The sequence below is a fragment of the Salvia splendens genome, chromosome 17 (genome assembly GCF_004379255.2).
Source record: "Salvia splendens isolate huo1 chromosome 17, SspV2, whole genome shotgun sequence".
Taxonomy (NCBI): Eukaryota; Viridiplantae; Streptophyta; class Magnoliopsida; order Lamiales; family Lamiaceae; genus Salvia; species Salvia splendens.
The window spans coordinates 12,382,142-12,454,230 of NC_056048.1; the positions used below are offsets into that span (position 1 = coordinate 12,382,142).

At 38.2% G+C, this 72,089-nt stretch overlaps 2 protein-coding genes across 3 annotated transcripts; one reads left to right on the forward strand and one right to left on the reverse strand.

Annotated features, from left to right (window-relative positions):
• Nucleotides 1-13,604: 13,604 nt before the first annotated feature.
• On the reverse strand, nt 13,605-14,628 carry LOC121774316 (cyclin-dependent protein kinase inhibitor SMR6-like). The gene is made up of 3 exons (XM_042171212.1): nt 14,570-14,628; nt 14,254-14,369; nt 13,605-13,735 (listed from the first exon to the last, which is right to left on the reverse strand). The coding sequence occupies exons 1-3, from the start codon at nt 14,626-14,628 to the stop codon at nt 13,605-13,607; spliced, it is 306 nt and encodes a 101-aa protein (XP_042027146.1).
• A 27,041-nt stretch (nt 14,629-41,669) lies between these two features.
• On the forward strand, nt 41,670-56,065 carry LOC121774117 (microtubule-associated protein futsch-like). 2 transcript variants are annotated; one of them, XM_042171038.1, is made up of 21 exons: nt 41,670-41,829; nt 42,494-43,204; nt 43,591-43,719; nt 43,818-45,074; nt 45,372-45,500; nt 45,633-45,974; nt 46,334-46,525; nt 46,662-47,087; nt 47,220-47,558; nt 47,793-48,131; nt 48,408-48,668; nt 48,829-49,233; nt 49,386-49,694; nt 49,988-50,308; nt 50,431-50,826; nt 51,866-51,973; nt 52,067-52,903; nt 52,989-53,045; nt 53,498-53,701; nt 53,837-53,932; nt 54,021-56,065. In XM_042171038.1, the coding sequence occupies exons 1-21, from the start codon at nt 41,788-41,790 to the stop codon at nt 55,821-55,823; spliced, it is 8,703 nt and encodes a 2,900-aa protein (XP_042026972.1). In that variant the 5' UTR covers nt 41,670-41,787; the 3' UTR covers nt 55,824-56,065. The 2 variants fall into 2 exon arrangements, with proteins under 2 accessions (XP_042026972.1, XP_042026971.1); XM_042171037.1 differs by having other exon boundaries at nt 41,671-41,829; nt 48,408-48,686.
• The last annotated feature ends 16,024 nt before the right edge of the window (nt 56,066-72,089 follow it).

Genomic DNA, 72,089 nt, shown 5'->3' on the forward strand with positions numbered 1-72,089 from the left:
CATAATCGGTCAAATAGATCTGATTTATTTGTTTTTGCATGACTTCCGCTGTGCAAGGGGCTCCAAATCCCAGTAATTGGTATCAAAGCCACTTTTTGGCTCTGGTTATGTGGATTAATTTCATGTTATGTGAATTGCTTGAGCCCATAATTTTCTTCGTTTGGTCTGTGTTATTGTTTTGTCGTGTTTTTTGTCGAAATTTAAAAACACGAAGAACAAAGAAAACTTTGGAGAATTACATGTTGCGAGTAATTGTTTGTATACATGTTTACATATCGTGAATCTAATTGCTTGACTGTGAAATCACCACGCAATTTTTTATTTACGGACGGTGATTCTATCATTACATGGTCGGTATATAATGAATGTTCACGATTTGGAATCTGGCAACGTGATTTCTCTTATGAGATGAAATAATTTCCCTGCATGTAATCATTATGTTTATAAATAATTATTGCATGGAATCATTACTTCATTAATGTTTGCCTTACATGAATGTAAATTCTGAGTCGGCAATATGGGAGTTGCATCGCTGCGATGTCGCGATGATGATGCATCGTCGGCGGCTGCAGAGATTTAGCAACGTCTTTGGACTAGGGCAGTTTAAGTTTAGGCTGGACAGTTTCATTTCAGCCCAGAGCAGCCCAAGAGATTGCCTAGGCAGTCCGATCAGCTGTTGCGGAACGAGTGGGAGCTCGTTGGTGGCGTTTCCCAAGCTCGTGTGGCGGCGCAGATTTCCAAATTTAGTTAGGGTTTCCTAAATCCTAGGAACTAATTTGGAGAAAAATTCAAAATTAGTTAGAGTTTCCTAAATCCTTGGAACTAATTTTGGATTGGATAAATTCAAGATTAGTTTTAGAATAAATATTGAATATATCTTAAGTGGATTATCTAAAGTTTAATTTTAATTAAATTATGGATTAGTTGAATTTTATCCTTATTTTATAGATTTATGGATTTGGATAGATTAAATTCTATCTAGATAAATCCTATATAAATTAGGATAATAATAATTAATTTTATTTTATTTTGTCTTATGGATTTTTGTAGGATTTAATTCTATGTAAATAAATCCATGATAGACTAGATAAATAATTAATTATGTTTGGATTTTATCCTTATTTTATGGATTTGGATAGATTTGATTCTATCTAGATAAATCCTAGATATATTTGGATAATAATTAATTTTATTTTGTCTTATGGATTTATATAAATTTAATTCTATGTGAATAAATCCTAGATAGACTAAGATAAATTTTAATTAAGTTTATCCGTATCTTGTAGATATTGATAGATTTATATCTATCTAGATTATATCTTAGTAGTTTTGGATAATTATAATCCATGTTTATCATTATCTTGTGGATATTTATAGAATTAATTCTATTTCGAAAATATCCTAGTAGATTTAGATAATTAAGTTTATCTATATCTTATAGATATTGATAGATTTATATCTATCTAGAATATATCTTAGTAGATTTAGATAATTATTAATCTAGTATTGTATTATCTTTTGGATTTAAGATAGATTTAGTTCTATCTAGTAAAATCCTAGTTGAATTAAATTAATATTAAATCTAGTTTATCCTAATATTATGGATATAAATAGATTTATTTCTACTTAGAAAATATCTTAGATAGATTTGGATAAAGATAATACAAGATAATCCTTTATCTAATTGGATTTTGATAAAAATTAATTTTATCTAGAATAAATCCTAATCGATATGATATATTCTAGTTTCTAATTCTAAATAATCTAAGATTTGCTTAAATCTTAGAATGATTGGATTTTATCTTTATCTTCTGGATTTGGAGAGATTTATTTCTATCCTGAAATATCCTAATATGATTTAGATAATGATAATCCAAGGTCAGTATTATCTTGAATTTTAGGATTTGATTTTATCCATGTAAAATCTAGAATGATCCTAAGAGGATTTAGATAGAACCAACTCTATCTAGATAAATCCTAAATTAATTTGGATAACCATTATCCAAGATAAATTTTATCAAATCCGAATTTCCTATTTGGATAAGATAAGGAATTAATTATTTAATTAAATCTCCCTAGATTTATTAAAAAATTTCAATAATTATCCAGTGTGATTAATTACCATGAAGTAAATAGATTTATCTGTTTATTTGGTGTTAATCTGTTTTAAGTGGATTATCTGTCTTATCTACTTATGTGATAATTATGCAAAAACCATGTTTAAAATGACTAAGCGATAATTACAACAGTGCGTTGTATATGGTCTCCATAAATTGGTCTATATATGAAGCAATTTCTAATATTATCACGACCCACCTTAGTGGGAGCATTAATCCTACGAAATAGCAAGTTCATAAGATTAGACTTCTTAATGGTAAATTGTTTAAACTAGAAGCATTTTTCTAATATTATCGCGACCCACCCTAGTGGGAGCCATAATCCTACGAAATTGCAAGTTCATATGTTTAAAAATATTTATAAGATAGCTATGGAATTTTGTTAGTGGTGTGCGACCTTCCCTAGAAGGAGTATCAAACAGAAACGAAATTCCTAGATGCAAAAATTTATGATAAATGCTTAGGCAATATTTGGCGGCCATGCCACCTTAGTGGTCTCTGGACTATTCGTCGATATTATGACCAGGAAACTGTTGGAATCTGAATTTGTATGACCTCCCCAGAGGCGTACTTATTTTGGTTTTGACAGTTGCGAGATACATAAATTGTTTTGTGGTTGTTTGCAATTATGTATCAAGCATAGTATGTGATAAATGGTCTTATTTCTTCTCAGCCAGAATTCTTAATAATGTCTGTGAACCTTAAAGAAATCAAACTCGAAGGCCAAAATTATGTAGACTAGAAATATTAAATGGATAAGATTCTCATTGCTTAAAACTTAAAGTTTATACTCACCAGTTCATGTCATCCATTTCCTCGACAAAATTCTATAAAGAAAATCCAAAAATGCATTTCATGCATGTACTTGACAAGTTCTTTGAGATAGAAGGTCAAACTACTTTCTTTTAAGTAGTAAGACACGTCTTGGTTTATACCGATGATAAAGGGATATCCAATGAGGACGTTGTCCAGATTCTATTGGAACATCCAAAAGAGATAGAATGTTTTGATGAATCTTCTGATTCAGTTACTTAAATAGTTTCTACACTCAGTTCATCGCCAAATGTAATAGGAAGTGATTATTTGAAGGTTGTTACTGAAAAGTTGGAAACCTTCGGCATTGTATTCACTTTATTACTTTTGGAGGAAGATAACATGATAGTTGACGAATTCATTAAGGCTGCATTTTTCCTTTGTCTTAGTTTAATCGAACAGAAGACTAGCAATGGAAAGAGGGAAAGAGCTGAATTGTTATCAATGAAAGCTATAAAGGCAAGAAATATTTGGTGAAAATGCAAAGAGAAGATACATTGTAAGTCGGATTGACCTCTTATATAAAGGACAATGACTTAGATAACAATGCAACTTCTAAAGAGAGATCTAAATCCAGTTGGGCAGTTGTTGCAGTGGGAGCTATTTATTTATGCTCACTTTATTGGTTTGTTTGATGTGTAAGACTTTGTTTTATTGGTACAGTTTAGTTTAGAAAGAATTTAGTTTCAGTTTCTAAACTTGTTTATGATTGAGCGATGTTCGATATCTCATTTTATAATGTGTGCATTATTGAGAAATATGATTCGAATATCTATCATAGTACCATAGAAAAACAAATTGTACATCATAGTATCTAAAGAATATAATTGCAACAAGATTGAGTTTAACACGACAGTTCAACTTCTTAAACAATGAATGATAAAGTATTTATGGCATTTAAACATAAGGCCAAGAAAATACTTATTAATTGTTCAAATTGATTTTGTCTAACTAAAGTGACTATCGAGATTTTAACAACTTGTTTGTTCAATAGCTTGAAGGTCAAGTAAGTCTGGTTGATGCACTACAAGTTAGAATCCTTTGGTGGTTTAAGAAATTCAGAATACTTATAGAGATGCAACATAGAAAGACTAGTAAGTCTCAATGGTTTGCACCATAGGAGACGAGCAAATGAGTTAAGATCAGTAGCGGGAGTTCAAATCTAGTTGACTACTCCAAGCATTCTTCTAAAGAATAGGATAGTCATATAAGAAGATATCGAAGTCTCTCGAAGACAAGTTCGATAAGTGAACAGTTTTACTCAATAACATCTTATCATTGATGGGATATACGTTGGAAACAACGAGTTATACCTTAAAGAAACTACCATAACATCAGTACCTTCTACAACACACGAGTTGTGGACTAGAGGCAAGTTTAGTCCAGCACATCTCAAGGCGTGGAGTTATTCCAACACATGTTTTGGAAAAGGTATCCAAGTAATTGGAGTTGTGTACTGAGGTATGTTTTAAGGTTGTCCCAAATGATAGAAAAGGTACAGGTTCTATAATCTTCACGGCAAGATATGTGTTTGTTTACACGAATACTAGATTCTTTGATGAAGATTATGTGAAGAACTACAAGCCTAACAAGCATGATAATTCTCAAGATAACGAGAATATATATTTTCCATCTTAACCAAGAAGTCGTACCATTAGATACTTATGCACTAAGAAAATCAACGTTTGTACTTAAGATTGTAAGAGTCATGCCGTAGTAGGAGCGCTCTTTGGGAACATAACAAGTTCATGGGTCTAAGAGAGTATTTAGACTCAGTCTTAGATCAACTTGAACCTAATCCCTGTAAATACAAGGACACATTGACTCATCAGATAATCATTCTTGATAAGATGATAGATTCTGAATAACAATTTTAATAAGACAAGAATGTTTGCAAGACTTGCGATACTACCCATAGACTATTTCAGCCAGTGGGAGCTAGTGGATCTGCAAGTGTAAACAAAGATCTTAAAAGGCTAGAATAATGGCTAAACGGTTATACCAAGAGAGAATCATATTCTCGCCTGCCATTCTACCTAAGTCAATCTGTATCATATTGTCTAATGAGCCTACATAAATTAGGATGTATGTATTATGATTGTCAAGACAGTTTTCTTTTGTAGAAGTCTTGAGAAGATCATTTACATGGAACATCTTAATGGTTATGTAATATAGGTCAGGAAACACGTGATCTGGAAGCTTAAGTAGATCGTTTATGGTCTTAGGCAAGCATCTAAATCATAGAACATATGTTTCTTCCACGTTGTCAAATCTTTTGAATTTGACCAGTGCCCTTAACATAGCTACAAGTACAAGAAGGTTGAAAGTGCACTATATTTGGTATTCTTTGTACTCTACGATGATGACATCTATAAAAGTTGATAAACAACTAAGAGGGTTATCTAACGTAGGAAACTGGTCGTCTACCCAGTTTAAGGATAATGGATTTAAGATAATCTAGTTACATTCTAAGCATCTATGTCATCAGATTGCTAGAAAAAGAATGTTATGTTTCTTAAAGAATCCTACATCTACACAATACTTAGACACTTTAGCATTGAAAATTCCAAGAAAATGTTTTACTTTTCTAGATGAAATTATCTTGTCTCTAGTAAGTGTTTTACGACACTGAATGAGATCAAGAGGAATGAGACAAGTTCCGTAATTGGAAGTCCCAATTATGCTATGATGTGTATTAAGTTAGATATTATCTTTGCCTTTGGCATAGAAGCTTGATATCATATTAACCATGTCCAAGGACATTGGATTGGTAAAGAATATACTATAGTACTTGAAAAAGACTAAACGGTATGCTCTAGTTTACCAGACATCCATGTTATGTCCTTTAGGTTACAACCTGGCAGAATTTTTCACAAAATGCCTATATGGCAACATGTTTTACACATGAGGTGAAAAGTATGGTAGTTCGATGTATCATGGCCCGAGACCTGCTTAGAGTATAAGTGGGAGAGTTTTGGCAGTGGGTATACTCGAAAGAATGATTTTGAGTATAAGTGGGAGATTGTTAGGATTGGTATACTGAAAAGCATATTTCGAGCATGTTGCACGGATAGAATTGCTTGTATCCAATAAACTCTACAATCCAATTTTAACCCAAGGCGAGAAGAAGTAATTTTATCGCATTGGTGTTTGCTTAAGCATGTTTCTCTAACATTTAAATGTATAAGAAGCAAACAAGTCTAATTCTTCAACATAGTAGACTGGTCGTGAACGACGTTCACAGAAGGTGACGCAGTCGGTCCTTTGTAGAAGAGAAATAGAATTTCACAACCTAGATAGGCTTTGGCTACCTATCATGAAAGGTTGCAGTGTCAGTCCGCATGTTTCCTTACCTTAGGAAATAAACGACACTGGTGTGGTATAGCACTGAAGGATCTAACAGTTGAGATAAGTCTTTCTTGCTATTTACTGAAAGACGAGGTATCAGTGATTGTTATTTCTTAATCTTTGTTGACATAACATTGAGCATACGATATTGATTATGCACTATTTTGATTTATCAAATGGTGCGGATTTTTCACAATCCAAGAATCCTGATATCTTGGGTAGTGGTGATCTATGTCTAGAGGTGCTAGTATTGTTATTGCAATGAATCGTGTGCTGGGTGAGTCCAGTTTGATAATATCCTCAAGAGATGTTCGAAAAATGTTTTATTATTCATAAACCCGGCCGGTTGGAATTTATTCCAGAATAATAAATAAAGATTTTGAACTAGACAACTCTTGGAAAAAGATATTAATTAATTAAAGTCAAATATCAGACTTAAATTAATTAATGGATAATTATATCTTAAACACGGGAAATAATAAATTAAAGAGGTAAAGCCAGGATTACTCGTAATTTGGGATTGGACGGGCAGTCAATACTATTTTACTGTAGTGGCTGATAATAATATTCTGTCTGACTTGTATTAAATTGGGGCTCAATTTAATTAGTAAAAACCCAACAGGTTTGGCCCAAGTCCAACCTCCATGGATCCCTAATCTGGCCCATTATAACTCAATATAAAAGGAGATTAGAAAGGAGATTTAGGGTGAATGAACCTCATAATTTTCGTGCTCCCCTCTGGGAGTGGACGAAAAATCAGTTTTTGAGAAAACTGATATTCTGTCTTCTTTCTAATCAAGCCCTTTTCGATTCTGATAAGTTTTGCCCACCCAAAGGTCAGATTCTGAGTTCAGGATACAGATTAGAAGATTCGTGGTTGAGTACGAAGATCTTCATGTGGAGAAGGCGCAAGCAATCGTTGATTTTTTGTAGAATCATATCGGTAATTCTAAACCGTAGGAAATTCATGAACTAGGTTTTAATTCCTTTTACATGAATTGTGTGCGTTCTTGTATGCAATTGATTGTTTAACTTGTAGATAATTAATCCCATAATCGGTCAAATAGATCTGTAGATCTTATTTATTTGTTTTTGCATGACTTCTGCTGTGCAAGGGGCTCCAAATCCCAGCAGCGGTACCCAAGAAACAATGCCTCCATGATATATCTATGGAGTGTTGATTTGAATCTATCTTAATCTTAGCATATCATTGCAACTAATTCCGAAAATGAAACACACGAATTCAATACGATGGAGGCTATCGCACGAGGTGGATCATAACCAATGCCCACTTGAGGAAGTTGAACTATTCTACCACCCCATTATAAACTCACGAATACTGGCATGATTTCTGCAAATATATATATAAACCAACAACAATTAGAGACAATTTTTTTCTATAAACCCTAATTTAGTAAGTTTAAAATAAATTTATTAAAACACTAATAATATGCAAATAAACTACAAATAATGGAGGAATGTTGAAAGATTGAAGGAAACTTACCGGAATATGACGGAAACTCGCCAAGAAATAGCCAAGGAAATCGCTGAGTTTTGTCTGCCTCTCTTTCTCTCGAATATTCTGCCTATTCTGCCTCCCTCGCTACTGATTTAAGCAAATTAGAGACGCATGATGCTCATGCGTCTCCGCCTAAGACTCATGACGCTCATGCGTCTTCAGTGAAATTTAAAAAAAATAAAAGACGCATGACGCTTATGCGTCTCTCTGTAAGACGTATGATCCTTATGCGTCGTTAAAAAAATTCGAAAAATTAAGAGACGTGCGTCTCCATTAAAGACACATAATTGTCATGATTAAAAGGAGACACATGAGGGTCATGCGTATCTCCCAAAGACGGAATTAAAAAAAAGTCCAGTACACTCGAGGAATGATAACTAAAATCTAGAACAAAAAAAGAAAAAACCCCTTCTATTCCTATTGCAGCCCAACATCAGAGGAAGAATCTGCTCGCAGCTCATTTGGTTCTCCATCAGAGGAAGAATCTATTCTTAGACTTCTTGATAAATGGTGCCTTGAGACCCCAACCTCAACCTCTTTTTTTCTTTTGCATTTCATAGTTTTTTAGTGTTGCTTTTTGAGCTTGATATTTATGTAGTTTTAATGATTTGCATTGATTTGTGAATTGTATAACTGAGAGCATCATTTGGTGACAGAGAAGCTGTAATGTCATTTTTGTAATGGATTGTGTTGAGTTTCTAATACATTGCTTTGCTGATTTATCTCAAAGCTGGTATTTATTCTGCTGCAGATGCATCAGTTTATTGTTTTAGTTTTCTAATTCTATGACTTTTGTTAGTGTACTTGCAATGCCCTTCTGTAACAACACTACAAGAGAAACAAAGCAAAAACATTTCAAAATAGACGAACTGAGCTTTTCATGCACAAACAATCAAATTTCATTAAGATTGATGAGGCATAAATATACACTAATTGGCAAAAGCAGTTAGGACAAACAATTCAACTATAAACTCCAAAATTTAGAAAACCATCACTTGCTACTTCACTGAAACATAAACACAATATATGTTTACAACATATGAAACAAGCAATTCAGCTATCAACTCCAAATTTAGAAATTAAAGCTATCAACTCCAAATTCAGAAATTAAACAAGTTCACATAGATACCATAATTTGAGTTCACGTAATCAACTCCAAAAACCATCAAGTTTTCCTACAAAATACCACAATATATCAGTTTACGTACTGATGCAAAAACCCCAACCTACAGTTTACATATATTGATGCAAAAACTACAAAAATCACAATCTATCAGTTAGGATGTGCTTTCTTGACTTGGCATAATGCTTCTTGTAGGCCTCTTCCTCTGCAGTGGTTGGATGACTAGGTCAAGTGACTGTAATAAGTTACTCATGCTGCTATGAGAATCGTGTCCAGACGGCGTTCCAGATCCAGATGGTGCTTTGGGCTTTCTTCCTCTTTTTTTCTGATGTCACAAATACATATAGAATGATAAGCACAATGTTATTTTAGTTAAAAGGCAAAATATGAAATGAATATTACCATACCAGCTGTCTTGGGGGCTTGTCAACTGGCTGATTTTGACATTTCCTGATATTGTGACCAGTTTGTAAACATCTCTGCCTTGTCATCTTGCATATTTTCTTCATCTTATTTGGGTTTTTTTTCTGACCTCTCCATCTCATCTATCTTTCTTTTCTTCTTTGGTCTTCCTGGCATTTTCTTAACCATCTGGTAAACCCACAGCCTTTGGTCTCCATTAAGTGGAGGAATCCCTTGGCTATATGTCTGTCTATACTTAGCCACAGTGTAGAAATCATGCACATAGCTTTCAATATTATGATTCAGAAAGTTTATCACAGAACAAGCATGAATGTTCAAAACTACACTCTTATCAGCAATAGCCCTCTCAACAACCCCTACCTGCTTCCCTTTAACAACATATATGTTCAAAACTATTAATTTAGAAGACAAATACCCTAACATTGTCATCACATCACTATCATTTTTAAGTGTTGACCAAATCTGCTTTCCCGGGACTTTGTAATACAGTCCATCCCAAGAAACATACCCCAACTTTTGCACTTCATCCACGATGTCAAAATACCCAAATCTATCGGGATCATTCTTTGTGTTGCAAAAACTGTCACCGCCAGTATATATTTTCAACCCATTATCATCGAGTACTGCACCTCCATGTTATATACAAGTAACAAATGTGTCCCTAAATACATAAACAAACTTGTATAAATCAAACTTTTCGATATAAAAAATTCAAAATAAAATGTTGTCAAAACTAAAAATCCAAAACAAAAAAAGAAGCAATATTAACCCAAAATATGAAGTCTTCTTATTGACATTTTATCAAACTGGAGGCCACATAACTATAAACTCAAAATCAATTGTTGAAAATTCCCTAAATCAGAATATAGTTTGAAACCCTAACCAAACGAAAACCTAAACTCAGAATATAAAAATCGAAACCGTACGTCAGAATATAAAAAAATCGAAGCCTTAACTTACATGTCGGACATTCTCAGTGTTGCAAACGCGAGAGGGACCACTGCTTCTTCTACTCGCTGTTACGATCACAAATTGTAGAAGGAAGATCGTCGGCCGACGCTTCGTGGGAGTTTGCCGACGTGATTATGGCAAAGGTATGTGGTTCCTTGTGGACAAGGAACCCTAAGAGGGGGGTATTGTTGCATGCATGATTATAATAAGTGATACATACATGCATGCAACGTAGGCGAGCAACACATGCATGCATACGATCATATTAAGTGGGAGGTGACGTGGCGTTAGTTAGAGTTAGTTATGAACTCTGATTAACCAATGAGAGGAAGGCAACACGTGTTATCAACCAATAGGAAGAGAGCTATGACGTGTAAAACGAGCTGACGTGGAAGATGACCGAGGCGAGCTAAGAAGCTTAGTATAAATAGTGTAATTGCTGTTTCTTTTGGATTGTCGATAAAATTGCTGTGTAATCGTGAGCTTAGGTCGTGGACCGAGAGTTCTTCTTCGTTCATTCCTTCCTATCGTGTAATCTTCTTGTTGATTCAATAAAACGTTCTTTCTTTTGATCATTCACGAGTGGAGGCTGCGTTTTATCGTTGAGATCGGGTGTGCGAGCTAAGATAGGGAAGTTGCGAAGAAAAATCGTAACAAATGGTATCTAGAGCCAACGTTCCTCGGAAAATGACGTCGGCGACGCGATTGACGGAGGAGGAGGAGATAGAGTTGGAATGGGAGAGTGTATGGGAGAGGATTAAGGACAGGATGGAAGCATCATTCTGCAAAATCAAGCGAGAACAAGAGGCTAATTTCGATGCATTGAAGAAAGCAATTCTAGATCTAAGCATCTCGAGCCAAGGTCGATCGATGGAGACAACGGATGCGAGTTCCGGCAATTGCAAATCACAATTGGAGCTTCCTAAATTCTCCGACGATCGGGATTTTCATAAATCAATTGATGTTGATCGAGCAATTGCTGATGAAGATCTAATGGAGCAACATAGCAGTGAGAGATATGAAGAAATGGATATAGATTTGAAGATCGGAGTGGAGGATTGCATAAGAGTGTCGACGGAAATTGAGGATATTGAATTTTTGGAGGTAGTGACTACTCCATTGCAGACAACAAGGGAGATATTCATGCCTATGGGGAATGCAACGGAGGTGAAGAAAGAGAAGGAATTGGAGCAGGATACACTCAAGGGGACTGAATGCATATCACATGTTCGACAAAATGCGCAAGTGAATGAGCTATATTGTAGCTTGTCACTACTGCGGTTGCTCAATTGGTTTCCGAGGCCTACGGTGAAGCTGAAGTTCGTGGCTCAACGAGAGGATGAGCTCTATGAGGGGTTTGATGATCGTAGTAAGGTTTTTGTTGGGTATGGGGAGTGTAGCATCTTCGATGCTAGAGGACATTTGGGAATTCAGATGGTAAATGAGTATACAGCTTATCAGAGGAGTGATACTCAACATGAAGTGAGTGGTGGTAAGATGGGGAAACAATTTAATATTGAGGTGGAGAGTGCAGCGATGTGGCAACCGAGGCACATTGTTCATTTTGAGCTGAGAATTGGTGTTGATGCAAGGGCTGTTGAGAGGTTAGATCATGGAACCATGAATGGAATTGAATATGTGCAGCACATTGTTGCATTTTCATGTTACAGAACTTGTTCACAAGCAAAGGAATTTAAGGAAACTGAACGCCTGCCAATTGCTCGACGAAATGCCTCACTGAGAGAGCTTGCTGTCACCTTGAAGGTGGTGACGAATTTGACGAGGCTGTCAATTCGAATTCCTAAACCTATGGTGAAGATGAAGATTATGAAGTTTGCTAGCAGAGTTGGCTATGAAGAAGAGACATTGAACTCCAATGTGTCGTTTTCAGAGAGGAATGGGACTGATCTTGCAAGTTCAGAGAGGGTTGGGACTGATCTTGCAAGGTTGTATGCTGCAACTAAGAAAGCTGATATCTTACAAGGGAAATCCATTCCCATTCTCGACGTTGATAGTCATGAGACCGTGGCTGTTGGGAAGAGCACTGGCAGCAGCAGTGTGATGAAGAAGGAGTATCAGCTTAGTGACATTGATTGGCTGGTGTCGATTTGGTTTCCACAGCCAACTGTAAAGATGAAACATGAGAGGCTTGGTTTGGAGATTCCTAAGCCAAGTGTAAAATGGAAGGTATGGGAAGGTAAAGCACGAGAAGCTTGGCTCCATGATTCCTTGTGGACAAGGAATCTTAAGGGGGAGGGATTGTTACGATCACAAATTGTAGAAGGAAGATCGCCGGCCGACGCTTCGTGGGAGTTTGCCGACGTGATTATGGCAAAGGTATGTGGTTCCTTGTGGACAAGGAACCCTAAGAGGGGGGTATTGTTGCATGCATGATTATAATAAGTTATACATACATGCATGCAACGTAGGCGAGCAACGCATGCATGCATACGATCATATTAAGTGGGAGGTGACGTGGCGTTAGTTAGAGTTAGTTATGAACTCTGATTAACCAATGAGAGGAAGGCAACACGTGTTATCAACCAATAGGAAGAGAGCTATGACGTGTAAAACGAGCTGACGTGGAAGATGACCGAGGCGAACTAAGAAGCTTAGTATAAATAGTGTAATTGCTGTTTCTTTTGGATTGTCGATAAAATTGCTGTGTAATCGTGAGCTTAGGTCGTGGACCGAGAGTTCTTCTTCGTTCATTCCTTCCTATCGTGTAATCTTCTTGTTGATTCAATAAAACGTTCTTTCTTTTGATCATTCACGAGTGGAGGCTGCGTTTTATCGTTGAGATCGGGTGTGCGAGCTAAGATAGGGAAGTTGCGAAGAAAAATCGTAACACTCGCCGAGTTCTCGCCTTCAATGTCGGGGGACCGCTGCTTTATCGCCTTCAGTGTTAGGGACCGCTGTCGGGAGAAGAAAGACAAGAAAAATGGGGATTGGGTTCTTCCTATGATTTAATGGATTAGGTTTATTGTGATATGAAAAAAAGATGAAAAAACGTTATTTTAATTTAAGATTAAAAACGTTTTGTGATAAATTGCCAAGTAGTAGTTGACTATTCATCCAGTAGTTGCCAATATAATAAATAAATTTTAAATATTGCCAAGTAGATTGACAACTAGATCTAATTTGCCAACTCAACATACATGGCAATTTACTATCATCCGGAAATTCAGCCGGTGGGAAATAACACACATGTAGTAAAGTTCGTGATATTAATTGTCAAATTTAAAGTTCGTGGGAAAACCCAACTTTTTGAAAATTACGTGAAATTAGAAGTCAATATCCTTTTAATTAATTAATTGGCTCTGCCAGCGTGGCAAATGAATATGGATTCCAGGTCGGGTGGATTGAAGAACTCTCTCCCTCCGTTGAAGTGATAGGTGGAGGCGGGGAGGCGCTTCCTCGGCTGCGGCGGGCATGGCAGGGCTTTGTAGAAATGGGCTTTAAAGGAGCCCTAATTGCGATTCCGGCTATCACCCATTTCTTGGCCTCTGAATATTTGTCCATTTGGATTGATGCTTCTTTGAAAATCCCATTTCTTAGTTGGATTTGCGTTTGAGAAAAGGGGGATAAGTTTTTGAATAAGGCGGCAAAATTGAGAAGGGAGTGTTTGTGATTTCAAGAGAGAGGGTTAAAAGAAATGTATTCGTGTGGAAATATATGGTGGCTGCGGCGGGCATGGCAGGGCTTTGTAGAAATGGGCTTTAAAGGAGCCCTAATTGCGATTCCGGCTATCACCTATTTCTTGGCCTCTGAATATTTGTCCATTTGGATTGATGCTTCTTTGAGAATCCCATTTCTTAGTTGGATTTGCGTTTGAGAAAAGGGGGATAAGTTTTTGAATAGGGCGGCAAAATTGAGAAGGGAGTGTTTGTGATTTCAAGAGAGAGGGTTAAAAGAAATGTATTCATGTGGAAATATATGGTGGCTGCGGCGGGCATGGCAGGGCTTTGTAGAAATGGGCTTTAAAGGAGCCCTAATTGCGATTCCGGCTATCACCCATTTCTTGGCCTCTAAATATTTGTCCATTTGGATTGATGCTTCTTTGGGAATCCCATTTCTTAGTTGGATTTGCGTTTGAGAAAAGGGGGATAAGTTTTTGAATAGGGCGGCAAAATTGAGAAGGGAGTGTATGTGATTTCAAGAGAGTGGGTTAAAAGAAATGTATTCGTGTGGAAATATATGGTGGCTGCGGCGGGCATGGCAGGGCTTTGTAGAAATGGGCTTTAAAGGAGCCCTAATTGCGATTCCGGCTATCACCCATTTCTTGGCCACTGAATATTTGTCCATTTGGATTGATGCTTCTTTGAGAATCTCATTTCTTAGTTGGATTTGCGTTTGAGAAAAGGGGGATAAGTTTTTTAATAGGGCGGCAAAATTGAGAAGGGAGTGTTTGTGATTTCAAGAGAGAGGGTTAAAAGAAATGTATTCGTGTGGAAATATATGGTGTGAATGGGGAAATTTCCTGCAATATTTGGTGGCTGCCAATTTTGGCGCCATCTCCTTCCCGCTAAGTTTAATTATTTTCTTCCTATTTTAGCCCTGTCTCGTGTGGTATTTTCTTGTGGGCTGGGCTTGGAATATATTATAATATATTTTGGGCTTTTTTGAAAATTTGTGTATTCCATTGGGATATTTGGATTTTTTTTGCCACAAACGATATTAACGAGGCTCAACCCATTTTTTTATTTAAATAAATAGCTCAAACCAACAAGTTGACGAAGACACGAAAAATAAGAGGAGGGCACAAGGAAAACAGTAACTAAGCATTCAGGAAAAACCCCAACTCAATCATCTCATGTCCAAAACACTCCTTTAGTTGCCAAAAACTAAAAAATATATATATGCACCGACCAAAACAAATTAAAAAGAAAAAAAAAACACCATGAAAAAAAATCAATATTCATCCATAGATTCAAAACTATGCATTCCAATTAGTTTTCGGTAAGATTTGGTTGTCTCCCTTTTTCCTTTTTTTCTATTAATAAAATGCACTTTCATGGATATTTACATTGTCCCTTCATTCCGTCACAATAATTTGTCTTTTTCAAAAACAATAAAAGAGAGAAGATAGATAATATGATAGTTACTGATACAAAGAAAGGGAGACTTCATTAAATTTGGCACACAATAAAGCAAATGAATTTGGACATATTCATGAACTTAATTTCAAGCTCTAAATAACTCCAAATTTATATAGATCAAGCTAGTCCTTCTTCATTTCAATTCGGTCTAACTTTTGGTCAAAGTAATACTTTTGATTATGGAAATAGTAATATATAGTCCGTACTAATATTTAAATTCCAACAAGCTTAAACATCCGATGTTGTAGAAAAATATTTTTGTTAGAATGCTTCAATTGGTTTAATGTATTCCGCATAACGTTAGGTATTATAATATAGAGACATAATCAAATGCAAACTATAAATATTTTACAAACTTCAAATTATATCTGGATCGTTAGAAAATATCAACATGTGACATAATAACAGCAATAAAAAATGTCAACGGTGATGATGTGTTGACATTTTATGTTACTGTTATTTTGTCAGCTATTGACATTTTATATCGATCCAAATCATAGTTTGGAGTTTATATAATATAAAGAGTTTATATTTTATTATTATCCTATACTGATATACACAAGAGCATTATATTCTTTATACATTTGCATTTATTAACATTTTCTAAATTTCAGGCGGAGAAAGTGGTGGGGCAGCCGTCTACCTCATCCAACCGAAAGATGAGCAATGTACAATTATATGACACAGAGCTTAGTTGCCACTTGACGACTATATTCAAAGAACCTTAATATATACCCACTTTATTCTGTGGCCAGACCCCACATTTGCTTTCAATATTATATTATTCTTTTAGTTTTTTTCCAATCGCATTATTAATACTAGCATTATTAGTTAGATAAATTAGGATTATTAGCATTATAAATAAGAGTTATTATAATCATTTGAGAAAATCAATCAAAAACATCAATATTATTTTATTGTTCATTCTCTTCTCAAAGTGAGAAAACCGTTTTGCTCGACGGGAAAGTCGGGCTATGCGCGGAACATCTTCCGTCGGGCAGATGCGCAACTTTGGTTTGAGATGGTGGGAAGGCATAACTAACTAGTTGTTGTGCGCGGGTGGATTTCCTTCGGGCAGCGACGTAGCTATGGTTCGATCGGTGTGGCTAGTTGCTGTGCGCGGTGGATTCCCGTCGGGCAGCGACGTAGCTGTGATTCGATCGGTGTTTTGGATGGTGAGATCGCGATGAAAGCACCAATTTGATAGGATAAACCTCCTATTGGGCGTCCGTAGATCGGCGCGATAAATATCTGTCGCGGGCGAGTGCTCGACTCGCCCGTCGAGCACGACGGTTTTCTCAGTTTAGAGAAGAGAATGAACGATAAAATAATATTAATATTCTTAATTGATTTTCTCAAATGATTACAATAACTCCTATAATGCTAATAACTAACTTAATGAATAAGAAAACAAAGATATGGAAAGGTATGCAAATCCTAATTTATCTAACTAATAATGCTAGTATCAATTATCAACAATACAATAGTAAGTTAGTACTACTAGTAGGATTTATAACTAAGCACACCATTACATTTCAAAGATGGTCCTTGACAAAAATAGTAGCGTCCAAATTTCTTTTATTTTTCTAGAAGCCTTTTATTGATCATCGAATGAATGGAGAATAAAGCCTTGTAACTTCTAAGAATTATTCCTGCAACTTTTTCAATGGCACAAGAGTACTATTAACAAATTGAAATATAGGAGTACAAAGAATCGGACAAATAGTCGACTGTGGGAGAAAAGTGATTCGACAATACATAGAAAAAATAGTCCTAAGATTGGAACGTAAAACTCATTTGTCTCTCGGGAGGAGTCGTGGAATTAAAACAAAACATAAAATATTTTTAAGGATTTTTTATTTCTAAATCGTGTATGAAAAAGAGATATACAAATGACAAAGTACAACCCTATAAGACTAGGTCAGTGGTGAAAGGGTTATAGTAAGTGCGAAGATATTGACTATGATGAAATTTTTTAACTAGTTGCTAAGATCAAGTCCATTAAGATATGATTTGCAATACTTGCATAATGCAATTTTTACATTTGGGAAATGAATATTAAAACCACATTTCTCAATGGAGATCTAGAAGACAATGTGTATATGACACAACATGAAGATTTTGTATCCAAGCTAAAGAGCTCTATTTATGGACTTAAACAAGCTTATAGGAGTTTGAATAACTGCTTTAATAGGACAATCAAATTAATTGGGTGTCTCACTTAGGAATGAGGATTGTTCTCTATCCAAAAATTACCATTGGGTATGGTATGATATTAAAGAAAAAAGAATATCTTTAAATTAATGGGTACACTGCTGTTAGTTGTGCAAGTAACCGAATAGATGAAAAATCAATACCATGATATTTCACAGTTGTCGGAGGGAATTTAGTCACTTGGATACGTAAAAAGAAAAAGGCAATGTCATTAATCAGTATCAAGTGTAGAGGCATAATTCCAGAAGTAAGAGAAATTTGACCGAGATCATATGGCTAGAAAGACTGTAAACCAATATTAGTTTCCCTTCTACACATATAAGCTAACTCTCATGTGACAACAAAGCTATCATCATTAATTCAGAAAATCTAGTACCACAAGATGAGACTAAACACATGAAAGTCGATTGGCCTTTTCAATTAAAGATAATATTGAAAGATGAATCATTGAACTACCATATGCCTGATCTAAAGATCAATAACATGTATACTAACAAAAGTCAAAAGTCAAAATAGTCCAAAATGTTCTTGGTAATGTTGATTATCGGAGGTGTCGTTGCTAAATTTGAGTGGAAGTATATTAAAAGAAGGAGATGAGCTAAAGGAAGGAATTATGCAATATTTAAAAAATCGGACCGGTAAGCGAATCGGCGAAGCTATCGGTTCACGATTTAACTGGTCGGACCGGTCCAACCACTGGTCGAGCCGGAATACTGTAACAGCCAGGGACGGAGCCAGAAATTTATACCGGGAGGGGCAAAAATATACATAGGCAAAATTCAAGTATTTTAGATGGGGCAATTAATGAGAAATTAAACTAAATAAATTTAATATTATATAAATTATATATATGTGAAGAAAATGGAGGAGGGGCATTTGCCCCTTCTTGATACATGCTGGGTCCGTCCCTGGTAGCAGCTATATATATGAGTATATAATTACTGATAAGGCTCGTTTCATGCATCTATTTTACGTATGAATTCTGTGATTTCTAAGGTGCTAGCATGCATTTAGAGCACCCGCAACGCGGGCGGCCGGCGTTCCGCGTGCCGTTCCCCCGGAACGGTTTCGCCGTGGAACGCGTTGCGGCGCATGGTTTCGTCCGGTTCCGTTCCCATTCCGTGCCGGGTGCCGACGGAACGAAACGCGGCACGGTCTGTGCCGCCACGCGCTTCGGCGAGTGGCGCTCCCCGCGGCGTGCATGAGTCCCACTCGCCGGCCCGCGAGTGGGACATGTCACCTGCTGACGCAATAATTATTTTTTTAAAAAATTTTTTTTTTTTAAATTTTCTTTTTATAACGGTAATATTACCATTTTTTTAACTTTTTTTATTTTTATTTTTATTTTCTTATTCTATAAATACTCCTACTTCATTCTCATTTCACACACAACCAACATCATTTCCTCTCCAATTTTCATATTCAATCTCTACACAAAATGTCCGGCGACGGCAACTACGGCGGTGACGGCTCCGGTGGGTGGGATCTCAACGCGTTGGGCGATTGGCAGACCATGTACAACACACTTGGTGGTTCCGGGTCGTCGACGCCGGGCACCCAGGGGTCGGCGACGCCGGGTGGGTACCAACCACCCACTTTCGATGTGGATGCCTACGCACGACCACCCGGCTCGCGCCTTTCTCAGGGTTTGTCCCAGATTCGGGAGAATATCCCCGTTGAACCCACCCAGGGAGGAGGCCGAGGCGGTGAAAGCGCCAGGGCTGCGTCTGAGGCGGCCGAGGAGGCGGAAGAGGAGGAACCGGAGGATCTGGGCCGGCATCCGTACAGCAACGAAGAAACAAAGGCGGTGTACACCGCCTGGCTCACCGTCTCGTACAATCCCATCGTCGGAAATCAACAAGCCGCCAAGTGCTTCTGGGAAAAGGTCTGCGATGTCTACCACCAGATTAAGCCGAAAGGGGCCCGGAAGCGCAAATATACAATGCTCCGTGCTCACTTTGGCCGAGTCGACGTACAGGTCAAAAAATTTTGCGGCATCTACTCGGCCGAAGAGGCGAACTACCAAAGTGGAGCTTCGGGCGCCGACATTCTGATGGCGGCTTTGCGCGTCTTCTACCAGGACATCGGGCTACAGTTCAAATATGTTGATATTTGGCAGCTCGTCAAGGACGAGGAAAGGTGGGCCGGCGGTGTCCGCTCGAGCTCGGGCTCAACCTCAAAGCGCACGAAGCACACGGCGACCGGCAACTACTCGTCTGGTGACACCGGTGAGGCCAGCGAGGGTGAACCGCAGGTGTTTGGGGGTACGGGGGATCCAACGCCCGACGAATACGGGGGATCCAGCCGTGGGCGCCGTCGGCCGCAAGGGACGAATGCGACGAAGGCGGATAGAGCGAGGAAGGGCCGAGGCGAATCAAGCCAGTCGGCCTCGGGATCGGGCTCGCGGGGAGGCTCGGACACACTTATGGTGGCGTACATGACCGCCACAATGGCGGACACTTCCCGCTTCTCGTACGCCCAATTCGCGGCCTGGTAGAACGGAATTGTGCATATGGCAGCACAACTTGGCCTTCCGACTCCCCCTCAACCTCGACCGCCTCCGGAGGATGATTAGCCGGCGGAGTAGTTTTTTATTTTCCCACGTTTAATTGTGTGTTTATTATTGTGTGTTTTTTATTTTTTTTAAGTTTAAGTTGTAATTTTTTTTAATGTTGTGTGTTTTTTAATAAAGTGTGTTTGTTTTTATTAAAGTGTGTTTATTTAAATTGAATTGGGTTGGAAATAAAAATAAAAAATGAAATTGAATGAATAGTAATTTAAGGAACGGTTAAGGAACGGATAAGAAACGGAGGGTTGCAGGTTCCGTTCCTTAGTTAAGGAATGGAGTAAATAAGTACAGTGGGGCCCTCAAATAGTGGTTTAAGGAACGGTTTAGGAACGGTATAGGAACAGCGTTGTGGATGGCCTTATAAGTCCAGGTGCGTGAAAAATCTGCCAGACCCAGGAATAGAAGACGATTACCAAGGCAGAGAGAATAGAGAAGAAAAGTGGAGAAAAAGAGTGAAATCCGCGAGGGTATAATCGTCAAATCAAGATGACCGTTGCCCTAGGAATTGGAGCCACGCCTAAAAATACCAAGAAGCTTACGAGAAGAGGAGACGAAGTTAGAGAATTTTCCTTAGTATTTTTGGCTCACTCTTCACACACTCACTTGCGCACTTGGTTCCATGGAGATTTGGGGTAGTTAGTGGTGGTTTGTTTTTGTTCAACTGAGGGTGTAACACCACTCCGAGAAGGAGTGAAGAAACAATTTACCCTTCCGAGTTAATGTGTGACGCCAGCGATTACGTGGTCGGTGCAGTCTTAGGTCAAAGAATTGAAGGGAAAAGCTACGTGATCTTCTATGCGTCCAAGACCTTGAACCAGGCCCAGAAGAATTACGACACCACGGAGAAAGAGATGCTAGCTGTCGTGTATTCCTTTGAGAAATTCCAACCATATTTGTTGGGGTCAAGGGTAATCGTGTTTACTGATCATGCAACGTTAAAATATCTATTGGCAAAGAAGGAGTCTAAACCATGATTGATCCGATGGGTGTTGTTACTTCAAGAATTCGATTGGGAAGTTAAGGATAAGAAGGGTACGGAGAACAAGGTGGCTGACCATCTCAGCATAATTTTTCAGGGAGATACTGAAGAGGCTATACCAGATGCATTCCCGGAGGCAGCCACGTTGGAATGGAAGAAAGAGTTGGAAGGAGTCCGGGAAGACATTCGGGATATCAAGACTGAGATATCCTCGTTGACTGCCACTGTCCTGGGGTTGAAGGAGCCGCTAGGGGTGCACTCAAATAAGATGACCGAAGCTCTGACCTTGATGATGAAGATGGTCAACTTCGTGGATCAGAGAACCGCTCGACTTCCACAAGGCTTGCCCCATGGAACTAATCCCCAGAAATCCACTCCGACTGCCCTAGTGACTATGCCGATAAAGAAGAGGAAGGAGCCCGCCCCATCAACTGCCAGTGAGCCCATCGTCTCATCAACTAAGAAACAAAAAGAAAGAGAGGAAGCCATCACCACCACCACTACTTTTGCAAGTAAGGAGATCCCGAGGCCACCCCAGCCCAAGGCCCACAGCCCAAGGCCAGGAAGGATACTGCAACACCACCACCAAGAGGAGCACCCCAGAAACCTGGTCCCCGAAGGGGCCAGGGACAAAATTAGTCAAACACCCCCCAGAGTAATCAAGTAATTTTTAGTTTTATTTTCAGTTTTTTTTTTGTTTTTCAGCTTTAGTTTTTTAGTAAGCATGCTAGGTTGTTGTTTCTGTGCCTTCTCCCACTTAGGCCATGGCTTGGCCTAAGTGTGAGAAGTTTGTATGCCTAGTATGTGGTGTTTCTTGTATTTTTCTTGCGTAGCTTCTTACACTTAGTCCATGGCTTGGCCTAAGTGTGAGAAGTGTGTATGCCTAGTATGTGGTGTTTCTTGTGTTTTTCTTGCGTAGCTTCTTACACTTAGCTCATTGCTTGGCCTAAGTGTGAGAAGATTGCTTTGTTTTTGTTCGGTGTGTTTTTGCCTTCTTACACTTAACCCAATTCTTGGTCTAAGTGTGAGAAGTGTGTGTCTTGTTGTTTTTCTATTTTTTTCTGTTTTTTCGCCACTAACTGGCCTGCTTTCCACTTCATGAGGATTGCTTGGGGACAAGCATAAATGAAGTGGAAGGGGGGAAGCAGTTAGTGCAATCAGTGTCTTGTACATATTCTGTTAGGCCTAGGAGTTGTTAGTTTTTTTAGGTTCTGTGTTTTGCATAACTGGTATAATAGATAGCAAAAGCCCCTTAGGAAAAGTAATTGAAGAGGAAATGCATGCTGATTTGTGAATCCTTCTTCCTTAATAAATCTAAGTCAGTTGGAAGAAGTAAAGACGATAGAAAATGCCTGAATTTAAGCTTACTGTGAAGCCCTCTGAAAAGTGAATTATAAGCCTAGAGTAGAATACTTTCTACTAAACACTTAAAAAAAAGAGAGTGGCTGCCATTGATGCAAGAGGAGAAACGACATAGATAGTAAGGACTAAAAGCAATAGGGTAACCATTTTGAGCTTTATTCTTTCGAACTTGCTGAACCTGCCTCCCTGGAAAGGTACCCCTTAGTGAACCATTTGGGCCTATTCTAAATTGAATCCATTTGTTGGAGCTTTAGCTTTCATGCCATGTGAACAAAGGGGCAGGGATGGAGTAGCTCGATGGTAGGGGTAAAAGACAGATTTAGTGGCAAAAGAAAAAAAAAGTTTGAAAAATGGGCAGGAACAGTTTTACCTGACCCAAGAAAAAAAAAGAGATATGGAAGTTAGAATATGGGCAAAAAAAAGAGATATACAAGTTACCAGGCCCAAGAAAAAAACAGTTGGAAAAATGGGCAGGAACAGTTTTACCTAACTCAAGAAAAAAAAAGAAAAGAAAAAACGGGCAAGAAAAATTTTGTGGCCCAGATAAGTAGGGAAAATAAGGCTAATTAGCCAGGGGAACATCTCTAATATGCTGGGAAAGATAAAATCATACATGGGAGTTGTTACTAAGCTTTGCCCCTAAATTCACGTGTCCGTGTCATGTTTCACCTATACTGTTGAACTTAGATCCTTAGGATTCTCACCGTTAAACACTGTGACCCCCTAGCCCCATTACAACCCAGTGAAAGACCTTAAGGAACTATTCTACGACATCAATCTTAAGGCATCAATGATATGGCAGAATGAAGAGCGAATGATCATTACGTCCCTGGTGAGGAATGAGTGATCGTGTGAACCTAACAGAGGCAAAAATTTTAGGCTATCTTGACGAACTGACAGCTTGACTAAGATAGAAAAAGGGAGGGGGAAGAATATGAGGCTGTAAAAACTTGGATCGACCTTAATCTTGTGGGGATGGCTGCTAGAAAAAAAATACCAGTTTGTGCGCGTCTGTGTTTTTTTTTTCTTTTTCTCTGTCTTGTGTTTTCTGTGTGTTCTTTTTCTCTGTCTTGTGTTTTTTGGTTAACAGGGGAGGATGCATTGAAACTTGCCTTATTTCTTTTTCTTGGCTTTCATACTTGATGACAAGTATGGTTTAAGTGTGAGCAGTTTGATAAGGCTCGTTTCATGCATCTATTTAACGTATGAATTCTGTGATTTCTAAGGTGCTAACATGCATTTATAAGTCCAGGTGCGTGAAAAATCTGCCAGACCCAGGAATGGAAGACGATTACCAGGGCAGAGAGAATAGAGAAGAGAAGTGGAGAAAAAGAGTGAAATCCGCGAAGGTACAATCGTCAAATCAAGATGACTGTTGCCCTAGGGATTGGAGCCATGCCTATAAATACCAGGAAGCTTACGAGAAGCGGAGACGAAGTTAGAGAATTTTCCTTAGTATTTTTGGGCTCACTCGTGCACTTGGTTCCATGGAGATTTGGGGTAGTTAGTGGTGGTTTGTTTTTGTTCAACTGAGAGTGTAACACCACTCCGAGAAAGAGTGAAGAAACAATTTACTTTCTGCACGTACTCTTTCCTCGCCGATTTCCTTGCCGGAAATTCGGTGATTGCTTAGTGACTCATTTCAATTTATGTTTAATCTAGTTTAAATTCCTGTTTTCGTTTGATTCTGTCGTTTACTGCTCTGATTTCTGCTTTGGATGCGTTTCGCAATTGTTTTTGTTGATCGGAGCTGAGATTGGTGTTGATCAGAGTTAAATTTCTGAATTGAGGTTGAATCGGAGTTGGGATGATGTTGAGAGTGGTGGATCTAATTTGTTTGGTGTTAATTCTGGTAGATCTAGCTTAGATTTCTGTTAATCGTTCGAATCTGGAATACGTGTGTTCGGATTTGCATGGAAAACTCTGTTACTGCTTGTTTACTTAGTCCAGTAGTTTAGATCTGATAGCTTTCAGTTTAATTGAAGTGTTCGGCGTTTGATTTAGGGTATGCTCTGTTTTTCATGTCTGCTCTGTTCATTCCGTGTTCGTTTGTTGGAAGAGATGAAGTCGATCGGTAGTTGTAGTCATACCACTTTAGTTTGTTAGTTGCAGCTTTTGTCAGTAGCTAATTAGAGTAATCTATTTTCCTGTTTACTTTTGCTTGCCTTGTGTTTGGTTAATCTAGGAAACTCTTTTACTTGACCTAGGAATTTTGCGAATACTCTCAAATTACTGTTTGATACAAATCATGCATGCATTTACGTTTTACGTACTTTCAATTCTCCAGATCTGGTAGTTAGCATAGACTAGATTTTATTTCCCAGGCCTATTAGTTTAAAACTCGACCCTCATGTTGCGTGGCAGCAGTCAAACCCCTCCAAAAGTTCTCTCTATGCATTCTAACCCTTCCGTCCTTGTGGATTCGATCTCGACTTCCCTATACTAACCAATAGTGTAGAGGGTTGAGGTTTTGAGGCAAGGTTGTTACAACAACGACTGTATTCTGAAGGTTCACGATCTGCTAGACCCTGTGCTCTAGTAAATCATCTGGACCTAAAAATTAGGCACACCCACAACATAACGAAAACCCATTCAGCTTCAATTAGATATATATTTAATATAATACTATTGGAATTCAAAACATGTACATAAACAAGCATTAATACAATATATAGTTTGGTTTCAGATAATATATTGATATACAAATATAGATAAATGCATATATATACCAATTCTTAACAAGTAATACAAGTTTATATAAAATATACATATTTATATGCTTATTACGTATCAATTTTCATGTGATAAATATTTCTTCCATTATTGTATATTATTGTTATTTTATATTCAATCTAAGAATTAGTAAGTAAAACTTTCTTTGAAAGTTAATTACGATTTATTAATTTTTTATTTATGATCTTGTTATATAAAATATATGTATATAGCTTTCAATTATACATATCATGGTATATAGTTGATAGTTTGTATAACATGGTACTACTTATTAAAAAAAACTATATCCCACATTGAAAAAGTAAAAAGACAAAAAAATGTAAAAAGTGACTATAAAACATACTTCTTATCCCACATTGGAAAATGAAAGAAGAATCTTGTGAAATACTCTATAAGAGCATCCACAATAGAAATAGTCCAGCAATAGCCCAGCCATAGCCTAGCCACAAATTCCTCCTGCCACATCATCAGCCCTAAAAATCCTCCTGCCACATCATCAAGACAAGCAAATAGCTCAGTCATAGCCCAGCTATAGCCTAGCCACATCATTCAAAATTATATAAAACAAATAATTAACAATCACACAACATACAGAATTAAATTTACGACACAGATACGGGAAAATTTAATAATACTATATAAATTTAAAAAAGTACATTAACTAAAAAGAAGTACAATAAAATCAAAAAAGTACATTAATTAAAAAAATACATTAATTTAAAAAATTCACTCCTCGTCTTCGTCGCCTCCGTCGTCGCCGTCGTCGCCGCCTCCGTCGCCGCCGCCTCCACCCAAATCGTCACGCATGCTCACGAGAAATGCGTGAAGAAAACTCTTCTCGTCGGGGTCCGTCGCCGCCCGCCATTCAGCTAACGTCTTGACCATCTGAGCGCGCATTTGTTGACGCGCGAAGAATTTGAGATCCTCTGTGGACTGGACCTCCTGGGAACCCCCGACGACCCCCCTCGCCTCCCGTTGCGCCCGCTTTTGCCCAGCTGGGCGAGGTTGGCGAGCGAACGAACGAGGGGTGCGGATCACCTGGGCCGTCTCGGAGAGGTCGTGGGAACCACCGCTGCTGCCGCTGTAATCACCGGTGTAGTTCAGTCGTTGCTTCTTCGGCCAGGCAGTGTCGACATCTGCTCGAAACTTCTCGGATTCGTTCAGCACCACAAAGCAGTTCCAGTAGGTGAAATCCTTATACAACCCTGGCTGGGGGAAGGCTTTCTCCGCTATCCTCCTACAGTCATCCTCCGTTTGGCCACTGCTCTGCATGCAGAGGGCGTTGGTGTACAAGCCCGAAAATCGGGAGACCGCAGCCCTGATTCGGTCCCATGCCTTCTGGCAATCCTCCCCGGTGCGTGGCCTCCCCTCCGGGCAAAATGTCTCGTAGGCTGCTGCTATTTTAGCCCACAAGTTGACGATCCTCTGATTGTTCGAAGTGAGGGGATCATCGCAAACACTCACCCACGCCTTGGACAGCTCGACGTTCTCCGCATCCGTCCACCTCCTCCGTACCGAGCAGTCGTCCTCACCCGGCTGCGACGACTCGTCGACCCTCTTCCCCTTGCCCTTCTTCTTTGGGGCGCGACGACCCCGCACTGCTCCCCCGTTTGAACGAGAGTATCCAGAACTCCGAGAATATCAAACCCCAACTCCTCTAAGGAAAAAGTCTCAAATTACGTGAACTGCGCCTCCGTTGGGGTCGATGTGTGCGAAGAAGCAGTCGAAAAATCAAAACTGGGGCGATAGACGTTTTCCTCCCCCGGCGTCCCCTGCGTCGCCGGTACCCCTCCTATCGGGGGCTGCATCGCCGTCCCCCCCCCAACATCATTTGCATCCCGGGCACCCACCCCGGCATCATCTGCATACCGGGTTGCATCCCCGGTACCCCCTGCCATGCCGGTATACTACCCCCAGCTGCCATCCCGGGCATATTCCCCCGGCTGCCATCCCGGGCATCATCCCCTGCCACGGGTACATGTTGTAGTACCCTGGCATCGGACCCCATCCACCTACCACGGGTACCGGGGGAGTTTGAGACCCGCTCGTCACTGGAGTACCTTCGCTGTTATTCTCCATTTCGCGTTGTTGCTCTTGTACAGAAATTAAGATAGAGAGAAAACTCGTTAAAACAAGTGGCGCGAATGAAAATGACGTGCAAAGCGCGTATATATAGTGTTTCGAAAATTAATTAAAAAAAATCCGCTGGCGATGCGCTCGGCGATCCGGACCCTGCAATGGCGCCTAGCGGATCGCCCAGCGCATTGCCGAGCGCCCGTATATCGCTTAGCGCTAGGCGATTTTTTTTTCGGAAAACCGCTAGGCGGTTGCAATGGTTCGCCGAGCGCACCGCCTAGCGCCGGGGCTCGGCTAGGCGGTGCTCTAGGCGCCATTGTGGATGCTCTAAAGAGAGTCACAAATGATTTTTCTATTACTACTTTTATCAATTCATAGGCCCAATAAAAATAGGGTTAATATCAAATGAAAGTTTTGTAGTATATTTTTTTAAATTGATTTTTTATTCATTTTTAAAAATAAAAAAAAATTGGAACTGGTTTAATCGGTTTTCGGTCCAACTGGCTGGCTCACCCAGTCCAAAATGGCCCAACCCTATGCCGGTTTTACATGGTGAATCGGATCGGAAAGGCTACTGGTTTGCGGCCGGACCAATCCGACCGTCACGTCAGTGTGCTCTTTGGCACGGCGGTGCTCTTGTCAATGAGCACAGCAGCGAGCACGGTACTCGCAGCGCCGACGGGCATAATAGATGCTCTAATACATAGCAAATCTGATTGCATACGTTGACTTCTGTATTTTAATACAACAGTAGCTATACTATTTCCGTTAGTATTTCATACTACAATAATGCATTTTGAATAATGCATTGAATAGTAGCTATACTATTCAATGTATTTTAATGCATTGAATAATGCATTTTAATACAACAGTAGCTATACTATTTCCGTTAGTAGTCATATTTTACGTGCTGTGCGAAAACCTTTATGGTTAGCACAGCGCCGGTCCTGAGGTTCCAAAGACCCGGGGCGAGACTAAAAGTTGAGGCCCTATTTATATATTTTTTCCTTCCATTTTATAATAAGTTTCATCCAGCAAAAAACTAATAGCATATCAAAAGAAATTCACTTCAAATAATTATTACATATTACCTTCAAAAATTTCTTGTAACATTTCTTGATGCGAAGTCGTTGATGATGGTGTTGCTGTCAACCTCGTCTAATAATTTCTTCTCAATACATAAAGTGGCAAGCCCGTTCAGCCGTTGTTGAGACATCGTAGATCTTAAATAATTCTTCAACAGTTTCAACTTTGAAAAGCTTCTTTCTGCCGATGCCACAGTCACAGGCACAGTAAATAATATGCGATAAGCAATTGAGATATTTGGATAAGAATCCATTTTTCTAACATACTCAAAAATGTCCATAGAAGACATTGGCCTTTCCGGCAAACTTAGCTTCAAAACCTTCAACTCAGATATTAGATCATTTACCTCCACATCAGATGTGTCATGCGAAGATAATGTTTTCGCAAATTTGGTGCAACAATCTTCTAATTCAGTATCATTTAGTGACTTCAAAGTTGTTGAGCTAAGTAAAAACCCAAATATACTTTTGAATGTTTGTAGTTCTTCAAATCTACTTTTCAATGAGGTGTTTGCCATATCAACCACGACCAAGAAATAATTGACCTCAAAAGCCTTCTCAGCTTGTAGAATTTCTTCATTGGTGTCAATTTCATCAAAATGTTTCTTCCTTTGAGCCTTGCGCTTCACTGAAAATGATGGCTCTACACCCATTTCAGATGCAATACTTTTGGCAATGGTCATACTAGAAGCAAATCCTTCATTCCTGTAATTGTTGAAATAATTCCTCATGTCTTCAATTTGCTGCAAGGTAGTATCAATGCACATAGATGGTGATTGCAACCTCTTGCTTACAGTATTTACAGCAAATAAATTGTCATACCATATAACCATGCCAAGTATAAACTCAAAGCTACCAAGAGCCTTCAATAAGTTGTTTGCATCAGTCTTATCACTTAGTTCTATATCACTAGCTTGTTGTAACTGAGACAAAGCTGACCTGAGCTGAGGTGCTTGATATCTAATTGCTTGAACACTTTTTATCCTGCTCTCCCAACGAGTATTGGATAATGATTTCACTGTTAAACCTAGAATATGATCAAGCAAAACATTCCTTCTTTTAGTAGAACCAGAAAATAGTATATACATCCGTTGCACAATTCCAAAAAAGCTAGCTGCTTTAGCACAAGATTTAGCCATATCGCAAAGTGTAAGGTTAAGACTATGACAAGCACATGGCATGTATAAAGCTCTTGGATTAATATCAAGCAATCTCCTTTGTAGTGGGCATATGAAAAATGTCTTGCGTTGCCATCCTTGGGGAACACAATATTTTCTTCTCTAATAGGACCCTTCTCCACTAATATGTCTCTAGCTTTGTTATCAAGACTATTCCAATTTCTTGGATCATAAATATCCGTGGTATAAACAAATTGTTCATGACTACTAGCAGGTTCTGTAGCAGGCTGGTCATGATCACTAGTTGTCATCATTATCCTGCATTGGGACCTCATCTTCTAAATTAGGATTAGTTTGCTCCTCCACAACAATAAGCGCCAACTCATCTGGGTTTCTGGACGTGCCTGTACTTGTTCTGTTTGAAAAAAATCTGTCCATAGCTCCTCTTTGCGATTCTATCAATTCATCTACTCGCTTCCTCTTTTTCTTTTTTTCACTACTTGATGCATACTTCCTTGTTGACATGATCTTGCTAAAATTTAGAAGAAAAAAAGAACTGATCAAGATCAATTAATCAATCAATCGGTGTTGAAGCCAAAAGACATGAACGTACTAGTACTACATGTCTACTGTCTACATACCTTCTTGACTTCTTGTGTTCCTTAATCCTTGCTGCTTGGTGACTTGTGTTTCTAGCTGCTTGATGAAGGCTCACGATCAAGATCGGTGGATGAGTAGCAATATCAAAACAGAGAATCTGGATAGCTGACACAAATAACAAGAGAAAACAAATAAACAGTTATAAACAAACAATCGAAGAAATAAACAGTCGACTACGCCCAATCCTGTGAAAATATACCCCAAAGCCAGGCAATCGATCAAACAAATCAAAATACAACAAAAAAGAAGAGTTTTGCCGGTGCAAATAACGGGGGAAAGGACCACAATTCCACAAACGAGCTCAAATAAATCAAAAGAGAATCGAATGAAGAAAAAATCGAATTTCAATTGCATACCGACATGGCGACATGACTCTTGAGCGAGAGATATTCCAAAGCATAAAATTAGTTGAGGAGCGAATTGTAGAGAGGGAAAGGTAGAAAATGATATATGGGTTTACATATTATAATATATATATATATATATATATACCTGAGGCTAGGGAGGGGCCCTGCAAATTTGGGGGCCCAGGGCGGCCGCTCCACTTGCCCCCCTCAGGTCCGGCCCTGGGTTAGCATTAATGCATTGAAGAGTTTTTAAAAATATTTATACTTAAGCTCGGTAATAGCGTGGTTCTGCCATTAATGTAAATTAGATCGAATATTTAAACAAATAAAAATACTACGTATCGGTGGAACCGAAACCAATGAAATCTTAATAGAGTGAGACATTTGTGCCTTAACTTTATTATTGATCCACGCCTCCTTCGCATAATAAATCATACTCTCTCCGTCCCGGACTACTTGCACTTATTTCCTTTGTGGGCGTCCCAAGTTATTTGCAATATTTCCATTTTTAGTAAAAAATTTCACCTACAGCCGTAATATTTGACTTTGCTATACACTCATTCCTTAATCTTCATGCCGAAAATGAAACGTGCGAGTAGTGCGGGACGGAGGGAGTATTATATTATATGTGCAAAAATAAATACTATTATGTACTTACCAGAAATCTAAGCAGATGATACGAGCATTATTAGTTAGATAAATTAGGATTTGCATATCTTTTTCATATCTTTGTTTTCTTGTTCATTAAGTTATTATTAGCATTATAAATAGGAGTTATTGTAATCATTTGAGAAATCAATCAAGAATATCAATATTATCGTTCATTCTCTTCTCCAAAGTAAGAAACCCGTCTTGCTCGACGGGCACTTGCCCGCGACAAACATCTATTGATCGCCGATCTACGGACGCCGATCAACCCGATAGGGGGTTTATCCTATCAAATTGGTGCTTTCATCACGATCTCACCCTCCAAAACACCGATCGAATCATAGCTATGTCGCTGCCCGACGGGAATCCACCGCGCACAGCAACTAGCCACACCGATCGAACCATAGCTACGGCGCTGCCCGACGGGAATCCACCCGCTCACAGCAACTAGTTATGCATTCCACCATCTCGAACCAAAGTTGCGCCGCTGCCCGACGGAAGACGTTCCGTCACAGCACCAGATTTGGTTGCCGAGTTCCCACCTTGAGGACAAGGTGGATTTCAACCGTGGGGGAGTTGATACGAGCATTATTGGTTAGATAAATTAGGATTTGCATATCTTTTCCATATCTTTGTTTTCTTGTTCATTAAGTTATTATTAGAATTATAAATAGGAGTTATTGTAATCATTTGAGAAATCAATCAAGAATATCAGTATTATCGTTCATTCTCTTCTCCAAAGTGAGAAACTCGTCTTGCTCGACGGGCACTTGCCCGCGACAAACATCTATCGATCGCCGATCTACGGACGCCGATCAACCCGATAGGGGGTTTACCCTATCAGCAGACTACATAATTGTTATGTTCAATTAATATTTGTAATAACGATTAAACAGAGCTACATAATTCGAGGATTTTATATATTGATATTAGAACATGAAACATCTTAGTATTTGTTATTCTTATTTTTAGGAGAACAATACTGTAATAAACTTACTTCTCTTCATTATTGGTATTAGAGCACGAAAGATGGCTTCAAAATCGAGCATTTTGTGTATTGCTATTTTAAGCGTATTGCTTCTTAGGAGCTAATTAAACCTAGCCATGAATCACAACTTTTTGTACGGTGAACTAGAAATTTTTTAAGTTGACTTTGGATTTACTCAAACGCATTACTTAAACTTTAAAAATATTACAACACGTTGATAGATTTTGATTTAGACCATTTCCAAAGGTACTGTCACGACCGCCCATACAAGGGGTACCACAACGCGGCGATCGTGATCGACATGCATGGACAACAATTTAAAAGAACAACTTAAAAACTTAAAGAAAGAAAAGAACTTAGTTTAAAGAAGTTTAAGGTCGTATTTTTTTTTTGAAAAGACATAAATTAAAATTCCTTTAGAAAGGACAACGGAGAAAATAGACTTAAGAGATTCGACTAATAAAACGAAGGTAAAACAAACATTTAACTTAAATCCCGGAAAACATCATTTTCAGAAAGACAACGTAAATACTCGTTTAAACCTAACACCACCATACATGTTCCACACACAATACGAAAAGATTAAGGTCTTAAGACATAAATTAAAACATAGCAGCGGATAAATAAGGTTCAAGGAGAGTCAAGGATCACGCCTATGTATGACGACACAACGTATCCTAGGGTCTTAAGCCAGCTCAACATCCACCGCAACATCCCGCTCAACCTGCACATAAGAAAAATAATATGCAGGGCTGAGTACTTGTTGTACTCAATGGGCTCATGCCGAAAACATTTATAGAGTTATGTCATCCATACCAGTGATCTCGAGTTTTATACGTAGTAAAGAAAATATCACGAGAACACAAAAATGTTTCATAGACTGGCCAGTCAAATAATCTCCCCATTTTCTCAACAATCCATCAATCACAATCATCATTCCATGTGCGACGAAAGTGTGGCCACACTATTCGCCCACGAGACCGGCCGACTAGCAAGGACGGCTCCCGATCCCACCAGTGTACACAGCCTGATAGGGTTTGCGGCCCTACTCAGACCCGAATTCGTTTCACAACACAGCCATATAGCCTAACGGAGTAAACTCAGACGAACTAGGCATCAGGCAACAATCTCATAAACCAAAAACAACATGGCATGACATAACAAGTTAAACCACCCTTATAACGCCACATAGTATTTTCGGAAAAATAAGAGGTTTGAAAAGAAAGCACACCTCGTTCTCTTAGCAATTCACAACCCAACTTAGCAACTCTCGATCCTCGAGTTCACGAATACACAACACCCTTGTCAATGACAACACAGTTAGTTTTCCACAACAACATATTACTATGCATGTCCTATCGATTCTCTCGTCGTTTTTCTCAAATTCCCGACCCAACATACGTCACAAAGATGGGAGAACACATCGTAACACATTTCAATTTATCACACGTGATCACATCATTTAAACACGTTCCTTGGATATACATGTATCATATAATACTTTTAAACATGAAAAATAAGTGTCATTTTAACAAGGCAGAAAACTGGCAGAACTGCTCGACCGTTTTGTAAAAATCACTATAAATTCACCCGACCTCAAAAGATGCTAAATTTGGTCACAATACAGAGGACGCATTCAATTTCATCCATGAAAAGTTTCACACCGAAATCACGTCATTTAGTCAGTCATATCATATATTAAACTCTCTGATCGGAACATACAATTTCTGGCAGTATTGCGCAGTTCATTTGAAAAATTCACCATAAATTCATCCAATGCCCCAAAAGGCTGAAAATTTAACACGACTCAGAAGACACTTCATATTTTCATATAGTTCAAGAATCACATCAATCGGAGGTCTTTCGGTCAGTCAAACAGAAAACGAAACGTTCATGGCGAGAACTCAAGTTTCTGGAAGATTTGCGCAGTCAACTTCAAAAATTTATTAAAAATTCATTTTTCGATAAAAAGGGCTGAAATTTACACGAAACACAGAAAACACCTTGAAGTTTACTCAGTAAAAATTTCATAGCAAAATTCGTTCGTTTGATAGGTCAATCACAGATCGTAAGCCACTGGTCGTGCATCACAGATTTCTGGTTCAAGTTCGAAAATAGGGTTTTCATATTCCATCACACAAACACCGATTTCTCATGCTCGAAAACACATAATCATGCTTACAAGCTCCTCATACATATATTTGCACATAAGCTCATATTATTCACCAAATATTCCAATCCAACAACACATGATTTCAATCAAAACACAATATCATCCAAGTTCTTACGAAAACACACTTCCCCCTCGTTAAATCTTGCGATCTATCGAACCCACAACCACTACATGCATGTAGGACTCAAGAACATGGTTCAAACGGAAAAGGAGGAGGAAAAGTGAGCAAAATATACCTTCTTTGACAAAAATAAATCGGTAGAAGCAAAGAACGAAACGATTCTTCGGAGACTCTTGAAGATAACTTCAACGGATTGCAAGAACAAGGGTTGGATGGAGGATTTTTGGAGATGGGAGAGTGGGAGAGGAGACAAAACCGTGTGGGAGAGGGAGAGAGAGGGTGAGTGGCGAAAATTGTAGGAGGAAATGGGGGCTAGGGTTTGTTTAATTGCTATTTATTTGCTAGGTTTAATCCATGGGTAAATTAAATAAATGAATTGTGGGGAATTAAAATATAGGCTAATGAATAAAAATCCCACAATTATAAGGAGCCAAGTTTTCGAAAATTATGGCTGAAAATTAACAAGGGATCATTTGATATTTACTTGGAGATAAATAAATCCACAATTTGGTATATAAAAATAATGAATACAAGGAAACAAATAAATTAAATCTCCAAGTAGGAAATTTATGGTGGGGGCCCTAAAATTTGAGGACTTTGCACAAGGAATTATTTAAATCCCCAATTAAATAGAATAGGATTTAAATTAAGTAATTTCTTTAGGAAAAAGGCTCCCATAAAATAGGTAGCAAATATTTAAATTCCCTCAAGGAAAAATAAGCATAGGAGGCGTGTGACATGGAGGAAAAGTAGAAGGAAAATATTCGCATCCCCAATTAATTAGGCATAGGTATTTATTTGAATAAAAAGGGATTCCACAAGATGGGAAACAAATAAAATATCCTCCAAAATTTATTGGAGGGGCCGAAAATACTAGGCTCAAATAGCTAAGGCAAAATCCCAACTCTCTATTTATTTTTGGGTGAAGAAATAAAATATAACATGATTTAATTGGATTAAATTCAAAAGAAGGGGGTCAATAAAGCACCAATTAAATCAAAGGCAATTAATTCATTCTCTTATTGGAGATTTTCGAAACTCCCAAGGAAAATAGAATGGAGTTCGAAGTTCATGTTGTACAATTTTGGGATCATTTGGTTTGGATTTAATTTGAATAAATATCTCAAAACAATCGATTAAATCCAAGAAATGAAATACTACTTCAATAATTATGAAGGGCCGAATTTATCAATGAATTGACTCGCGAAAGAATAAATGCATGATCCTATTAATCTTTTCCCCTCACTGGAAAAATATAAAATCTCAAACTCATCATTACTCAATAACCACGACAATTTATTTCACGCAAGGCACTTTAATCACATGGAAACAAAAGTTTCATAACTTCCAAGATTCAAAAATCAAATAACATATAAAAAGGAGTCACAAAAGTTTGGGATATTACAGGTACGTTAAAACTTAAAATGGAATAGGTAATTAGCTCTAGTAGTACTCTAAAATCAGTCCCATTTTTTTATTTTTAGGAAAAAAATATCTATCCTTTACATTAAACTCAAACCCAAAAGTTTTTTCAAATTTTGTGAGTAAAAAAAGCACAATATAGAGAATATTCTTTTAATTTTGAATTTAATCAGTCAGTCCCATTTTTTATTTTTAGGAAAAAAATATCTATCTTTTACATTAAACTCAAACCCAAAAGTTTTTTCAAATTTTGTGAGTAAAAAAAGTACAATATAGAGAATATTCTTTTAATTTTGAATTTAATCAGTGTAAATGGTTGAAGTAAAATCATATTTGATGTAAGGTTAGACATATTTAATTACACAGACAAAGGTTGACATATTTAATTGCACACATACATGATATCTTAATGGAGCATATTGTTTCTTATTAGACCTTGGCTTAATATGATCGAATTATAACAGCAACGCAATTATGAATCTGACATAACCGAGCTAGTAAAAATTTCAATATTTATTTTTTTCGCTTTTATTAAAGCTTATTTATGTTTCAGGTTTAAAAGTAGATAAGATGAATGATATACTCAAAAAATCACGGGCCAATTAGTTAATGCTGAAAGGTAATCTAATCTTGCTGGACTGACTATTTATAACCGAAGAGCCACCAAATGGTCTGGAATGGATATATGTGAAATGGTAATTTCAACTATTTAAAAATTACGCCATCATTTCTTTCCTGTCTTTCCTGTAATTGTAATTAATTGGACATGCCATCGTGGCAATACGTTTGAACCACTAAATTTTTACCCAACCAAATAATACGTGCATTCAAAACAAATGAAATACGGAGTACTATTAAGAGAATCCACATTCATGCTCTTGTGCAAATACGAAGTACTATTAAGAGCATCCACATTCATGCTCTCGTGTAAAAGCACGGATGTGAGCTCGAACCCACCTCTATTCATTTTTAATTCCATATATGCACGTCCGCAAGAGCACAACACTCATATCCGTGCTTTTCCGCAAGACATGCTCTTACATTATTCATGGGTCCCAGCATTCTATTATTCAATTAAATACTTCAATTACTAAAAATATTTTCACAATATTAAACTGCATTCAAAATACCCAGAATACTATTACAAATTACTAAAATATAAAAAAAAAGTATATAATTAAAATCCTAAAAATTAAAAATTACATAATTAAATTCATAAAATTTAAAAAACCCACTACTAGTGGCCGAATTTTGCCCAAATGTGTTTGACTAGGCTTCATAGGCGGCATAGTATTGTTGATATTCTTATTCTTCACGCTCCGCTTCCGCAATGATCCGGTCCATATCGTACGGATCCATTTTTTAATTTAGAGAGAGTGTTTAAGTGAGAGAGGAAGATGAAGGTGGGTTGTATGAAAAAATATGAGAGAAGTATGAGTGAGAGATAATTTGATGTAAAAAATGGATGATGAATGTGGGTATTTATAGATGATTTTGGGATAAATTTTTAAAAAAAATAAAAAAAATTGAAAATAGCGGTTGAAAAATGGCTATATTTTTTAGAATACGAAAATATATTTTTCTAATTTTTCAGATTATTTTCGATTTTTATGAATTTTAAAAAAAAATTAACGATATAAAAACGACATCCAATCGCGGAGGGGGGCGATTGGGCTTCATCGCTCAACCAGAAGCCGCCACGTCGCCTGCTCGTCGGCAAGGACAATGCTCTTCGGCAAGAGCACGTCCGTGCAGATGGCAAGAGCGCAGCCGCGAGCACGTCGCTAGTTGTGACGTCGGCACAGCTCCTGCTCTTCCGCCAGAGTACCGATGTGGATGCTCTAATATGCTAAACTTCAAATTTACCCCTTCCTCAGTTTCAAATTAATTGAAACGATTATTTTAGCACAAAAAGTAAAAAAAATATTTATTGTGTCTATTAACTTTGAACGTACCAAAAAATTAATCTGAGAATCTAAGATAGGAGAAGTACTTTTTAAAAGGGAAAATAGAATTATATCCAAGTTAATGAGGACATTTTATTTTGATACAATATTTTTTTAAAAAAATAGTATTTAATGAATCATGTTAAAATGTACAACTCCTTAATAAAGGTTAGGACGAAATAATTAATCACGCCCTACTTTTTTCCAGAAGTTATAGATTCATGTTTGTGATGAGGAGTTGAGGTCAGTATTTGGTATAAAATTCAAGACTTTTGTAGAGACAATTGATTTTTATGAAAATTAGGTTTGATCGGTTGGATTTGGCACTTGTAAATTGTCCAAAAAATTAGTTATGAGTCTTATTAAGTGGTAGTATTTAGTTAGATTTAAACAACCAAACAACATTGCAACAAGATATCATATTTCATTCCAATTGTACCATTTTCAATCAGCAAAATTATCATTTCTTACCACGAAGAATGTCATTTTTTATTTAAACAATCATACAAGACTGCAACACAATATCATTTTCTTTCGAAATGTATTATTTTCAATCGGTAAAATTATCATTTTATCACTCAAACTGTCATTTTTATATAATAAAAAAATATGTGAACATATGTTTAATTAGGATTTCATTAGATACCTCGTAAAATTACTTTTAATTTGATATATTTCTTGAAAAAAAAATTATATTGAAAGAGATGTGAAATTTAAAGTTTTAAGATAATTTTTGGGAGGGGGAAAGTGATCAGGTAGAAAGCTAATAAGTCTTGTGTACTTGACTGTTCAATTACCGGCTTGTTTTAACTATGCAATAACTAAATTACCCTTTAAAATTTGAAAATGATATTATTTGGGTTAACAATGATATTTTTCGAAATAAATCTCATCAATTTCAGGATTTAAATGGTCTAGATTAAGTTATATTTTAATCATATTAAGGGGAGTTGTAAGGGTAATGCATCCTTATAAATGCATACATAAATTATGTACATAAAGTGTTGTTATACAACTACTGCATCTTTAGTGCATAACTAGAGACCAAATCTTAACCGCTAGATAAAAAATGAAAGGTTGAGATTTTTAAAATTTTTCATATTTGAAAACCATTAGTTTAGTTTAAGGGTATTTTAATTCACTATATGGACGTTTTAATTCACTATAATGACGTTTAAGTTCATATGACGGATTTGAAAACATCAAGTGTTTTAATTCACTATAATGACGTTTTAGTTCATATGACGGATTTGAAAACATCAAGTGAACTAAAACGCCTTTATACTCAACTCCATGTTTTCATAATACATTTAATCTCACCCTTCTAGTTTTTAATCTAATAGTTAAGATTTGATTTCTAGTTATGCACTAACATATATAGTTATACTTGATCACTAATACATTTTTATACCAATTCTTAATAAGTAGCTTAGCTATATATAAATACATATTGATACTTACATCGGATAGTGATAAAATGCAAACTGCATCTTTCCTATAAACTCTAAACAAGGATATAGATTGTTAGATTTCAAGATGTTATGTCAACAGATTTGATGTCAACAAAATATCAATCGGTTGAATGTTGACGTTGTGTTGACATGTTCTGTTGATATTATTTGTAATCTATTGACATCAAATCCTGAAATCTAATGGTTCAGATCATAGTTTGGAGTTTGTACAATATATAAAGTTTGCATTTGATTACATTTCCGCTTGCATATTTACAATGTTTTCAATTCTCTTGTTATAAACGTTCTTTTTTCTCATCGTACACCATTGTTATTTTATTTTCAAACATATTATTACTCTCTCTATCCCACGGAAGATGACTAACTTTTCTTTTTGGCCAGTCCTAACCAAGATGGAAGCAACTTTATCTTTATTTTATTCTCTTTTTCTTACTTTACTCTCTCCACTTAATAAAATAAAGTTGCATAAATCCCGTGCTACGAAAGAAAGGGGTCATCTTCTTTAAGACAGATGGAGTAGTAACTACAACTTTATTTAAAAGTTAATTATGATTTTTTAACTTTTAAGCTACTCATGATTTAGTTAAAGAAAATGAATGTGCATATGTTTCAGTTATAAGTCATTGGAGATTTAATCTTATTGCGCACCAAATCAAAAATCATAAATATGATATGATCATAATAACATATGTTCGGTTTATAAAATAAAATAATACCAAGATACAATCTAGGATTGAGTTGTGAGATTATTTTAGTCGTAGGGTTAGCTATAACTAATTATCCCATGATTATCCATCCAGGATTGAGTTGTGGGGTTGAATCTCATGAACCAAACACACTACAAATTTGATCCAGAATACAATCTTGCAAACCGAACACCCCTAAAGATAAGGATAACCACTAAAGAACTTGACAATATCTCCGGGTGATGATCAATTGCATCCTATCCATATCAATGATCTAATAGCATAAATAAGACTGACCCCAAGGGCCAACTCCAACAACTTCCAATCTATACCAATACACATAGGGGGTGTTCGGTTTGCAAGATTGTATCCATGATTAAATTTGTAGTGTGTTTGGTTCATGAGATTCAATCTCATAACTCAATCATATATTATATCTTGATATTATTTTATATTAGCAACCGAACACCACCATAGCAAATGATTATATTTTGGGGGAGTAAACGTAAATGCTCAATTAAACATAGTATCTATAATAAACTTTATGAAATAAAATAATAAAATAATTATTGATCATCTTCTCGCCTAGACGTGTAGAACGACAAGTAAATACGTACAAAAGGAGCGTTATGTTAAAATGTGTTAACTAAGAAAAAAAGTGAGCATGTGAAAAAGTATTAATATTATCAATTCCCTCCGATTAATTCTAGCACCAATAATGTCACTTAAAATATCTTTGAGCACACCAATCTGACCACACATTTGTTCATCTCTCTTGATTTTATTAATAAGTAAGATTCCTTTACATTTCATTTGATGTGTCTATCGAATTGAAAAGTCTTAACCATCATTATCCCTAGAATATAAGCTTTGGCTTCATCTGAAATTAGCTGGACTAACCATGCGTAAATTACACCCTAATTAAATTCTCATAAATAACCTTCTCCTCAAATCACAAGGAAAATAACTAGATCTAAAAAAATATTTCAAAGATCAACCCATGCTGAACTGGTGAGTGCTACTATCTATCTTATGCTAGTTATGTCCAAATAAAGGGTAGTTATTACTCGTTCTGCAGTAGTTTGGTCATTTTCTTTTTTGAGACGCAAAGTTAGTTGAGTTTTTTTATTTTGTAAAACTTTATTCTATCTTCTACTTTCCTCCTACTTTAATCTCTCTCCACTTAACTTTAAAACATTCATTTCTTAATACCGAAAAGAAATGCCCAACTCATGTGGGACGGATAAGGTATTCGTTTATAAAGCCCTCTATCAAGACTTAAACGGACTAATACCCGACTAACCCTTGATGGCCTTTGCCATGAATAGCAAAACTGAAGGAATATTGGGCAGCTTTTTCCGGAAATAATGTCCAAAAGATTGAATAAAATATTGTCCCACAACAAAAGCCTACAGACTAAGTATATACTATCAGAACATGGCCTTTTGCTATTGTTTCCAGCATCAGCAATAAGTGAGCATGGAAAATAATTGACCCTATTTTAGAATGAGTGATTTTTTTCCATCAAAGCAAGTTGGGCATGTGAGTGATCACACTCACTTGGACCATTGTCGATCTCCAGCCAACTAAAAAATAATAGCAAAAGTGAAGTGGCATTTTTGTCACTTTTTGCCAACTTTAACAAAATGATACAGTCAGCAGCATTATTGCATTCATCTACCAAACATGATCATTTCTTTTAAAACACCTCTATTTATACCTTTATATGGGAAAATAACTAGCACGTAAAAACTAGATGTGTTAAGCTCCATAATCCACAGATTCGCAGTCGGAGATGGCAACTGATGCAGATATTCCATTACCTGTAAATGAAGCAGTAAGTTGTTTCATGATCTAAAGATGTTTTTCGAAATATTACCTATATGAAATTCAAGTTCTTGGTCATATTTCTGTGCATCTTCTTATATATCAATCTTAGCAAAACATCGGTTTATTTCTTTAAATATCTACAAGAAACATACTACTATAAAACATACGCTTTTCATTTCTTGGATGATAATATGAATCTCTGGTAATAAGAAGACATTATCTTAGAGATCACATGCCATTTATACTGACAAACAGCTAATCCCAAATACTCCATATACAAGTGAAAAATTATTTCAAAAAGTTTTAAGCAAGATCTCTAGCAGGAAACCTTGTGTTAAACTAGTTGGGTTCACTTTGTTTTAAGGACATAAAATTACTATATATCACAGTTTGCCTCTCTGAAACTCTGCAGATCGAACATGCTAGATCAATAAGGTCTATAACACTGATGTTAAGAAAATAAATATATACATGTAATAAATTGAAACATAGAAATAACTTAGAGAAAAAAGCCAGATATTACTATAGACATGCATCTACATCAAATTTGCAGAATTTTACAGTGATAGTGGATATTATGTTGCTACTTTTAAGACAAAACTCTCTATTTTAGCATATACTATCTTTTATTCTTTTTATCAACAAATAAATATTGTTATCGAACATGGCAGAGAGAGGAGCAAGTTGGACTTCCTATAGTTGAGGGTGAGCATTTTTTAAAATCACCCTCGACTGACGAGGTTGCAAATAACATTGCACCCAATGTCAGTAAGCTCGTTGAAAAGACGTTCGCGGAAAAAAGCCAGCAGAATGCTGAAGAATCCATCAGCAAGGATGGAGACGGAAACAGAGGTGTGGTACCAGAAAAATGCAGCACGGATCCATCAGTTGTGACCTCAGATATGAAAGTGGGAGATACAGATGATGATCCTTGTACAGAAGGTGCAATAGCGGTGACTCAGCTATCTAAAGAGACGAGCAGCGATCATCATGGCGCGTATGATTCCCTTACGAAGGAGATATTAGTGGAATCTAGTCTCCCTAGCAAAGAAGCCGAGTCTCATACACCTTGCATCTCAGAAGGAGATCATAACGTCCCAAAGCTTGTAGAGAATTCTGAGGAGAGCTCACCAGTCCGAGTTGAAGAGTCACAGGTTGTACGTGATGAGCATTTTAAAGAGGAGAGTGAGAGGCTGCCATTGACAGAAGTATCGACTGGGGAGACCAATGAAAACATCGTCCTAGAAGCCACAGATAATGTGAAAGACAAGGATAAAGACCTCAAAGAGGAGCAAAGCAGAAATGATACTCTGCATGGAGACACAAACAAGGCAGAGGATGCAACAATCAATGCAAATGATGGACAAAAGGAGAGTGTTGAGGTATGGATAACACTCCTACTAAGAAATGAAATTTGCTTTTTCCCTGGTCAGACAATTGAAGAAAAGAAAAGATAATAATAAGTTAATATCAACAACAATAAGCCTCCCCATTATGAGGCCCCATGAGGCGGTAAGTGGACCATTTCTATATGGTACCAAAGCAGCTAATGATCCATAACTAATCGTTAGTTCATTCATTTTAATACCTAAAGTTGGCTCCTTGACATGAGCACTAAACTATAATGAAAAAAATTAAGTAGACTCCTGAATATGGAAAAAAAATGTTTAGACTGATTCTCCTCCAATCTAGCTCTTGATTTGATTCACTTTCAACAACAACAATAATAACAATAAAGCCGGCATATTAACCTTTCATCTTGTTGCAGGGTTTTCCAGCAATTGTTTCCAGCTCTCACAAAGAGGGAAGCATAAATGCAGATCTACAAGAAGCCATGGGTGACCATAAGGATGGAAAAATAAGTGACGAGGTTGACAATCACAAGGAAATTCTTGAGGTACAAGATGAGACTCTACGAGCTGAAATATATGGCTTAACTATAAAATTAATTAATCTTTAAACTCATGGGGCTAATAGTTTTTGTTCTTTCTTCAGAATCTCTCAAGTGGTGAAGGCCATTGTAAATTGACAAACATTTCACCTGATATCAGTAAGGATAGTGAAAAGACAGATCAAACATTGAGAGATGGCTCTGATACTTTTGTTGATCGACCAGTAGAATTGGCCATAACTGAAGAGACACATGTGAAAGTAATCCAAAGGAATGCTGAAGAATATAACAGCACTGACAAAGATGGTGGTAGAGATGTGATACCAGAGGTGTGCAGTATCGATTCATCTGTTGCGACCTCAGAAACAAAAGTGGGAGATACACTTGTTTATCCTGATATGGACGACACTGAGGTGGCGACTAAGCTGCCTAAATACACAAGCAGTGATAATCATGGCATAAATGATTCCTCCACCACAGATGTAGCACTTACAGAGGAGATATTACAGGAAGCTGACCTAGTGAGCAGAGAAACTGAGTCTCGTACGCCTTGCATCTCCGAAGGGGAGGAGCCAAATTTCCAAGTGAAGACAATAGATAACAAATCTGTGGATGAGAAACCAACAGAAGAGGACATTCCATGTATTATCAGAAATGAAGTCTCTAAGGAAGGGAATTCTGACCACAATAAGAGTACCTCAGAACAGGATGAATTAGAAAATGAAAGAAGTGTTGAAAATAGTACATCTGGAGAAACCATCATCGCACTTGAGAATTCAAATGCCAACGAGCTACAGAGCAAGAGGGACTTAAACTCGTCACTCTCTAAGGAAGAAGAAATGGATCTACAGAAAAGTGTCGAGCCTGTGACAACGCCAGAAGACTATGGAGTTCCCTCAGAGAAGACTTTGAGTGAGAGCCATGGAGATGTGGAATGCAAGTCTAAAACCATGGAAGATGCTGCTACAGATCATAGAAACCCAAAGCTTGTAGAGAAGTCTGAGGAGAGCTCAGTTGTCCAAGTCACAAACTCACAAATAGATCATAATGAGGATTTGGGAGAGGACACAGAGGGTCTGTCATTAAAAGAAGTGTCAACAGGGTGCACCAATGATAACGCCTCAGCAGCCACGGGTGAAATCAAAGGACAGAGTGAAGACGACAAAGAAGCTGAACTACCTGAAAACGAGCAAAATACAAAATGTACTTTGGAGAAAGAAGACATGCAGATAGAAAATCTTGCAGAACTGCATGTAGCCCTTGAAAATAATGAAGTTTCTAATATAACCCAAGGACACAACGCTGAAGTTCTTCCAGAAGAAGCAACAAGTGATGTAGCTGAGGGACAGGACAGTCATGAGGTATGGATAACAAACTCTCCTGCTATGAACAGCTTTGGTTGCTATTCCCTAGTCACAAACTTAAAAGAATAGTAGATTTATTCTAACAAGAAAAGGAATAAAATGGACAGTAGCAATAATAAAACTTTACATTGCACTCAGTAAGTTGACTTTCATCTTTCTTTAGAGTTTTCCACCAATTTTTTCTGGTTCCCTTTCACTTAGTCACAGAGACACTTGAAGATTAACAGCTTTCTTTCTAGAAATATTAGTACTTTATATATTGCAGTTACTCAATTGATTTTTCACTTGTTCCAGAATTTTCCACCAATTGTTTCTGGTTCTCCCGAAGAGGGTAGCGTGAATACAGTTCTCCAAGAAGTCACGAGCGATGATACGGTTGACAAAATTATTCATGAGTCTGACAAACACAAGGAAGCTAGTGAGGTAAAGATGATATTCATAATACAAAATGGCCCTTCAGTTACTTAGAGATATAGTATATGGCTGCAGTTTGAAAATATTAAAATTATTTATCATTAAACTCATGGAGTTGATAATTTCTAATTATTTCTGCAGAATCTGTTAACAACTGTTTCAACTGAGGATACTGAAGGAATCACATTGGTTAAAATGGAAGGTTCAGAAAATAAAAAGAAAGATGATTCAGAAGAAGAAGAAAGTGAAGAGCCGCCTTTGCCTCTACTTTTGGCACAGGAAACCAGTTATGCATCAGTGCAAGAGGCTCGATTTGAGGATGGAGAACCAAATAAAGCTGAGTTTTATAATGATGAGAGGGATACAGAAAATACAGAAGATGTGCATGTCAAACCTGAAGATACCAAAGCACCTGATTTGGTGGACAAAAGATCAGAGGGTGGAACAGTTGATGCAGCAGCAGAGAGGGAAGAAACTGTAGAGGTACTAGTCAAATATACTACTCCCTCCGTTCCTTGTTAATAGAGGCACTTCTTTTCAGCACGGAGATTAGAATAGTGTGTTAAGTGTATGGTGAATAAAGTAAGAGAGAGGGAGGGTTACTTTTTGCCAAAAATAGAAATGACTCAATCATCTTGGAACTTCCCAAAATAGAAAAATGACTCAATTAACATGAAACGGATGGAGTACTATTTAACTAACGAGCTTTATCATAAGTATACAGGAAGTACTAAAAAGAATAATAATAATAATAATAATAATAATAATAATAATAATAATAATTAATAAAGGTGACAAAAGTCTTTCATTGAATATTACTGACTTTATTCTTCTTGTTGCAGAATGTTCCAACAATTGTTCATTTGGATGAAGAAAATGAGCAAGTATCCTCAATAAAAGAACCAAGTGGAGCAGAATTGTTTGAAAAGGACAAAAACTATGAGAGTGTTTTGTTGATGGAAGAAGTGCAAACAATAATAAGCGACAAAATAACCGATACAGGTGAAGCTGACAAGAATGATCTTGCACTTGAGGTACGACTAAGCATCACAACTAGAATGTGGATTTTCTTACAATGATACATATATGGAAGAAGAAGAAAACAACTGAACATAAATAATTTCCATATAGCTTATAGCTTATCAGTTTTTATTTACTATTTGGCTGCAGAATGTTGCAATTGAAGAGAGTTTAGTAACCCAAGTGGATTGCTCAGCAAGGGAACACGAGGAACGTGTGGAAGAGGAAAATCAAAGTTCATCTTTGATAGAAGCACTAGTAGAGGAAACCAATGCTAGGGAGTCAAAAAATACTGATGAACCCAAAAATAGCGGCAAAGAGTCAATGACACCTGAAATGGAAAATGAGGAGCATACAGAAAATATGTATGGGAAGGAAGAAACAGATGTGGAGACACCTATTGACTTCTTGCAAGTCAAGCCTGAGGATATTAAACAACATGATCCAAGTCCAGACAAAAACAAATCCATCGAGGAAGAAATCACAAATGCAGATCCACTGGGAATTTCAACTGACAAGGCAGAGAGAGAATCTGTTGATGTGGCTCACGCACATGAGGAAAATGTTGAGACAAAGGTGAATAATGTTCTTACCTTATTATCATTATGGTAAACAATAAATGGCTAGATTTAATCCCAAATGAAAAGGGTATGAGCATCCTTGTCAGTCTTTTGGTGAATAGAATTTTATGATTTTTTTTTACATCAGGATGTTGCAAAAGCTATTCCTGATAGTGACAAGAAAGATAGCATACCAATAGAAGAATTTGGCTCACAAAATCCAATGAACGAAGCTTCATCAGGGAATGCAAATGGTGAGAAGTCAACAAAAGTTACTGAAGAAAGTTTGATCATGAAAGAAGAACCCCTCGAGTCATTGCAAGTAGCAGATAAGGATATTGAAACACCTCCTGTATGTCGAGACAGGGATACAAGTTCTCTACATGAGGAAAGCCCCACTACAAATCCTGAAACAATCATGGATGATAACAAAGAGAAGATGCTTTATAATGCAACGGGGGAGGAAGATGAAACTTCAAAGGATAAGGTGAGAATCAAACTTGTTAAACTTCTTGATCGGTAAATACCTAATTTATTCACTGCACGATCACTAAATTCCCCTGGTGCAAACAAAAATACGGATTACAATATTTGAGTTTGTTATTATGAAATAGAAGTAAACAGTAAATGGCTAAATTTGACCCTAAAAGAAAATGGTTAACAGTATCCTTTTTCCTGGGTTTTGGCGAATAGATCTTTATGATTTTTATTTATGCCGCAGGGTATTGTAGAAGATATTTCGGATTGTGGCAAGGATGATAACATGCCATCTGAAGAACTTGTCTCACAAAATCCACTTAACGGAGCTTCGGCTGGGAATGCCAACATCGAGGAGTCTACAGAAATAGGTAAAGGTGGCTTGATCAATGAAGAAGTATCTTTCGAGTCATTGCAAAAGGCAGAACAGGAGATTGAAACAGACCATTTAAGCCGACAGAGAGAAATAAGTTCTCCAGATGAGCAAAGCCACATTGTCAATCTTGAAGGAAACGGGGATGATAGCAAAGAGGAGATAGCTGCTAGTGAAACTTCTTTGGAGGGTGAAACTCTCAAGGATAAGGTGAGAATCAAACTTACTATAATCTGGATCGTGACATGCCTAGTTAGTATATTGCACGAATTACTAAGTTTTCCTGATGCTAGCATAACTATACATTAATATTTGGGTTGGTTGTTAGAAGATTGGCATAAACCTTCACTGTAGTTATAACTTCTTGTTTGATCATCATTTTAGCATTGAAACTATAGTAACATACTCTTATTTCAGTCATCCCCAAGACACAAGTTGTTATCAGTATGATGCCATATAGATTTAACAAATGGTCTGGACTTGCAGAAAAGTATTGCAAATACTACACCATATGAGGACAAAGAAGATAGCATGCAAGTCCAAGAAGATTGCTCACAGTGGGAACAAAATGAGAGTGAAAATATACCTTCTTCAGAAGCTCCAGCACTGTCCTCCATTGAAAGTAGTCCAGTCAAAGAAGAAGAAAAAGTGGAAATCCCCACTAAGGAGCAAATCCTAACTGCTGATCCACAAGAGACAATTGATGAAACACAGGAAAAAACTATTGACGCTGCTGACAAAAACAATGTAAATTCTGAAGTAGAGGTAGAAAGTGCACTATCAATTGTTGTTTACTAGTTCCAAGACAACAGGGATAATTACTAGCTCGGTTCTTAGTGAAAAGAGAACTCGATAATATATTTTCTTCTTTTAGCTCAATCATGTTCTTAAGTAATTATCATCACAGGATGTTGCGATAAGCGCTCAAAATGGAGACAGTGACGATAACTCACCAGTAGAAGTGGATGGTTTACAAGAACCTCCTTCTGAAGAAGTTCCTGCAGAAAAGATCAATGATGATGAACCAACTACTAGCCATGAGACCAAATTTGCATATGAAAACAATGTAAAGGCCAACTTGAATGAAGATGAGGAAAAAACAGAATGTGCTCTGGTAAAGGAAGATGTGAATATTGAGTCATCACAGGTAGCAGATGATGATATTAAAGGTACTTCGTCAGGTCATGACAGAGAAGCAAACCCCTTAGACAAGCAAGCGCCAACTACAGGTTCTCAAGAAACCATGGATGACGAAAAATATGCAAAACCACTTGATTCAACTGATTTGAAGCAAGAAATTCTTGAGGATGGGGTGAGAATCATAGTAGTAAGCTGACTTTGTTATCACAAGATCAGTGGACAAATTTTTGAAAAATGAATTTCTGTGTTATGCTGGATAAAAATTGACACGAATGTGTATCTGCAGGATGAACAGATTTAACAAATGTTTTATACTTGATGCAGAATTGTGCAACCACTCCAGATGAGGACACTAAAGAAGATTCAAAAAATCAAGCAGATGACTTCATACTGGAAAGCGAAGAACAATCGGTAAAGGATAGTGAAAGCACATCAGTATCAGATACTCCAAAAGATGACATTACAGAAAGCATGTTGGTTAAGGAAGTAGCAAAGGTTGAGGATCCTATTGACTCCTCTGAAGTGGCAACTGAGGACACCAAGGCATTTGCTCCACGTCAAGATGCAGAAAGTTCCATTGTGGAGCAAATTTTAGATCCAACAACCATTGAAAACGAAACTCCTAAGGACGAGGTCAGTATATATACACACACCTCAATATACACATATACAGTACACACACAGAGTCAGATACCTAGTTAATGAGTGAATATTGGCCAATAACAAATTGTCATATTGTTAATATTATCTGAACTTAAGTAATCAATTCTGAAAAACTAGTTTTCACAATGTTGATACTACTATTTTACGATAAGGAGCTTCATCATAAGTATACACGAAATACTAAAAAGGAATAATACTAGTAATAAATAAAGGTGACAAAAGCTTTTCATTGAATGGTAGTGACGTTATTCTTCTTGTTGCAGAATGTACCAACAATTTTTCCAGATGAGAATTTGGAAGAGCATTTGGATGAAGAAAATGAGCACGTATCCTCGATAAAAGAAACAAGTGGAGCAGAATTATCTGAAAAGAACGAAAATTCTGAGAGTGCTTTGTTGATGGAAGAAGTGCAGAGAGAAATACCGGCTGAAAATATAAAAACATCTGATTTCGATCAACATACAAAGGAAAAGGGTATCCTTGAGGAGAAAATCCCAACTGAAACACAAAGAATACCAAGTGATGAAGAAGAGGAAACAAGAATTGATGCAGCTACTACCAACGAGAAAACTCAAGAATTACAGGTGAGAATCATATTATGAATTGAATCATGTTGAGCAGTGAAACTTAAAAATAGGAAGCAAAGTATTATTGTTTCCCTTTGAGCATGTACATCACTTTATTTAATTGCTCTTCCATACTACAGAATGATTTGAATGAGAATAGTAACAATGACTTGTTACTCAAAGTGGCTGCCTCAGAATTGACACATGATATAAATTTAGAAGAGGAACCAGAAAGACCACCACTAACAGAGATTTCAAAAATGGAGGCCTTTGAAAACGAGTCAATTCTGCTTGAGCCAAAAATTAGCGATGAACCAAGCACAGTTGAATTTCCCAAAGATGAGAAAAGTACAGACTACACTGCACCAAAGAAAGAGAATTTGCAGCCAGAGGATCATAAAACATCTACTTCAAGTGGTGACACAGAAACATCTTGTTCACTTGAGGAGCCAAGCTTAGAAGATAACTCCCAAACAATTATAAGAAACAAAATAACCGATGCAGGTGAAGCTGACAAGAATGATCTTGCACTTGAGGTACGACTAAGAACCACAAGTAAAATGTGGATTTTCTTACAATGATACATGTACACAGATACACACACCTCAGTATATATACACATATACAGTGCACACACAGTCACATACACAGTTTATGAGTGCATATTGCCCAATTACAAATTGTTATATTGATACTACTATTTGAAATTAAGTAATCTGCTATTAAAAAAAATTAGTTTTCACAATGTTGATACATAAATCATTATTCTTGGACTAACAAAGTTGAGTTACACTGTGAGTGGTGAGTACAAAAGTTCACTACATTTTAAAATCCTAGGCCTTAATAAAATCACTTAGTAAGAGTATATTCTGATATGATGTCTTCTGATATTACAACTTGTTATTATAGAAGAGGCTTACGCTAATGATCACCGTCCTATAACATAAGAGTTTATCATAATGTCAGGCTTAGAGATCAGATAGACTTTAAAATTTGTTAAGTGCAACAAAAATTATTGTAGAGATTTGACTCAGAAAATCAGAGTTATAAAAAAAATCCCCAAAATATGGATAGCTTTTAAAAATCCATAATCAAATAATCGTCTATCAAAATTTTTGTTTAGAAGATCAGATATAGTTGGACATGTATGACTATTCCTTTACTTATTTTCGTCATTACCTGTCCCCTTCCCCTAAGTAGTTATCTCATGTTTGTGCCTACTCAATATATGAATACATTTCACAGTTCATACATAAAAGACAGGTTCAGATTTTCTAAGACTAGTTTTAAGAAGCTTTGAAGCTTGGAATAATACAAAATTCAAAATACTGTTAAGCTTGAATACAAAGAGGTCAAGCAAGATAATGGATATGAGCTAAGGAATCAAGTCCCAAGGTGATGAAGAATTATATAATACCCATTCAGTTAAAAGAAAAAAATTAAGACAAGCCAACAGCTAAAGAACGGGGGAAATTTTTAGCATTAGGTTGTGTAGATTGTTATAAAGCTTAATAGCACTTGAAAGAAAGGGAGACAACTTGACATCTGTGGTTCACCATTTATGGGGATCTACAGGTGCCCAAAGAGGCGGATAGTGCTGATGTTAAAGAAGAAACAAAGGAGGAAGAAGGTTACATCAAGGCTGTTGAAATAACTAATGCTGTAACAGTAGCATCTAATCAGGCAAGTAATCAAGACCCCAATATACTTTTTATATGTTTCTGGTTATAGTTTGCTTCTTTCTTGAATTCTATCTGAAAACTGTCTTTGGAACAGATGACAAGCAACGAGCATGTATCCGATAGTACCAGCTTGGAATCTGTGGTCTTGGAGAAGATTAATGATCCAATTGTAGGGGAAGCAAACAGTTTTAATGACAAAACGGACTTGGAGAAAATACCAATAAGTGAAACTTTGGCAGAAACAGCTTCAACAGAATGTACAGAAACAAAGGACCAACTTCCAAATGTAGAAAAGGAAGCAGAAGTATCTAAAAGAGAGGCAGAAAATGACCAGAAACATATAAAAGAAACACTGCCTAATGATGCTGTTTCTTTGGACGTCCTAGAATCAAAGGAGGTGACTGGCGAAGAAGAAGTATCTTCAAATAGATGTAAGGAAATTTCAAGCAGCCCAATCTCTGTGGCATCAGAGGATGTGTCAACATCCAATGTGGCATTAGAGGAAGATTCGACATCCAACTCTGTTACAGACCTTGAAACCAAAAATGAAGAAGTTCCAGCAATCAAAGAGAAAACTCCCTCATCTGTAGAAGGACAAGATTCTGAGAGTACAATTGTTGAGAAAACCTCCAACTATGCTGGTAGCTTTACTGAGAAAAGGTCAGACTCAACTGAAGTTGCATTTACGCCTGGAGAAAACAAAGGTGGATATGAGTCCGATAAAAGGAGCCTTGAATCTATTGCCCAAGGTCAAATTTTCAACATAATGTCAGAAACAGAAGAGACAAAAGCAGAGGAAGAAGATCTTAACACAGAATCAGGAATACAATCTGACAAAGCTGTAATAGAGGACATAGTACAAGAAGAAACTATGTACGAGAAAGAAATCGTGAAGGATGACATTTCAAGCGAGAAGGACCAATTATCAAGAGTAAACTCTTCTTATCTACTGCATCTTTTTTGGTCTTTCTGTTAGATGAACATCAAGCGCTCTAACTAAATGATATATTATGCAGATCAAGGAAGAACATGAAGATGTAAAAGATTATCATCAAGGTTTTTGTGAGTTAGAGGTAATCACAGATAGTCACAGAGAAGAAGAGATTAAGCAAGATCAACACATAAACAAGAAAGAAACATACTCCCTCCGTCCCATAAAAATAAGGACACTTTCCTTTTTCGTCCGTCCCATAAAACTATCCCATTTCCATTTATAGAAACTTCTCCCAAACTCATTACCCATATACATCAATTTATTTACAACTTATACCACTAGGGCCCACCATTAAACACTAATAATAATACGGGTCCCACTATCCACTAATATTATTCTAACTACCAATTTCCTCATCTTTCTTACTTTACCAATTATGCATTAATTCTTGTGTCGTCCCAAATGTCATTTTTTTGGGACAGAGGGAGTATGAGTTAACAAAGATTGGAAATGATACAGAAACGATGAGAAAATATATACTCTGTTTTCATGATAAAGGTTATGATGTTGAAATCCCATTCATTTGAGCAGGTACCAGAAGTCTCTGAAGAAGCTGATGACAAGGCTCCAGAAGACCAACAAGAAAAGACATTTACAGATAAAGCAATTGATAGAATTCTCCACCAGGAAGAGCAAGCAACGAGAATTGAGGAGCCCACAACTAATATAGACGATGAAAATGTCCGTGAGTTAGACATAGGCGTGAACACAGACACTCAAGATTCAAATAAAGAGGTATGTTCATCAAAATTCACTTTCTACACTATGATGACCACTCTGAAGCATGGCACTCGTAATACATAGGAAATTGCAGGTTCACCAAATATACTTTCAGTATTATTTCAATAACCTATAATATTTGATGTCTAGACTGTCCAAATAGCAATAATCCCTGGGAAAGAAAGTGAGGAACAGAACAAGGAAGATGAAATATACAGCTCAGATAAACTGCAGGAAGAAGATGAGGTAAAGGGAATAGCATACACCCATATTCATCATTAATGAAGTGTTGTACTATAGACCACCATTTTTTAAGTAGACATCTACTCTACAGGAAACTTTGATACTTTCAGAAGGGGAAAGTAAGGAGGAAGCAAAAGAAACTTATAAAGAAGCCTATCTTGAGGCTGAGAAGTTTGATTCATCACCTCAAATCAAAGATGTATTGAAATGTGCAGTTAGAGATGTTGGGCCAGACACCCAGAAAGACAATGAAAAATCCACAACAGGAATTTTTTCTGAAGAGGATTATCCTAAAAACATCACAAAATGCGAAGTATCCTCTGCTAGTGAAGATGTTGCACTAACAGAACAACCCTCAGAGGATGCATCCATCACTGCTGAACTGCAAGAAGCAAAAAAGATAGGAGAATGTACAGAAGGAACCCCACTGCGAACCGAAGACCAACTGGTCAAAGACATTGCACTAGCAGAACAACCCTCAGAGGATGCATGCATCACTGCTGAAGTGCAAGAAGCAAAAGCTGGGATTGATTTGGGAGCTGCTGTTCCAGTCCCAGGAGCAAATGGATCAGAAAGTCAAGAGGTGGAAAATTTGAATGAAAAATGCACAGAGATGGCCGACACCTCCACACCAGTTGAAACTTTGGCGAATTCCACATCAAAAAACATAGGAGAAAGTACGGAAGGAAACCTTCTGGAGGCTGAAGACCAACAAACCAAACTTTATGACTTGCCAGAAGAATCAAATATGAGCGTTACGGAAGTGAAAACGGCAGAAAAAGATGATGCAGTGAATATTCAAAGTGCCAGGAGTATAAGCGAGGATGTCCAGGACCAGGAATTATTTAAGGAATCCTATGGTGTATCAAGCAATCATAATCCAGTGCAAGGAAACCCAGAAGAAAGAACAGAGACTAGTGAAGGACAGAAAACAAACCCAATTCAAGCTGCACGGGTCTTAGAGACTCTAAAGAAAGAAAAAGAAGAACAGAAACTGGGAGGGGATAATGTGGACGTCCATGAAGAAGAGAAAAATACATACAGTATCCCCAGTCAGTTGGAAAGTCTCAATGGTGCAGATACAGAAAAGGTCCAGGAATCAAGCATTCATCAAAGATTGGTTGAGGATACAGCTCAACATGAGAAAAAAGAGGGAATTCAGCAAATTGACTCCCCTCTCTTCTTACCACATGCCCAATGTTCAGACATCACCACTTCAGAAAATGAGCCAGCACAAGATGGAGGATTGGGTAGCACTGGTGTAACAGAATTGGATGCATCTCCTCTTTCCTTGAAAGATAAGCATGTTGACCTGGAATCAGGTGATACCAGCAGGAATTTGATTCCTGAGAATCTAGATGGTGACAAGAATGTATCTACAGAACATTTCCAAGGTGAACATGAAGTGGTGAAACCTTCTAAAGTTGAGCAAGAAGAAGATGAATGCGGAAATAAGGAAAGAAAGGACCATCAAATGGAAAGGAAGACTGAATCAGAAGAGACTGACAAGGCTTCCTTGTCAGATCAGCTTCATGTATCTACAAGAGGAACCTCTGAGATGGCAGATCATTCTCCCACAGAAAAAGAGCCAACCAGGCACACTGAAGACATGCCTGCTCAAAACATTGATGAGGCTCAGCACGAAAACATGAAAACAGATGAGGAGAAAGATGGTGAAGAGGAATCACATGAACAGAAAAAATCAGACTTAGGTTCTGAAGCACCCGTCATGGTTGATATTGGAGACGCAGACATAAAAGTAGCTCATAAGAAATCTCACAACATACTTTCAGGTGTTGGATCAAAAGTGAAGCATTCAATTGCCAAGGTGAAGAAAGCCATTACTGGAAAATCGCCATCTCCAAAAAAGGCGACAATTCCAGAAAGTAAATAAACTCATTTCGCTTTAAATATAGTTTGAAGTTTTCTGATTTAAACCAGCTCTAAGTTTTTTATAATTTTTTCACCTTTTTGGCTTGCTGTCAAATGTTTGCAACAAAATTTACATTTATTTTTCTATTTTTTCGGCTTGGCTGTGTATATGGCTTGCATATCTACACACGTTCTATAAGTTTGAAGATTGTTGCGGAACTTCATATGAAGTTTGTAATGCTAATAAAGTTTTTTCTTGTATCATAGGATTCTCTCTTGCTTCATAGCCATGACAAGTACTGGAAAATGAACAAATCTGACTCTATTGTATGTAAACTGTAAAACGCAGAAACTCTGAAAAGAGGTAAAATAGATGTTTCACATAAGTATATTTATATCTAAGATGCAGTAAAACAAAGTACTATTAGTAATGAATATCAATGCGCTGAAGAACAGATAGAAGCATTTGCCATCTAGAATAATAATTAAGCTGTGCATTAATATTCTTCCTTATATATCTGTCCAGTGGCATCTCATCGAGCAAGATAAGACTCACATTTCCCCAAGATTCTTAAGATTGTCCTCCGCAATGATAATACTACTAATTAGCTTAGATGTCAGGACTATAAAAATTATATTGGCGCATTTAGTCAAGCAACTGGCAGGCATGAACTCATGCATATTTCAAAACGAAATTGAATTTCAGCCAACAGAGACGAAGCATGGAGATACAATTAACCATTATCAAAAATTTGGTTCAACAGTCAAGTCATAACAGTGAAATCTGAACTCCACGATTGTTAACATTTCCAGTTACTCAATTTGGGCGAAGTAAGAAGCATAAATGAAATATTAATGGCGTAAATGGTAAAAATACTCTGATTGAGCTTGATAAGCTAGCAATTTCCGATCTCCTCCTCTACGTAGAAAAATCCTCAACCGTTCTGCTTCTGATCGAAGAGCTTGAACACTATAATGAATAACTCATTCGACCGATTTGGAGAAATTCATTCTGATCAATCTAAAATCCTTGGCCTTAGACTAGTTTTTTCTGATCGTTGTGATAGATTTAAGATCTATGCAAAAACTTTGAACATAATCCAAATGCAACCTTTTTCCTCCATGGCGCCTTCGATCAATAGTATCCACTGATGTTCGATGTGTAATCGTGATTTGGCGGCAATAATTTAGCTCCAATTTTTGAACTGGATGCTAAGGGCATCTCCAGTGGCAATAGCCCAGCCACAAACTCCTCCTGCCACATCATCAGCACTAAAAATTCTCATGTCACATCATCAGTACAAGCAAATAGCCCGGCAATAGCCTAGCCACATCAACCCTAATTAAATAAAACAAATAATTGACGATCACACAAAATACGGAATTAAAAGTACGACACAGATACGAGAAAATTCAATAATATTATTTAAATTAAAAAAAGGACAATAAAAAAATACATTAATTTTAAAAAAAATACATTATTTAAAAAAAACACAACCTCCGCCTCACTCCTCGTCTCTGTTGCCCCCCTCGCCACCGTCACTGTCGCCGCCGCCTCCGTATCCGCCGGAACCCCTCCGGTGCCCCCCGGATCTCAAATCGTCACCCAAGCTCACGAGCATTGCGTGAAGAAAACTCTTCTCCTCGGGGTCCGTCGCCGTCAGCCATTTGGCTAACGTCTTGGCCATCTGAGCGCACGTTTGTTGACACGCGAAGAATTTGAGATCCTCTGTCGACTGGCCAAGGGGGATGCCGACTGTACCTCCTGGGACCCCCCCGGCGCCCCCCTCGCCTCCCGTTGCGCCCGCCTTTGACCAACCGGGCAAGTGCGGCGAGCAAACGCGGGAGAGGACAGGAACTCCTGTGCATCCTTGGGGAGGTCGTGGGAACCGCCGCTGCTGCCGCTGTAATCACCGGTATAGTTCAGTTGTTGCTTCTTCGGTCAGCCAGCGTCGACACCTACCCGAAACTTCTCGGAGTCGTTCAGCACCTTGTAGCAGTTCCAGTAGGTGAACTCCTTATACAACCCGGGCTGGGGGAAGGCTTTCCCCGCTATCCTCCAACAGTCATCCTCCATTTGGCCACTACTCTGCATGCGGAGGGCGTTGGCGTACAAGCCTGAAAATCGGGAGACTCCAGCCCTGATTCGGTCCCACCCCTTCCGGCACTCCTCCCCGGTGCGCGGCCTCCCCTCCGGGCAAAATCTCATGTAGGCTGCAACAATTTTGGCCCACATGTTGACGATCCTCTGATTGTTCGAAGTCAGAGGATCATCACAGACACTCACCCACGTCTTGGAAAGCGGGACGTTCTCCGCGTCCGTCCACTTCCTCTGCACCGAGGGGTCGTCCTCGACCGGCTGTGACGACTGGCCGACCCACTTGTCCTTCCCCTTGCCCTTCTTCTTTGCGGGGCCCCGACCCCGCCCTACTCCCCCCGTTTGAACGGGAGTTTCCGGAACACCGAGAAGATCAATCCCCAACTCCTCTAAGGAGAAAGTCTCATATTGCTGAACTGCGGCTCCGTTGGGGTCGTTGTCACGACCGCCCCTTAGGGTTAATAAATACGGGCGATCGTGATTAAAAGAATTTAATAAACAGACGAAAAAGATTAGGGTTTCAACACAAGTTGGACCAACTATTAATATCCAATTAAATAACCAAGAGTTTAAAATTATCCAACAAGAAATTCGGAATATCCATTATCCTAACAATTAAAGTTGTTGGCCCAAATAAAACATGAATAAACGAAAAGTCACAGCGGAAACGACCAAGAGAAAAAGTGACGTCATGTGTGAAGACACAACGACACTCAAGGTTCAAAGACAACATTAAAATCTTAAATTCACTTGCTCAACACCACCACATCCTCGTCGCCGCTCAACCTGCACATAGGGAAAACACATGCAGGGCTGAGTATTATAAGAATACCCAGTGGCTCGTGCCGAAAACATTTTCAATAAAGAGTAATTTATCATGCCATTCACAAGTAACCATCGGGGTTTAGCTTTAGAAATGCCCGAGGCACTCAAAATCATTTCCATTTCAAACATCGACTGATCAGTCATTTTCCCATAGACGTTAGCCATATCTGCTCATACATGACTTGGAATGTGGCCACAAACCAAGCCACTAGACCGGCCAGCCCGTACGCTAGCACACGATCTACCATAGGTGTACACTAGCCCAAGTAGGGTTTGCGGCCATACAAGGACCCGAATTCGATTTATATAATAATGGCAGAAAGCCCCATCAGATAGGCACGTAAAAATCAAACCATAGCATGATAAATACAATTTCATTTCCATCGATAAAATATTTAGGACGTTGTCCTTATTTAAAAGAAAGCCCACCTCAATTGCTTAATTCTCTACACTTCCTTCCCTTTGGTATCTCGATTCTCTTGCGAAGTCTCACCTTTAGAATTTAAATAATACATATATCAACATACTTTCCAATTAGATAAGTAAAAAATGCATGCATCCTAAGCGAAGTTATTTATCTCGGTTTTCGATTATTCGGCGGCCGCTTACACCCCGAATTCCTCCGTTAGCTCCTCGTATTTTTCTCAACGATATCGAAATGAAATTTCCAAAATTAAAAAAAGTAATTAAATTATCGCAAGCATTTTCCCCTCGAACTATATTTATTTCGGACTTAGGATCTAATTATTCATTCGTTGAAATATTCTGGAATTAATTAAATAATTCGTCACTATTAATTATCGGCCTAAAGATTTATTTAAAAGGCCCAAAACTTAATTATTTCCCCCATTTTATGTCTCCAATTAAATTAAGAAGCCCCTACAAATTAAATTGGAGCCCAACTAACCAAATCCTACCATTTAAATTAAAGAGGCCCAAACAATTAAATGGAGCCCAAACATCCAATTCTAATTAATGAGGCCCAATCCCAATTAATAACAAAAGCCCAAAAATCAAGTGTACTCCCCCCAAGTCTCCCTCACGTCTGCCACTCTCTCTCTCTCTCTTCTTCTTCTCTTCTCTTCTCTCTCGCCGACTGGCGTCAGGCTGCTGCTGTCGCCGCCGGCTCCGTTTCTCCGTCATCACCGACTGCTCGCACAGGCCGACGTGTTCGGCAGCCACCGTTTCTCATCGCTTCAACCCCAAACAACTCCGAACAGCCCCGATTCAGCCGAAAGATAAGTTCTCATTCAAAAAGTGTTTTCTTTTCATTCTTAGTTTTCGATTCGCAACAAGGGGGGTTCCAATTCGTAACGCTCGATTGGTTTTGATTGCTTGATTGCTATCGATTAGTTCTTTGTTTGGGAGATTGATGCTGAGTATGTGATAAATGGTGCAGAATGCGATAATTTATGTTCAAAATTTGGGTAGGAAATTACCTCTTTGAATTGAATTTGGGCTGTGAAGTTCACAAGGCTGAAAAGCAGGTTCTTGAAGCTGGAGAATTTTGATTACTGCCGACAGCAACACTTTGATATTAGATTTTGAAGCAGGAGAAAATTTAAATACAGATAGAATATAATTTACCTTGGATAGGAGTTGAAGAAGAAAAATTTGATTGCAGAGAACGATTGGTGAGGGAAGAAATAACTGATAAGAGATTTAATATAGGGGAAAGGGGGTTGAGATACGGGAGAGATTTGTGGGAGAGATGGAGGGACGGTTTTTAGTAGTGGGAAAGGAGAGTAAATTTCGAAATTCCTTTTTTTTCTTATTTGAATTTATTTGGTATTTTATTTGCAGATTACAGAGGAGAAATATCTACTCACGGAGGAGGAAAATCTGCGTAGAATATTTAATTAAAGATTTTTTATTTTAATTAGTTTAGTTTAATTCACGGCCCATTGTATTTTATTTTAAATGTGCAGTCCCCAATTTATTTATCACGGTCTGGATTTTTATAGTATTTATTTAATTTATCGGATCCAATACGGAATTGAGTCCAATAGATATTCCTCACGGAAAGGAAATTATTTAAATTCGCGATGTAATTTATTTCATAATTTCTAGCTCTCATAACAATTAATCGATTATCCAAAAACCTTTAATTTATCCCCGTATTCAATTATTCGAGCAACCATGTCACATATTCAACAATTTTGACCCAGTCAAAATTACAACTCAAAATTAGGTCACGAAAGGTATTCAACAATTTTACTCGATAATTAATTCCCGGTCCTCGCAATATCAAAAGCATTAAATACATGTATTTTAGGGTTCGAAAATTAGGGTTCAAAAAGTGGGGTGTTACAGTCGTTGTGTGCGAAGATTCAGTCGAAAAATCAAATCTGGGGCGATAGACGTTTATCCCCCTCCGGAGTCCCCTGCGTCGCCGGTACCCCTCCCGGCATCATCTGCATCCCGGGTGTCCACCCCGGCATACTGCCCCCGGGTGCCATCCCGGGCATCATCTGCTGCCACGGGTACATGTTGTAGTACCCGGGCATCGGACCTCATCCACCTCCCAAGGGTACCGGGGGGGTTTGAGACCCACTCGTCACTGGAGTATCTTCGTTGTTGTTCTCAATTTCGCGTTATTGATCTTGTACAGAAATTAAGATAGAGAGAGTACTCGTTAAAACAAGTGGTGTGAATGAAAATGACGTGCAAATCACGTATATATAGTGTTTCGAAAATTAAAAAAAAATTAATTCGCTCGCCGGTCCTGAGCCTGCAATGGCGGCGAGCGGACCGGCGAGCGCTCGCGAATCGGCCAGCGCTAGCCGATTTATTCGCCGAAATAGCACTCGCCGGTTCCAATGATTCGGCGAGCGGACCGGCGAGCCACGGAAATCGGCTAGCCGGCCCGCTCGCCGCCATTGGAGATGCTCTAATATCCATATATAAACAAAAATACGGAGTACAAGTAATTTTGATGTAATTCTCCATTCGTCCCATAGTTGATGACATAGTTGAAGAAAGACACGGGATTTTAAAAGATTTTGTTTTGTGTGTTAGATGGAGAGAGAAAATATTGTATTTATATTAGTGTAAGAGAGAATTTTTCAAAAAAAGAAATTTGACATCATTTGTGTGGATAAACTAAAAAGAAAAATGTGACATTAAAATGAGGGAGTACTATTTAAACTATTTTCACTGTTCGAAATAAAGATTAATTCTTGCGTTTTGACCTTTGCCAATTTTAGTTTCATTCATCATTTTCAATGAACCACCTTAGTTTATTAAATCTACTAGTCTATATTTGGACTTTAATACTCAAAATTATCCGTACTTTATTGTAAAGTAACGTTACTAATGCATATTAGTCCCTCCGTTGCTTTTAATTTGTCACTATTTAACTTGAAAATGAGTTGAAAAAGTTAGTGATATGTGGATCTTACTTTTATATATTATTTTTATAATAAAATGTGAGTGAGAATGAGTTAGTGGAATGTGGTTCCACTACCAAAAATGATAAAAATAAAAGGTGACAAATTTTTAAGAACGGATGAAAAGGGAAATAAATGATAAATTTTCAGAGATGGAAAGAGTACTATATTTTTTTTACAATTTTAATCCTTCCATTATACTGAGTACGACATTGTTAGACCATAGTAACATAATTCATTAAAAAAATTAAAACCAAATCTTTGTTGTATTATAAATTTTGGAAAGTTATACAATGAGAATTACATAAAAAACATCGGCAGCTCACTATGTGTCATCCCCAGAATCCACCGCAACACCTGCATCCCCAGCAGCCTCAGCCTCGTCGTCAAAGATGGCAACCCCAATTGGCCCTTCAACTAATTTATGAGAGCCCCGTATTGTCCACAGACCTCGATCAGCTTCTTTTGCAGCTGAAGCATCAAGTTACCGGACAACACCTCCGCATGAGCAGACATTCCGACGCGGGATCCAGAAGCATAAGGACCAGCTCTCGCGTCCCAAATAGTGGATTGTTGGCTGGGTGGACGCCGACAACAGGAAAGTGTGGTAGGGGGTTCCTCCTCGACCCCTTCGTTGAGGTCGATAGACTGTGAGCAACTGCTGTTGTTGTAGTGCCCGGATGCTCCTAGTCTCGTCCGCTTCGGCAGCGCCTCACCCTCTTCCTCATTACAGACGGCCTAGAATTTCATTGAATCCCTATCTTCACGTGGAGACGGAGCAAGCCATCATCGATTCTTGATTGAATCAACGAGGTAAACTGGTTAATTCCGTAGTAAGCATGTTTTAGGGATTTTATATGCTAAAGCATGTTTTAATTTAAGTTATGAGCATGATACATGTGATAATTATGCGAATAGAATTTGTCTAAATAATCTGCTAAATAGATGAAATTATGTGATCGGATTTTACGCACGCTTCCGCTACCAACCCCTTCAATTGGTATCAGAGCCATTCTTTGGCTCAATTATTTGGATTTAAATTTTCGTGAAATTCATGTATGCATGTATTATTTGATTACGAAGCATGTTCTTGGTGTTTTGTTTAATTTATTATGCATGATGAAATCAAGAACTATCGAATCAAAGAACTTGAATTACTCGATCGTACGAGACGTGCGATCCGTCGGTGCTCCCGCCGAGACGGATTGCACCACGCGCGATCGTGAAATAGGGTTGTCGATTGAGCGGGAGCCGAGGGATCACGATCACGGGGCGACGCGCAGTCAAGAGTGGGATCGAGCGCGACGCCTGCCGAGACCGCAACCCCGAGCCGGCCCCTGCACCAAGGCCGACGTGAAGGCTGGCACGGAGTGGTGGTTCATCCGAGAACCACCGAGACACCAGGCGCCGAGAGCTGGAACCCTAGGCGGAAGGAAGGGTGGTCGGAGCTGGCCGAGAGCGGGTGCGCCACTTTGCGCGCCGCTGGCCGAGAGCTCGCGCCACCCTGACGGCTCGGATGGCCGAGAGGCGCGCGCCGCCGCGTGCGCGCCTGGCCGAGAAGCGTCGACACCCGACGGATCAACGCGCCGAGACTGGCGGAGCGCACCTGGCCGAGAGGTGCGGCACCGACGTGCGCGCTCCTGGCTGAGAGGATGCGACACTCGACGAGCCAGGCGACCGAGACACTGGCGCACCACCTGCGTGCCACGGCCGAGACGCTTCATGCGTCGTGATCCGACGACGAATTCGTCGGATTTTCGTCGTTCATCGTTCGTGCGAACCTCGTGCGATGAGATAACGATGAAGGATTATTTTAATGATTATTTAAATATTTTATTAAAAGATATCATTAAAATATTATTAATTAATGCAAATAAATTTTTTTTGGAAGATTTACCTAGATTTTAGGAATATATTTATTATTTTCTATATCTATGGAAATAAATAATACTCCCTCCGTCCCACATAATTTGGGACACTTTGACCGGGCACGGATTTTAAGAAATGTAATGAAAAGTGAGTTGAAAAAGTTAGTGGAATGTGGATCATACTTTTATATATTAGTTTTATAATCAAATGTGAGTAGAAATGTGTTAGTGGAATATGTGGCCCACTACCAAAAATGTTAAAAGTGAAATGGGTCAAATTATGTGAGACGGACCAAAATGGAAAACTGGGTCAAATAATGTGGGACGGAGGGAGTATTATTTTGATTCCTAGATGATATGGATGAGAATAGTTTCCTAATATTTATATATCTAAGATCCTAATAAGGATAGATATGTACGAATACATTAAATAATAAAATATCTCTTCCTAATCTTGAACAAGGAAATAATTTGAATTTATTTTTCATGTCTTATTAAGGATTAAATAATTTGTTTATTTTACATATACCTTTTAGTAGACATGAATAAGAATTAAATTCTAGAATAATAGTTTCCTAAATAAAGATAACAACATAAAACTAAAGATTTAATTATCCAGCAAATTAAATACCAACAGAATTTAATTAAGCTTTTGTGTGCCTAAAGGCTGAGGATAATTAAAGAAAAACCATAACCCAAATATCTAAGCTATAATTACGAACTCAACGTTTGTATATGGTCTCCATCAATTGGTCTGCAATTTATGAAGCCTTTTTCTAATATTATCGCCACCTGCTCCTTTGGGGACAATAATCCTAAGAAAATAGCAAGTTCATGAGGGCGGACTTCTCAAAAATAAATAGTATGAACTAGAATGTGGTTTCCAATATTATCGCCACCTGCTCTGCGGGGACAATAATCCTAAGAAACTACGAGATTCAGAAGTTCACACAGAATTTATGAGATAGCTTGATGTTGTTAGCAGCACATAAGCATTGTTATGAGAGTGTGTTGTAGAAATGAGACTCTGTAATGCTAAAGAGGTGGTCTTGCTTAGGCAACATTAGGCGGCCATGCCACTCTGTGGTCTCTGGACTATTCGTCGGTGTTGTGACCAGTGAAAATGTAAGATTTTAATGCGTATTAACTTCCTCTGGAGGGTACAAAATTTTAATCTTACAGTTGTAAGATTTTGAAAAGTTTTATGGTTAATCTAATCAAACATCTTACATAAGATGATGACAAATAGTAAATACTCTGTTTTGCAGTGCAAATCAAATCGTCAAGATGTCATTCAATCCTCTATCTGCAATTCTAAAAGAAAGTAAACTCGAGGGCCAAAATTACATAGAATGGAAACAAAATTTAGACATCGTTCTTACAGCTGAAGAGTACAGCTTTGTACTCACAACCCCGCGACCTCCAGTGCCACCAGCTAACGCTGCGGCAGGAGTCAGAGATGCACACAGACGGTGGCATAAGGCGAATGAGATGGCTAAGTGCTACATGTTGGCATCTATGTCACCAGTACTCAAGCATCAACATTCTGCCATGGATACTGCCGCCGAGATTATGCAGAATCTCAAGAATCTTTTTGGTACTCAGAATCGAACGGCTAAGTCTCAAGCCTTTCGGAGTATCATGTCGAAGACTATGAAGGAGGGCTCGTCTGTGAGGGACCATGTCCTGGAGATGATGAGCCACCTCAACCAGATTGAGGTCTTGGGAGGGACGATCGATCCCGAGTCCTAAGTGGCCATTATCCTTCAAAGTCTTCCCCCTAGCTTCTAGCAGTTCAAGCTCAACTTCGAGATGAACAAAAGGAACTACACCTTGGCGGAACTGTTGACTGAACTTCAGTCAGCAGAGGATCTTATGATCCAGGCTAAGGCGGCCATGATGACTTCGGCGCCTCGTTTCTCTGGCTCCAAGCCTAGCGCAGGAAAAAGGCAGGCACTGAACTCAGGACTGACCAAGATAGCTAAGGGAAAGAAGAAGAAAAGGGCAAACAAGAAGCCACGGGGAAGTGTTTCAAGTGCAGAGAGAAGGGGCATTGGAAGCCAGATTGTCCTAAACGGGGCAAGGCTACAGGTATGCACCAAGCTCTAGTAGTCGAGTCTTGTTTGACTTCGACATCAACTTGCACTTGGGTTATTGACACTGGAGCTACTGATCATATTTGTTTTCATCCTGACTTAATGCAGGTGACAAGACGGTTACGTGATCGAGAGATCGAAGTCCAGCTGGGCGACGCTACAAAAGTGGCGGCCGTTGCAGTGGGAGACATTTATTTGCGTTTTAGTAGTAATAGATTTAGATTTTGATTTTGAAGAACGTTTTGTTGATACCTTCTTTTAGAAGAAATTAATTTCATTTTTTAAATTGGTTTTTGATGGATATTCGATTTCTTTTAATGACAATTGTGTTATTAAGAAAGATGGTTCTTATATCTGTCGTGGTATCATGGAAAACGATCTGTACACAATCACATCTACACAGTTTAACAATCGCAAATTAGAACTCAATACAACATCGAAAATTTCAAAGAAACGAAAGGAACCTTCAAGTTTAATTAACAAAACGTACTTATGGCACCTTAGACTTGGTCATGCCAATGAAAGGAGGATCCATTCTCTTGTTCAACAATATCTTATTAAAGATCTAGAGGAGGAACCTTTTCATAAGTGTGAGTCATGCTTAGAAGGCAAGATGACCAAGAGGCCTTTTCAGGCTAAGGGTAATAGGGCCAAGGAAGTACTTGAGCTCGTTCATTCCGATGTATGTGGACCAATGTCTAATGAGGCAAGAGGTGGTTTTCGATACTTCATCACATTTATTGATGACTTCTCGAAAATTGGATACGTCTATTTGATGCGCCACAAGTCAGAGTCTTTTGACAAGTTCAAGGACTTTAAGACTCTTGTGGAGAAGTATCATGGTAAGAGTATCAAAAGCCTACGATCTGATCGTGGAGGCGAGTACCTCAGTGCTGAGTTTTTGGACTACTTGTCGGAGTCGGAATTGAATCCCAACTGACTGTGTCGGGCACGCCCCAGCAGAACGGCGTGGCTGAAAGAAGGAATATGACCTTGTTGAACATGGTCCGGTCGATGATGAGTTATGCACGGTTACCTACTTCGTTTTGGGGACATGCCTTGCTTTCTGCAAGTCACATTTTAGACAATTTACCATCAAAATCCGTACCTACTACTCCTTATGAGTTGTGGACTGGGCGTAAGCCCAATCTAGCACATCTCAAGATTTGGGGTTGTCCGGCTCATATATTGGAAAAGGATCCAACTAAGCTAGGATCAAGGACGGAGGTATGCTTGTTTATAGGGTACCCTAGAGGAACGAAAGCATATGAATTCTTTAGTCTCCGAGACAAGAAAGTCATTGTGAGTACTCACGCGACATTCTTAGAGGAAGACTATGTAATGAATCATAAACCCAGCAGTGAAGTGGCTCTTGATGAGCTAATTTCTGTCACAAGTTCCATTAACCAAGAACAAGTACCAAGTGTACAAACAATTCCAGAAACTTCAACTTCTACTCCAAGTATTGTAGTGACGCGCCGCAGTGTGAGGGTATCTTACGAGCCCGATAGATACGTTGGTTTGGGGGAATCTATCGATCACTCCTCGGACGGCAATGTATTGGATCCCTGGAACTTTGTGGAGGCGCTGGCAGATGTCGATCATTGAGAATGAGTGAAAGCAATGGATTCGGAACTACAATCTATAATAGACAAAGACGTCTACGATTTATCCGTCCTACCCGAAGGCTTTACTGCCATTGGGAGCAAGTGGATATATAAACGTAAACGTGGACCCGATGGATGAGTTAAAGTCTTCAAGGCAAGACTAGTGACCAAGGGGTATACCCAAAAGGAAGGTGTCGATTATGACGAGACTTTCTCCCCAGTGGCCATGCTCAAATCGATCAGGATACTGTTGTCTATAGCAGGTTATATGGATTGGGATGTATGGCAGATGGACGTTAAGACTGCGTTTCTAAACGGCGGTCTTGAGGAGACCATCTACATGGAACAACCCGAGGGATATGCCATAAAGGGCAAAGAACACATGGTTTGGAAACTTAAGAAGGCCATTTATGGCCTTAAGCAAACATCTAGATCGTGGAACCAGTGTTTCGATCAAACTGTTCGCATGTTTGGATTCGAAAAATGCCCAAATGAAAGCTGCATGTATAAGAAAGTTGAAAAGGGAAATGTTGTGTTCTTAGTTCTATATGTAGATGACATTCTTCTAATTGGAAACAATAAAAAGATGTTGTCATCAGTACGAACATGGTTGTCAAACCAGTTTGAGATGAAGGATATGGGAGACGCGGGACACATCCTCGGTATCAAGGTTCTTCGGAATCTAGATAAGAAGATGTTGTGCTTATCTCAAGAATCTTACATCGACACAGTACTTAGCCGTTTTAGCATGCAGGACGCCAAGAAAGGTTTCTTACCTTTCAGACATGGCATCCATCTATCTCAAGAGATGTGCCCCAAAAAGTCGTCTGAGATACAAGTTATGAGAATGATTCCATATGCTTCGGTAGTTGTAAGTCTCATGTATGCTATGCTTTGTACGAGACCTGATATTTGCTTTGCTGTTGGCATGGTAGCAAGATATCAGTCGAATCCAGGCCAAGGACATTGGACTGCTGTAAAGAACATACTCAAGTACCTTAAACGGACTAAGAACTATGTTCTAGTGTACAATGCAGCCGAGCTCTATCCTTTGGGATACACTGACTCAGACTTTCAGGCTGATCAGGACTCGAGAAAATCTACTTCACGATATGTGTTCACCTTGGGAGGTAGGGCCGTAATTTGGAAGAGTGTGAAGCAGAAATGCATCGCGGACTCGACCTTGGAAGCCGAGTATGTAGCCGCTTCGGAGGCTGCAAAAGAGGCAGTATGGCTCAAAAACTTCCTTATGGACTTAGGTGTGGTTTCGAATCTGCCCAAGAGCATCACTGTTTATTGTGACAACTCTGGCGTTGTGGCAAACTCGAAAGAACCAAGAATTCACAAAGCGAGCAAACACATAGAGCGGAAGTATCATATCATTAGAGATATAGTGCAGAGAGGAGACATACAAGTGGTCAAGATTGTGTCAGAGAACAACCTGGCAGATCCTTTTACAAAGGCATTGGCGGTGAAACCGTTCGAATACCACGTTAAAGGGATGGGGGTTCGACTCATTCAAGACCTCAACTCGCTTTCAGTATAAGTGGGATAAATACATGACGTGTGCACTAAATACTACTTTTTGTATACTCGAAAGATGTTTTGAGTATAAGTGGGAGATTGTTAGAGTTTGTATACTAGAAATCACTTTTCGAGTGATTGAATACTGTAAAACTCTATAAGCTATTTTCCAATAAATAAAACAGATTATTTTTGTCATAATGTTGTTATGTTTTACATTTAATGGTTGTTTATTGCATATTTAAATGTATAAGAACGTAACAAAGTCTAAGTCTTTGTTCTAGTAGACCGGTTGTGGGCGTCGTCCAATTTAAGGTAACACAGTCAGTTCTGAACAAAGAAAAAGCAGAATTTCACAACCCAGATAGGCCTAGACTACCTATCGTGAAAGGTTGCAATGTCAGTCCGATTGTTTCTAAGCCTTATTGAAATAAGATGACGTTGGTGTGGTATAGCACAGAATGAATCTAACAGCAAGACATGTCTTTATGCTATCTACTGAAAGACGAGGTCTTGATAATTAATTTCTTAATCAATGTACGTTAGCATTGAGCATACGATATTGAGTATCTACTACTTTGACTTACCAAATGTGCGGGTTTTTCATCACCCAACGATCCAAGTATATTGGGTAGTGGTGATCGTTATCTAGTGGTGCTAGGATTGCTATTACGTTGAATCGTGCGCGAGGAGAGTCTCGTTTGATAACATCCACGAGAGGAGCTCGAAACAAGGTTTTATTATTCGAAACCTAGCTAGTTGGAGTTTAATTACTCTATGAATAATAAATAAGAGTTTCTTGCTGAGTTCACTCTTGGAGATTAAAATATGTTAATTAATTAAATTCATAGCAGACATTAATTAATTAATGGATGTTTCCATCTTAAGCACGGGAAATAAATTACTTACTTAAAAAGGAAACCCGGAATACTCATAATTTCGGATTTGGAGAGGCAGTATATTACTTCTGTAGTGGCTGCTTGTAATATTCCAATATAAGCTTATATTAAATTGTTGGTTCAATTTTATTAGTAAAAAGCTAATTGGGTGAGGCCTGATCCAAATTCTTCCTTAGATCCCTGACTGGGCCCAATATGCGACTTAATATAAATAGGAGAATAAAGGAGACAAAACGTGATAACAACGACAATACGAATAATAATTATTACTCAGAATTTTCGTCCACCTCAAAGAGAGAGAGAGTTCGAAATTTGCCTCCTCCGTGAGCTGAGTTCTGTCTTCGTTATTCAAGTCCTAGTACGCTGGTGAGATTTGCCCACACAAATATCAGTGTACAGTCCGGGACACCAGTCAGAAGATCTGAGGTCGAGTACTGAAGATCTCCACGTGGAGACGGAGCAAGTCATCATCGATTCTTGATTGAATCAACGAGGTAAACTGGTTAATTCCGTAGTAAGCATGTTTAAGGGATTTTATATGCTAAAGCATGTTTTAATTCAAGTTATGAGCATGATACATGTGATAATTACGCGAATAGAATTTGTCTAAATAATCTGCTAAATAGATCAAATTATGTGATCGGATTTTACGCACGCTTCCGCTGCCAACCCCTTCAAGAACGTCGGTCTACGCGGTGCGAGAGATGGTGTCCCTGATGGCCAGAGAGATAGTTCCACAACGGCAACGGGCTCCCCTACATGCAGCCCAAGGAGCAAGCAACAGACGTCTGGCTGGACGAGATGATCCCCACCCCATAACAACTGACACCAGAAGGGATCGGCCAAGGAGATGAATCCCCCCCTATGACCAAGTAATTTTAGTTTTTGTTTTTAATTTTTGTATATATATGTCTATTTTGTCTTCTTCACACTTAGCCTGGTGCCCAGTCTAAGTGTGAGAAGTTTGTTTATATGTTTTCTATGTTTGGTGTGCTGATTTCTCCCACTTAACCCCATGTTCGGTCTAAGTGTGAGATGTTTTTATTTGATAATAGGGTTTTTATGTTTTTTAGAGTCTTTTTTGCTGCAGCACTTACTACTCTTTTCCACTTTATCATGCTAGCTTGAGGGCAAGCCAAGATAAAGTGAGAGGGGGGAGTAGTGTGGAGTATTTGGACATAAGCATGACTTGACTTATTTATGTTTGCCTTTTGAACTTGTTAATCATCTGAATCAACTAAGCGAAGCATGTCGAATCATAACTTGATCAGTTGATAGGTCAGTTGGCAATAACATAAGGCATAAAACCCTTAGTGAGAGTGAACGAAGAAGAAAAATGCATGTTGAACTGTGAGAGCCTTCTTTCTAAAAGTAAGTCGAAGTCAGTCCAGAGGAAGTAAGAACGATGGAAGAGTAGATTTTTAGCCAACTGTGAAGCCCTCTACAAGTGAGTTATAAGCCAGAGTAGAACATTTTATACTGAAATGAAAAAAAATTTTTGAGAGGTTGTCACTTGATGCTGAAAGGGAAATGACATAGGCTAGTGAGGACTAAAGGCAATAGGAAATAACCAGTTGGGCCTCTTTCTTTCAAACCAGAAGAACCCGCCTCATTGTAAGGGCACCCCCTAGTTACCCCAATTTGAGCTTACATTTTGAATTCATCTTCTGTTGAAACCATGAGCCTCCATGCCATGTGAGTTAGGGGATAAATTGAGCAGCTAACCAATTGGGGGTAGAAGGGATAGAAAAGAAAGAGTTACACCCAAGCTGGTAGAAAAAAAAGAGAGAAAAAGAAAAGGGCTGGCACTTACAACCTAACCCAGAAAAAAAGAGGGAAATAGTTGCATAAAGGGAAGGAGAAAGTGTAAACTGACCCTGAAAAAAATATATTAGAAAAACAGGGCAGGAAATGATGTAACCTGACCCTGTAGTAGAAATGATGGATGAATAAGGCCAAAATGGCCAAGGGATATTGTCCAA

Excerpts from the sequence above, each read along its gene's own strand:
- LOC121774316 (XM_042171212.1), bottom strand. The coding sequence starts at position 14,628 with ATGAGATTCTCAAAGAAGCATCAATCCAAATGGACAAATATTCAGTGG. Across the intron at positions 14,370-14,569 it reads ATTCAGTGGCCAAGAAATGG|AAATGGGATTCCCAAAGAAG; the intron begins GTGATAGCCGGA and ends AATCCAACTAAG. Across the intron at positions 13,736-14,253 it reads GCCCATTTCTACAAAGCCCT|CCCTGCCATGCCCGCCGCAG; the intron begins GCCATGCCCGCC and ends ATTTCTACAAAG.
- LOC121774117 (XM_042171037.1), top strand. The coding sequence starts at position 41,788 with ATGGCAACTGATGCAGATATTCCATTACCTGTAAATGAAGCA. Across the intron at positions 45,501-45,632 it reads AACACAAGGAAGCTAGTGAG|AATCTGTTAACAACTGTTTC; the intron begins GTAAAGATGATA and ends TTATTTCTGCAG. Across the intron at positions 48,687-48,828 it reads ATGTAAATTCTGAAGTAGAG|GATGTTGCGATAAGCGCTCA; the intron begins GTAGAAAGTGCA and ends TTATCATCACAG.